General features: G+C 38.0%; 1 protein-coding gene across 5 annotated transcripts; it reads right to left on the reverse strand.

Annotated features, from left to right (window-relative positions):
* Positions 1 to 17,190: 17,190 nt before the first annotated feature.
* Positions 17,191 to 42,102, reverse strand: LOC113503868 (biogenesis of lysosome-related organelles complex 1 subunit 2). Of its 5 annotated transcripts, none has more exons than XM_026886000.1 (4): positions 41,273 to 42,102; positions 19,549 to 19,679; positions 18,869 to 18,980; positions 17,191 to 18,459 (listed from the first exon to the last, which is right to left on the reverse strand). In XM_026886000.1, exons 1-4 carry the CDS (start codon positions 41,286 to 41,288, stop codon positions 18,320 to 18,322), a joined length of 399 nt encoding a protein of 132 aa, XP_026741801.1. In that variant the 5' UTR covers positions 41,289 to 42,102; the 3' UTR covers positions 17,191 to 18,319. The 5 variants fall into 5 exon arrangements, with proteins under 5 accessions (XP_026741801.1, XP_026741800.1, XP_026741797.1 ...); XM_026885999.1 differs by lacking the exon at positions 41,273 to 42,102 and adding an exon at positions 32,096 to 32,126; XM_026885996.1 differs by lacking the exon at positions 41,273 to 42,102 and adding an exon at positions 24,232 to 24,262.
* Between the last annotated feature and the right edge of the window lie 15,689 nt (positions 42,103 to 57,791).

Genomic DNA, 57,791 nt, shown 5'->3' on the forward strand with positions numbered 1-57,791 from the left:
GCATCCAGGAGAGCTCGGGGCAAGGTAAGTATTATTGTTATTCTTATTAGTTAGTCTTACTAAAGCAGTATAGAGAAGAACTTGTTTACTCATAACGGCAGAGTAAGAAACCACCGCACTACTGACTGACGGCACACTAGAGGCAGTGCTGTTCTCAGACTGTGTAACTAACAGATTATTTGACTGTAAATTTCCAAAAAACTTACCAAGAAAAGAACTTATTGTCCAAGTGTATTGTTGTGCAATAAAATAAAAACAAATAAAACGTAAATTGAAAACATATTGTAGTAAAAGTTAGATTATTTTTCCCAGCTTACAGCTGGTTCTGGACCACATTTACGGGCTTATCACTAAGTAAATGCAGCGTGTAATGTTTAACCCTTAAATGGACAATGTTGTTTTTAAACAACATACTAAACATCACAGATAAAATTATCTTTATTTTATTTTTTTGTTAATTTTGACAACTAGTTCTTATTTCTGAACGAATTTTGTACTTTTTTTAATGTTGGCACTATCCAATATTTTTATGCATTAAAAATAAATGAATGTCAAATGTCACTTTGAAGAAAACTTTTCTAGTGGCGCGAAACTAAGTTTTGAAGCTGTGTTCGGACTTTGATAAAATATAATGTAAGTATATAACATATTTTTATTTGCTTGATTATATCTTCAATTACATGTTCATGTTGTAAAACATTGAAAATTACTTGATGCTACTGTCGAATTACGCGAAATCTGGTATGTTGTAGGAAAACTACAATGCGCATTGCCTGCTAAATAAATGCATGTTTGGTGAAGGGTTTTTATTTTGCTTTTCAGCATGCCGCGATTACTAGAAAGCGAAATTACAAAGTATTTAGAAACTCTTGAAGATTCAGAAGATGGCTTAGACGGCTCGGACTCCGAAGTAGAGGATGAAGGTCACTATTATCAAACAGCTCGAGATGTTCTTCAGGACCTTGAAAATAGTGATGAAGGTGAGAATGCCCAGTCTGATGAAGTGGATGCTGATCCTCCTCTCGTAATTGACAACGATCAAAATATGCCAGACCCTCCTATTTTGGAAGCCGGAGAAGCAGTACCCCAGAGTAGATCACAAGGGATTTCTAAGCGACCTCTGGTTTGGCGAAAACGGAATCTTGTTACTGCTGAAGACAGCCTTATTTTTAGGGGAGAAACTCAGATAACGGAAGCATTGATGTCTTGTAACACGCCGTATGATTTTTTTTCATTTTATTTTACATCAGATCTAAAAAAGCAAATTGTAGAACAAAGTAACTTATACGCGGCCCAGAAACAAATATCCAATCCTGAAATTATAAATGAAAATATCCTAAATAAATTCCTAGGCATTCTGATTTACACCTCAGTCATAAAATTTCCAAACACCAGGGCTTACTGGAGTGATAAATTTGGTTATGATCACATAAAAAATACGATGCCGTTAAAAAAATTTGAAAAAATAAGATCCACTCTCCATTTTGCCGACAATACGCTATGCTTACCCAAAGATCATCCAGACTATGACAGGCTATTCAAAATAAGACCTCTTGAGGAAATGCTCAACTGCCAGTTTGGAAAGGTTCCCTTAGACCAAAGGCTTTCCATAGACGAGCAGATGTGTGCAACCAAAATGAGCCATTACATAAAACAATACATGCCCAATAAACCCCACAAGTGGGGGTTCAAATTATATCTCATCTGCAGTCTACAAGGATATGCTCATAGATTTGAGGTTTACAGTGGAGGGGGCTCCAAAAATAACATCTTACCTGGTGAGCCAGATTTGGGAGAGTCTGGAAATACAGTCGTCAGGTTAGCTAGAATGGTACCACGCAATGTGAATCACATTATATACTTCGACAACTTCTATACTTCTGTGCCTCTCGTCACCTATTTAGCTAAGGAAGGAATTTTCTCACTGGGAACAGTAAGAGTAAACCGATTGAGAAACTGCAAATTGCCTGACAAAAACACTATAATGAAAAAGAACGTACCCAGAGGATTCTATGAGGAAAACGTGGCGACTGTGGATGATATTGACGTAAGTGCTGTTGTGTGGAAAGATAACAAGCCCGTTAACCTTCTTTCCACTTACGTAGGAGCAGAACCAGCAACCACAGTCACGCGCTTTGATAAATCGAAGAAAGAGAGAGTTGCTATTCCATGCCCCAAAGTCATCAAGGAGTACAATGCTCACATGGGGGGCGTGGACTTATTAGATTCATTTATGTTTAAGAAGGTAAATAATATAAAAGGAAATGATCAACTTCTCAATTTGGGTACATTTAGACTAGAACTTGCCGAAACCCTCTGCAAATTGGGTCTACCTGCAAATGGCGCTAAACGTGGTCGACCTAGTGGGAGCACAATACAAAGAGAACTTGTAATGAAGAAGTTCCGAGGACCAGCTCAAGCAATTCCTTTGAAAGACGTCAGATTGGATCAGACATGTAATTGGGCAGTTTGGCTGGATAAGCAGCAGAGGTGCAAATTCCCGAAATGTTCAGGATTTACGTTCAAAATGTGCCAAAAATGTCGTGTATCTTTATGTGATACGAAAAAAAGCAATTGTTTTTATAAATATCATAATTTAGAATAAATAAACACATTTCAAAAACAATATCCACTCTTATTTTAGCCATACTTGCAAAATGTCATTGAATGCGCAATGTAGTTTATAAACAACACTCACATTATTGCAAAAAAAAAAAAAGTAATTTCATGTCTAGATTTTTTAACTCATTTTTCCTAGACAGTAATACATGTCTATTACACAAATATATTTTTTTAAAACGTAAAAAAAAAATCGTCCATTTAAGGGTTAACTTATCTAACATTCATCTGCACACTTAAATTTTCTCACAATTCTACAAGTGTTTGTGGCCGCCTTCTTTGCATAATATTATTACATAGGGTTTTTTTCATGTAATCGATTTTCAAGCTAGTTACGCATAGCGAACCTTTACCTCGTACCCTGTTGGAACACGGATGAATATCACGCCACTGTTATCAAGCCATTACCATTGGCATTACACCAATGGATGCAATTAGTATAAAATTAAGTAACACCGAAACAATTAGACTGATCACTTGCCCACCGTAGGTCCATACATGGATACACCAGTAAAAGTTTTATCAATGTAAAATTAACTAGCTGTTACCCGCGACTTCGTCCGCGTGGTTAGAAGGTTAGGTAATTTATGATTTATACTTGCCCTGTTTTTTCTACATTTTTCAATGTATCCTCGTTCCTTTTAGTCGCAGCGTGATGGTATATAGCCTAAAGCCTTCCTCAATGAATGGTCTATTCACTACAAAAATATTTTTTCAATTTGGACCAGTAGTCCCTGAGATTAGCGCGTTCAAACAAACAAACAAACAAACAAACTCTTCAGCTTTATTTATTAGCATAGATGTAACTTGTTGAAATGAATGAGGACTCTCATTTCAATTGAAATCATTGTACTCTTTTAAATAAAAGTAAAAAAAAAAAATTGGACTATTTTAAATAATATATGTAATATTCCACAACTTTCACACAACGTAACATTATGAGTACTAGACAACTGATAAATTTGTAAATACAAACATAGAATAGATGAATTACATCCAGACATTTCAAATGATCGTTGCTCATCACAGAAACCTTGTCCTGGGTGGGAACGGAACCCACGACGTCCGGCATAGCAGTCAGGGTCACTAACGACTAGACCAACAGGCCAGTCAATACTTTATCTTGCTTCCAGATTCGTGCAACACCTTCTTGCAGAGCTGCGTATTTCCTTTTTTCGGCTACGGTTGCAACGGCGACGTCCATCGGGTAAGTGGTTTTACTTATTTTATCTACCAAGGTTAGGTCTGGTCTTTTGTTATGCGGGCAGTGCATTACAAAAGACCAGACCTAACCTTGGTATTATTGATATATTGATATTAATTATAGTTAGGATCGTTCATAGTTGGGCTTACGTGTAGCATTTTCTAGAACAGTTTAGGGTGTGTATTTATAATAAGGTGTGTAAATATTCTGTGATTACCTAAAACACACAGCGTTGATATTAAGAAAGCTGCCGTGAACCTGCCTATTAACTAATTATCCGTGGTTAAAACTTACCGATTTGTCCGTACCGTTTGAATTTAAAACAGCATTATTGAGAAAATGTGTAATGCGTGTGGCACCTATTATTTATAACCATATACCAAATAATATTAAAGAGCAACCTGTAAGAAAATTTAAGAAATATCGCAAAAATCTATAACTGCTCCAAAAATTTTACTATTCCATTTCGGATTTTCTGGATGATGAGTTAAATCTATACTAATATACACCATGATTTTTTAGTCGTCTTACAAAAGCAGCCCAGTTCATGTATCCAATGACTAGAACACGTTCATGATAAAAAAATAGGTATTTATGAGATTTGAATTAATTTAAAATCAATTTTTATTCAATATTATGATGCAATTCGTAGTTTTAGAAACACAGCTCTGTTGCGAGCGCGGTCCGAGCCTTGTAAAAATGGTCAGGCGTTTTTATCATTTTTAAGAGTGTGTTTCAGATGTCTCTTGTTTCATTTTTCTTCGTACCTATTATCTTAGTTGATGATAAAAAATAAATAATCGCGCCTAGGGGTATTTTACGTCTGATACATGAACTGGGCTGCTTTTGTAAGTCGACTAAAAAATCACCGTGTATAAAGCTGAAGAGTTTGTTTGTTTGTACGCGCTAATCTCAGGAACTACTGGTCCAAACTGAAAAATACTTTTTGTGTTGAATAAACCATTCATCGGGGAAGGCTTTAGGCTACAAATCCTGACGCTGCGACTAATAGGAGCGAAGATACAATGGAAAATGTGAAAAAAAAACTGGTCAGGTATAAATTATAACTTATATCTTCTACCCACGGCGACGAAGTCGCGGGCAACAGCTAGTAATGTATTATATATTTTTTGTTTGTTAACCTGCAATTTAGATTATAAAAATTGTATCTGTATTACAACAAAACTAGTTTATAAGAAAATGAATTTGCGGTCCGTCAGGCAGAATATAATAATAAGGCTTCTTATCATTTGTAACACCTCATTGTATTACCTGCATTCTAAGCAAATAAATAAATATTTTCTATCTATCTATCATGGTTTTATACTTATCTCTTTCTGACAACAGCTTCTCACAACTGTCAATTCGTAACTGGCAGTTTATAGCGTTTGTGAACCGCATAAACACCGCAAAATTTTTCTTTTGCTTTCTTTTTCTCTTTAGAAAATATTTAGTAAAGCGTGTTGAATTATTACACAGCGTTCCATTTCCTGGCATAGTGGATTTTTTGTTATAAAGTGAAAGTGTTTTTCAAAATGACTACGGAAGATATCAAAGAATGAGTGATGACGGTAAGCAAGGTTCAGAAGTTTATGCTTCGGATGGATCAACTCGCCAACCATTGTTAGATGATTCATTGTCTTCTTCATCCTCGGAGGATGAAGGCATGGCTTCACCGCCACCTAACAAAAGACGCAAGGTATCACGTAAGTACAAACAAGTTCAGACAGTTTCCGATCCGCGAGTAGACACTTTGATTCAGCAAGTAGGTTATCTCAATATTTATCACACTTGCTTTTATTAACAACTAGTTGTTGCCCGCGACTTCGTCTGCGTGGACTTCACAGCGTTAACTTGTTTACAGCGTTCGGTGGTCCCCGTTTCCAAGGAAACATCCCCTTAGACCTTAGTGATCCTATAGCTTAGACAAACCTTTTCATTTTTCCCTCGGGAAGTATTTCAAAAATCTGGATAAAAGGTAGCCTATGTGAATTGCTTTATGCATGCCAAATTTCATCCAAATCCATTCAGCCGTTTTTGCGTGATTAAGTAACAAACATCCAAACTTTCACATTTATTACATTAGTAAGGATTAATAATCAACCTAACTTGAACCAGCAGGATTGTGATTCTATTTCTTCTTCATCCCAGTTTTTAACTCAGCCATCAAAAACTTCCTATAAACTCTCCTTAGGTAAATTAGGTGCTGAGTTTTATGAAAAAATGTTGCATCAAAGAATGTAGAATAGTAGTAACGTGAAATAATATGTTTCAATAATAATAATCATCTTTTAATATATAAAATTCCCGTGTCACGATGTTAGTTACCGTACTCCTCTGAAACGGCTTAACCGATTTTTACCAAATTTTATATGCGTATTCAGTAGGTCTGAGAATCGGCTATCTATTTCTCATAGTCTATTTCCCTAGCCACAGCCACTCTATTTCCCTAAGTGACAAGGGTTGTCCACCCTTAATATTTTGTCTCCAATGTGATTATCGACTGTAAGGCGGTACGTAGTGCGCCGGGACAACTAGTAATATATTATTTTTGTTCGTTAGTCTCGCTAAATCTCAAAAACTGCTGAACCGATTTGGCTAATTTAAGTTTTGAAATATTTCTTAGCGGCCGGTGTAGCGGTAAAGACAAAGAAATCTGTAAAAATCCACGAGATCGAGTACTAAGCGGTTGATACCGCAGTAACAACTAGTGTGACTTATATAGATATTATTATTGTAAATGTGTATCAAACAGTGTGTAAGTATTCTATGTTTAAATTGTATTGCTGCGCCCTAACAGGGTATCATGTATCAATGTATGTACTTTTTACGTTTATAGCATCTGTATCTACTCATGATCGCAATAAAAAAAAATCGAAGTTACTAAGAAACTTAAAATCATCAAAATTTGTTCACTCAGTTTATGTTTTATAATTTCGGTGTCCCATGCCCTAGGCTCCTTTGAGGCGCCAAGAGCCAGGGACTTAGCTCCTTTCGGGCTCTTTTTCATGTTTCGACCCAATGCGACCTAACAGCGAACATAAATAGTTGAAAAGTTAATATAAAGTATTGACAAGTAGTATTCGTCTCTACTGATTGATCAATTTTCGTTTTATTGTAAAACAAGAAATTCCCATGCTAAGGATATTACTATAAAATTAATACATTAGCACTACTTTACTTGTATGATATAAATGAATTTGTAATTGGCGCTTATCTATATTCTATATTAATATATAAAGCTGAAGAGTTTGTTTGTTTGAAAGCGCTAATCTCAGGAACTACTGGTTCAAATTGAGGTCATGATTATAAGTAGTGAAAAAACAACTCTTGTGAGTTTTCATCCAATATCCTGAATCGTACACTGTAAAATGCGTGAAAAGTATAAGAGCGACTTTCATTTAAGGGTGGGCTCAGAAAAGCTATTTTATCACAGTTAGCATTTTGGCTCCATTCGGGTGCCACACCATTCATTAAAGATACCCATGGTTCCTCTGCGACGTCTTCCTGTAAATAAAAGGTTCTGGGATAGGAGATGGAATTGAAACAACAGCATTTACACCAATAGTATATATTGAGAATAGGTCAGATTTTGTTTTTGCCAAGAATATTATTAGGTTCGCCCTTTTTGAAGAACGCCCCCTTCTACTAAACAACCACAGTCAAAAGACCCTGCAAGACCCAAAAAGGGCCGGGGCTTAACCTAACGTACAAAAGCTTTTCCGAAAATGGGTCGACATTTCAAAGTGAGTGTTAGACATTCGAATTTCAGTGCAAGTTCTTTGTTTTCCAAACATTACTTTATATTATATTTTGACAATTCCAGTAAGAGTTTTATTCCACAGGATCTTCTTAATTTATTACATAAAGCAAGCATTTTCCACCAAAAAGACACAGTTATTTTTTTAACGTGTTTGTTTTACACAGTTTTCGTGAACATTCCACAGAAATTTATAATTTCAAACATTAATTTAGTACCGTTATCGTTCTTATAAGTACAGAGTGTCATATCAATTGTTAAACAAGCTTTTCTTACGCCTTCTTACTTTCAAATGTTGAGTTCTGCGTGATATTAACACAAAGATTTTTTTTTTCAACTCCTTTAATAATTTCAAATGACAGCATGTTTACAAATCCTTTTGAAGTTTTGTCAACGCAACAATCAGAAACATATTCAATCAACATTTTTCAAGTACTGCTAGATGGACCATAGTATTCATTTGCGAAGTAATCAATTAAATTGATTTCTTTTTATTTGATACAATCGCAGTATTTGTTATAACCGATTACTCAAACGCTACCTTCACATTGAGATATTATAATCCTTGTAACGATGTCACTTATGTTGATATGTAGCGACCGACTTCAATGAAGGTATCGTTTAAGTAAAAGGCAGATAAAGGCAAGCCGGTTTGTAGATGAAAATTTTTACCCTTATTTCTTTTCTCATTTGTGCACAAAGTAAAAAAGTAACCACAAGTTTCATTTTCTCGTATATTCGAAAAGTAGTCGACGTCTGAGTTTCAAGACAAGGTGCATTTAGGACATTGAAGCTGTATCGTACCTATTCGATTGTATCAGTTAGTATATTTGGCACTATATATTTTGTTTTCAGTCCAAGTTTGTTATTTTTTACATGTAATCACAATGCCTTAAGTAACTATTTTATTTGTGCATCAGAACAAGTTTCTTCATAAAATGTTTTTAGTTTGTATGTAGTTTACTTCAGAATAATTGTCCTCATTTTCATAAGTTAAATTTACAGGGCGAAATTTACTGGATATTACTTGATAGCATCATATATTTTCTGCTACAAATGTATTCATGACAGACTGTTCAATAGTCCAATTACAAATACTCCGAAACAATTTCAATACATTTTCCATTTGTGGTTGTTTACATCCGAACATGAACCTAATAAGTTTCTTTTCATGTTTCCAGAAAGAAGTTGACATATGTTATCTGAGAAAGACAATATTTCGAAGGAGGTTGTTTATTTATCCAACATGATCCTACCCTCTACAAGACGTAATATATTAAAACATTTATTCCATTAAATTGAGGCCGCTCATATACTGAGCTGTCGCCTCTACATATATTAAATACTTCTTACAGCTAGGTCACGGAGAGTCGCGCAGCCGTCCGACTTCGCGCTTTACTTCCATCAATAGCAAACCTCGTAAGGTTCGGAGCTGTTGACTGCTGTTGCTGGCGAGTGTTACCAGCTCTAGTTGTAGAACTCTTTATTCCTTGCTACGAAAGTCGGATGATTGCGCTCCCCATGCGTGTTACATCAATTACAACTAAGAGTAGAAATCTCGTCTTAAAAAAAGTAATTTCTGTTAAACTATAAAACATGTAATACCCAACTCTTGATAACCAAACACCATACTTAAATTAACTTAAATAACTAAAAAAATAACAGACTTTAAAACATTATTAAATCATTTACCTTTCATCAAAGGAATCACATAGAAAATAACTAATTTTTTGTAAATAAATGGCTAAGCAAGAGAGGAGACGAGATCTTATACAATAGGTTAATAACTACGAATATTTCATTTCAATGACTACATCAATATCTTATAGCGAAACGAACATGTATAATGTTCTGCAAAAACATTAAAATTTATAAAATAGTACAAAATATATTATAGTTTGATCAATAAATAAGTGATGTTTCCAACTAAACCGCGATGGTGGCTGAAGAGAGCGCCCCATCGCGAAACAAGGGAAGGGCGCAGACGATGAGTCGGACAAACAATAAACAAACAGAGACTGCGAATGTTCGCGGGAGTTGTACAGAATGCACCGACAAGCAGGTGCCGAACCAGAATATAAAAAGCTGAAACTGCGATGCGTCGCGGGTATTGAAACGCTATGTAAATACACCGATTAGTTAATATTATAGACGATATACATGTAAGATCATAATCTTGCTTGGCTTAAACGATTACACGATATATTTGAACGATTAACTTGTTATCCTATGTATCCTACTGGTCTCGAGCTGATGTGTGTCTGTGTGGTAAGGCAAGAGTCCTGGCGCCGCGCTCTGGATGTTCGCTTGTCGGAATGGTCTTTAATAAAATAACTGGATTGTATCTGGGAAAGCAATCCTTCCCCGTTAGCCTTCACATTTTGTTTTCTACAACAGACTTTTGCCTTCCAACACACTACATGAACTCAAGGGCAGCATGTAATTCTATAAGTATTAATCCTATTGTGAGTAACATAGACACTGAAATACACTACCTTACCTAGTAGCCGACCAAGAGTTGTCATCATGGTGCTGCCCACCGTCCATTTCGAAGTTATTCTCTTTTATTTTGACGTTGTCTTTTTAACGCGAATATTTTAAGACATAATTATAAATTTTAGTTGCAAGTTATTTTTTAATTTCATTGTTTTATTATGGCAGTATTAAATGGGCAGTTACAACGTGATCGTTACGTTTTCGCGGCTACTTTCGTATTTACAAACTACGTGTGTCTTGACGACTTCCACCATATACTATGCCGATTTGCCTAGATATACTATCCACATCATATTGGATGATGGATGAGCTCTGCTTAAAGACTATTCTACGATATACAGACACACATTTCAACGCTAACCATTTCTGGTCGCGGAATTCACTTGCTCTAAATATACTATCCGCTCCCTCGAGCGAATGAGCTACTATATGCTATTCTATTAGACAAAAATATATATTATATAGACACCTAAGATAACTCGATAATTTATAATATTCCTTCTCATGCCCATTATACACAGGATAACCCACTCTTTAACCAAAATAAAGTGTATAAATCGACGCATTAACAAAGTTTTTTGGAAAACTGCGACTTTCAGACAAAATTGTTGGTAATTGTGGAGAGACTAATGTGACTACTAGAGTAATGTGAGTCGTCATTTTAATGTTATTTTGTTGATACGGCAGATGTTTCTGCAATGTGCGCTGCCTGCGAAAATTTCTCTCCACTGCCGCGGATTTTATTCTACGTGCGCCGGACTATAACATTCAATAAACTTAACGAACAATCAACATTCATTGGTGCTCAAACTTTTATCACATTTAAATACTATTCAAATAATTTCTCAAAAAACCTAAGTTCGTGAGTAATACGAGTTTATCAAAATTATTTCGTTGTCCTTCCATTGTGAACCAAATTATTAGATTTGGAGAATTTTAAACCGTATCTTGAGAGTTTTAGAGAAGTTAAATTGAAAGTAACATGACTCTCCAGTAAATTGTAATCCCGCGTCTTTAACATGCTGCTTTATATCTAATATCTGGAATTTCAAAACGATTATCACTTAGTCTAAGTATTGTACCGGCTACTAATTAAACTATAATACTTGCCAGATTTTATAACCGTAATCGCCGAATATTGCTAAGTGATTTGAACAAAAGTTAACAACCGATACTTAAACAAATATATGAATGGAAATTGTTTTCTTTTATCAATTTTACAAGACATAAAAAAATAAAATGTGAAAATATTGATAAAATTTATATAATTTCAAAACGAAACAGATTAGATACTATTTTTGTGATTTTATTTTTTATATTTTTTTTAGTCTTTTTAATTGTTTTTTTATCAAAATCTACGTACACATAATACAGCTAGAGCATTGCCCAGCTACGCGCCCTGGACAACACTCAAATATTTACAAACGTCTTACCGGTAGGCTTTTCGATACCACTTAACACGTGGGGGTATACTCTACTGCCTACCTACTATTGCCAAACATGCGACCTTTAGCGACCAGCATCTTTCCACCCCCGAGGGGGTGAATGAGCGTGGTTTACCTAATACTACTATTAAACTATCTTATTAAAAATTGGCTCGTTACGTCAATTACCTAACTTACTCCTAAATTACATCTAAGCGCAATATCGGTACCGGCCTTAGCTCCTTCCGCGTCGGGGTCAAGGAGATTCTATGGATAAATATTACTATCAGCTACCAACAACACACACAATTTTTTGCAGTTTTTTTAGAAAAATATCTCTTTTTGTAGCATTTATTTACCTAGTATATAAAAAGCAGTGATTCTAGCCGTACGATACTAAACTATTGCTCTTTTGGTGTAATTTGTTTATGGTGGTAAATTATATTATTATTGCTTCACAAACTCACGTAGCAAATAACTTGCCCATATGTAGACTAACAACGGCAAATTTGAACGCTAAATTTCTGGCTAAATGAATAGCGCAGTGCAATTTTAAAAATAAACATTTGTTCCGTTTTATAAAAATATAACTTTTATTCTTACTTTAACAAAATATTTATTTATCTAATCGATTATAAAAATATCTCTGCTCTTTTTGTAACTTCCATCGCCGCCAATGACCCGAAGACTACGAACTATTTTTCAGCTATAAGACTTATCCTAAAGGGCTGTTCATAATAACGCTTGGCTCATTTGCAAACCTTCCGCTAACCACATGAGAATTAAATGAAAAGCAATTTGACAAACCTATACCGGAAATTAATATAATAAATAATCATAAATGAACACTTCACTTTCGGATGGAATCCCTCGTGTGACCACACCTTAAGAATGTTTTATATTGTTGGAGATAGCTCCACCCTTATAAAACATCCCTAGCCCCCACCCCCCCACCCCTATTGACACTTAAAATTACAAGCAAAACTAATGCTCCCGTTATTATTCCCCTGCAACTGAAATACCACTCGAAACTGACCCCAACCCTAAACTCATTTTTTTTCCTCTTAAAATAGCCGCAATTGTAAGACAACTGCGAGACAAGATGTTAAACCCATCGAGGAATACTTCTACATTAACCCCACACACAACTTTCATTATGAACTGCATACCCTCCCCGAAATCTAAAAACCTGTTCCTCAACTTTAGCTCCCCCAAAAAATAACCCCAACCCGTCTAAAATACCTCAACCTGAACCCTTAGAAAGCAACCCCCCATAACCCCGGCTATTAAACTTCCCCAGACCACATCCGTCCCGGGTCCTCAGTCTGTACAGACATCAAATTAGCGAATTACTAACAGCCCTTAACCTACGAAAACACGAATTACAGCTAAGTTTATTAGAGTTAAGATAAAAAAATGTAAATATTATAAATAGGTTCATGAACCACTGAAGTGCACTTTCTGAATAATTTGTAAGTCCCCGCAAATCTCAACAGCTGCTGAATGGGGCAATATTTATTATTATGGAATTGATTTTATGTTCCTTTAACCAGTAGACAATGTTATCCAATTTAGCTGCTTAGATTTGGCTGACTGACTTACTGAGGTATTGCTTCGGTAACACTTCATGATAGCTTATCACTATACTAGTTATTATCGACGCTTCGGTGGCATGCGCTCGATTAGCTCAACTGATGTCTTAGCACTTCTTGCTATTCGAATTAGTTTAGTAATAAGTTCAGCATGTCGGTTACAGTAAGTTTGGGTAATTTTTTTTGTATTTAAATTTTTTAATTTTTTATATATTTTTTTCATTTTTAATTTTTTTTTTGTATTTTTGATTATTATTATTTTTTTTTGTATTTTTAATTATTTTATTTTTTTGTATTTTTAATTATTTTATTTTTTTTGTGTTTTCTTTTTGTATTTTTTTTGTATTTTATTATTTTATCTGCTTATTTTTATTGCTGTTTTTTGAGATTACTTAACTAGAACTACAGATATTCGCCGTAACTTGGTTAAGAAAATAATTTTATCGGATAGTTCTTATAACTATGTTTATTGCTGTGAACAAACCACTGGCGGGCCGCTCGCCTCCTGCTGGCTATCCCTTCTGCCTCCCCAACACTGCCCCTACTCCACTGCCCAATGGTTTCCGTAAATATAATATTCTCGTTCATTAAGATAATTATTGCAATGTTCATTTGTGAGACGGTTAATACATTTTTAGGGACAATTTTTATTGCGAGAATTATAACATACTTTTGTAGACATAATAAATAAGAAATGCAAAAAAAAACGATATTATAAAATTAATAAAAAAAAACGCCCGATTTGTAATTAAACAATAAAGTATAAAATATTATTAATTGATTAATTTTGAAGAGAAATTCCGTATGAAAAAATAATAATGTGAACGAAACTCGAATATAAGCGACAGCGTTTGCGACTATACTACATCAAAGCTACCCTAATATACTACGCGATTACATTTATAACCTAAGAGATTATATATTGCTAACACGCAAGTTATATTAAAGTGGATATATGGACATGAAACATCAAAAGCCGTCAAATTGCCGAAGTTTATTGGGAAAGGCGTTCACCGTCAGAACGACGGTTGGAACGAGGACGGCCTGTGACACTCATCCTAAAATAATCTACAACATTTATTATTTATATTAATTAGTTAGTATTGAGCCTCCATATCACAATCTAAATCAGCGGTATAAACACACGCGATCCTCCATTTCTGAATGGTTTTCAAGTTGCACAGTAATGCTAGATAATGTAGGAAGAACGGCAGATAGTTATATATTCTTAGTTAGTCTTAGTTACAACACTTAGAAATGCACTGAGTACGCAGTGCGGCCGACGACGGCGGACAAACTACGAAGAACTACTCCTAAGAAGAAAAGGGTTACATAGACGATTGATTATTAATACATATATTACTATACGAACGAAGTTGATTATACACGCTACACGAAACTACGTACGTTCGTTATTATTGCCTACATAGATTGCGCATCTATTATTCCACACGATAACTATTCTATTAAAATCTACAAGTTATTTCTACATCTAATATAGTCTACTACGATTATAGTGCTTTACCGTGCCTTATATCTAGAAAGACTAATTTTGAATAATTTTGAGAAAATTACAGATGAGGCACCGACTCCAAAAATTTTGTTGATTCCGAAATGTTAGAACTTACACGGTACAAAATCCAAGCCTGCTATAATAAGTGACGACAGATTGTAAGATTGTTTCAGGAAATACTGAACAATGTTACGTTTGAGTTGAAAAGCGTGCTTACATGTCGTGTAAGCCGCCGAAGAGAGAACGATCGTTTCGAGTTAAATAACCATTTTATTTTGAATGTCATGCTTGTCAGAATAAGCCGCGGTAAGATGGTAACATAATGTTGAAACATCGTGTGCAGTGACGACGATGTATATTTTTTACGTGTTTGAAACACGAATTCCGGAGAGCTAAACATTTAATATGTTAGGCTCCGGCGTCTCGAAAGCTGATCCGTGCAATAATTAGGTAATTTGCTAACAAATCGCTTAGTAACCGCTGTAATTGCTTGAGAGTCTGACGGGTTTCAACCTATTACACAGGAGATTAGACGATTTGATAACAAATTCATTGCTCAGCCTTCAAAGGGGTTTCTACGAGAGGGCTATATGCTCTCACTCGTTAGATAGAGGCCGCTATTCTGCGGGGCCTCGGAGGCAAATGTCAAATAACATTGCTCTACCCTTTTAGGGTTGTGACAAGATTTCCTAATGCCCTCAAAGCACGAAACTCATGCTGGTTATCTTTAGGAGAGCCCGGGTAATGCCGATTATTCCGCATTATCTAATATCCGTTGAAATCTTGTAAAAACGTAATTGATTACGTCGCTGGAAGATAATTTATGCACGATTACTTCCGCGTATATGACTAAACTACCTAACCTACATATATAAGACAAGTATTATACTTATTTTCACTACCGGCTTATTAATTACTATACTTTAAAAAACGGAAAATCTGCCAAAGATATTATTAACATGACTTTGCAATAATGTTAGTCTTAAACACTACTTAATAATACAAGAAATTTGTATTTCGCATCTTTTGAATATATACGTCGCTTATAAATAGACACAGACTTATGATTACGCGTCAATTCGCTGACGAAGTATAAAAATAGAGGATTATCCGATTTGCTACGAAGCAGCTAATGTATTTACAGCCGGCAGTTATGGCTACATACGTCTTACAGTAACTTACATACGCGGTGAGATAACTTATATTTATATATCCCCCGCTTTATAACTAGCTTCATTATTTATCTCACAGATCGTTTGTGGTACGTTATCCTGTTTATTTATATATAAAAATAAACTTATTAATTTGGATTAACATGAATTTACGACTATATATTTTTATGCTGAAGCGGAATATAATAGTTATAGTTAATAGAAAAAATATTTATGTACATCTACGTAATTGATTAATATCCATCGTCTCATTTTATTACATAGAAATATATATTTATAATAAATATTTAAAGGAATTTTAAATAACCGCCATAAATATCAAAGTGAATTAATTATTAAATAAAACAAAGCAACGACAGATTCAAATAAATTAAGATATATAATATATATATAGGTATAATATAGACATATAATATAACTTTTAACTTCCTATTATACTCAATTAAACTAATAACCGCCGATATAATATATAGATATACGAAAACGCGAATAAAATATATTTATATAGTCAACAAGGATATATCTTTGATTTAATTTAACTATCTAAAAGTCTTTTACATATGTATGTACATACTACGGGTTGTGGTGATCATACGGTGAACTTAGACTAACATTTTAAACTACCATCGCTTGTCTTGCATTGTATCCAAAAACTTAGCCTATGAGGTTGTTACAGTTTTACTATCCGAATATGAATTTTGATGATGGGCAAAAAGGAATTTAGCCAACAAGCATTTTTTTAACACCGACGAATTTATTTTAGGCTGCCAAACAACGAGAAGTAAAACCCCACGGACAAATGACATTTCTCCAAACGTTCACAATGACAAAATCCCTCAAATGTATGTAAGTCAGGTCTAAGTCTGGTGACTCTCGATATAACTTCCATACATTTGATGGATCTCTATTGTTATATGCTTCAAGAAATGCCAACTGTTAGAAGAGGAAAGTTTTTTTTTTATTGATCGAGTAAATTTTGAATGAAACCTCTTTTGACCGATTACTGTGTTGAAGACAAGAAATTATTGCTTTTGTGAATGACGTCCTTACGATCTACATTATTGCTATTCTGTTTTGATTTTCATCCCATTTTAAAACTATCATCTGTGTCTTGCACAGGAACTCTTAAAACTACCTACTTCAACGGTGTTGTGTTGTCGTTTTTTCTTTTCCTATACCTACTTATAACTCTATATAGCTACTTTTACGACTTCTATCGAAGACAAGGATTACTTATAAATTATTTTGGTGTTGACTACGCGTATATAAGACATCGAGGCACAGACACGAATGTTTTTGTATTTTTTTTACGTTTTTATCTTTTTTTTATATTTTGTTCTTTTTAATTTTTTTTTTATTATATTTTGTATTTTATATTTTTTTTTGCTGTATTTTTTGATATTATTTTTGTTTTTTTTTTTACTTTTTTTGTATATTTATTTATAGATTACGATACATGTCTACCAAGTTAATAGTTAAAATACTAGAATGTAATTGATAAGTTCGCAAGATTATGATCTTAAATATAATTACTTGAACCGCTACCACATTTATAATAATTTGAGAACACTTAGAACATTACTGAATATTTAATTGATAAAACCTTTTATAGGTTTACACGAACATTTAAATCTGACTGGATCAAACTACTCGTAATAATGTGAAAAGTACCGCGCTGTACGGATAATATATGCGATACTGTATCGGTTATTAAGCACATCGAAATACTTATGGGTCGAGCTGCAAAAGTAACGCCCGCTAACTACTTGATTACATAATATGTGATACGACAAGATTATCGATAAATACAAGCAACGTGAGACATAAGGCCCCAAGAATGCAATTTCATCTGTTTATGACTGACAAAGGAACACGCAAACCCCGAACAAACTAAGTGAAGTATAAAAGAAGCACGCAACATTCCAAGATAATTGTGCTTTAAGAACTAAAATGATAGCAATATTCAAAAGAAAATTACCCTCAAAGTCTTTATATCGCGCCTAGTAGTGCTACTGCGTAGCTTTCTGGATGGTGATGCACTGATTCATATCTAAATAGTCTTAATCTTTTTTTAAAGTTTCTCCAAATATCATTTAGGTACAAAAGTACTAAGAATATCAAAAGGTACAAAAGAGAACAGGGAACGCAAGTGTTTGAAACTGTCCTATGTCTAAACCGGGTCTCACCCATCCTCACTAATTTCTTAAACTTCCTAGTCTTTGAGCCTTGCCTCCGCTTGCGTATCTTATAGCTAAACTAACATATCGAGTGGATTCACATATTATATATACGATATCCATAGAAGATAAATGCGAGAGCGATGCCTCTCGAAAGGTTCAAGCAATCTATTTAAGTGGAGCCTTCCATCTGCATATCCGCCGAAGTTAATACTAATAACAAAGTTTTGGAAGGAAGTCGAGAGAGAGAAATTTTCTTTTGAGTTACAACATTTTAAGAGGAAGACTGCTACTTAAATGTATTGATTGAACCGACACACATAGATTAGGTTACATGATTAAAACATTGTTGGGAACCTCATTCATTTAGTAAGGAACTCACGGATTCGTGTCTTGAGTTGCTTCGTGTATCCATCTAGACGATGGGCGTTTTCCTCGAGCTTGGCTACCATCACATCGATGTCGTCCACCTGCGACAGCAGAGGACGGATGGTTGTTGCATCTGCAACAAGCCATAACATTACTATCTGATGCGCGTTTACCGGTAAGAGTAACAATTTGAGGAATGATTCCTAACAAAAATCATAACAGACAATATTAATAAAAAAAATGTCCGTCAATTAAGAGGTTGTAGTGGTAGTGTAAAATGATTAAGTAATTATGATTATTTATAAGAAAAAAAAAAGTATTTATAAGTTTAATCATGGTGTTAACTCTCATCAAAATAAATACAATACTCTTTACAAGCATTCAATTCTGAACAATGTCGCCATTTACATCATTTCATTTCAGTGAATTTCTTAGGAGATATCACAGTTTTAACATAATTATTCAACACGAAAATAATTTATGTATGTATGAGTTCGATAGACGCAGTTAGGACATATATAATACATTTAAAATAAACTTACAAGCATGGTCGTATTCCATCAGCGTCCTGTTCAAATTGACCGCTAGGTTGCGGAGATCAGCGTATTTGGTGATGGCGACACGATTTATATCTTCCAGCAGCATGTAGTGGTCCTGCAACAAAATCATTCATTACACAATAATTCGTTGCGACCGCGAACGAGAACTGGATCCCAAATATGTATGGGAATCTGGAATAACTAACCCGCATTGAGTAAAAGTTGTTTCGAATTAAATAACTTTCTGTTTCAGAGTACCAAGCAATGGGACACTACGATTTTTAAGTTTAACATTATTTTAAATATAATACTAGATCATTTAAGTCGTAATTAAATATGACTTATCTTAATTGAATTATAATTTAGTAGTAGACATAGGAATATATTATTTTAATAGATTGATTTAACTTAAATTAATTCTAAAAGCTTTCCATAGCACAATGTACCATGTACCACCACCAACCATATGTATCGAAAGTTTTTCAAAATCGTTATGAATCATGATTCAATTTGCATTAAGCTTTGTAATTGTCACGTATGCAAAAAGTTATTGGTAGGATAATGAAATGGTCTGAACTTAAACAAGCCGTAATTGACGTTGTATATCGGACATAGACAGGCCCTAGGCGATCATAAGTTAAACTATGATCTCATTGTGAATACATATAGAGAGAGATACGTACCCCACCACTAGCGATCTCGCCTTGGAGATAATCATTAGTTTTTTTGAATAGATGCGTGGCGAGGCGGCTGAGCGTCGGGTCGTGCGGGTCGAGCACCTCGAAGCTCGAGTGGGAGGGCGAAGCATACAAATCTAGACAAACAGATAAAATACACATTATTATCATAATCGTTATAATGACATCAGGGAGTAGTTCGCAAAAGCAGTTGTAAAATTCAGAACTTAAATGCTAAGAGGTACATGTTGTGTCCTAAAATATCAAACGATTTACAAATTAATACATATCATCAAATTTTAAATTATTGTTCGACATCAACCTATGACGTCCTTTGTTATGACAAATATTTCCGGGAATTAAGTGATAACAATGCGCGAGCACAAGAACAAGTAATGACGTGCCGTAAAGCGATAGGTGCATCAACATTGCACAAGATATTCAGGTGTATTCAAACCCACTTCAGTTTTCTATTATCCACCGTAATAGACGCACTACAAATATAGAACTATAAAGTTTCAAAGTAAGGGATCCGGTAAATACATATATTTGGAAAATGGTAACCGCCTCAAAGGAAAATGTATGGTTCCTTTCGGACTATACAAAATACTGAAGAAAATCTCAAATTCAATCTACGAGGATACTGGACACAAGAAAACTGAATCAAACCTATTTCATATAACAAAAATAGTTTCGGTGGCTAACGATACGACTTGACGAACAATCACAACATGTTATATGTTTGTTCTCCTTCGAGAGATGTAAAGAAAATAACGACTCCCTTTTATATGAGACGTAATCTTTAAGTTTGAATTTCCCGCGTTTCGCACAGAGTTATACGACTCGGGTTCTCGATGGTAAAACATGAATACTTGATGGTCGGGATTCTAACCTAAAAATATGGAACATAGAAGATTTCAATTATTGTTTTAAAAGTTATTAATTTAAATAAGTAAATCACCTGGAGTAAAAACCTTATAATGTTGTTTTCTAGTTTTATTACAGGTAAGATTATTTCTGTATTTTGTAATTTTATCTTGTAAATGGAGATCGAATAAATGAAACTGTTTTAATTGCAGAAACCCAACTGAGTTATATACATATTCAAGATTACAACTCCTCAAAGTAAGAAAGACTCAACACCATGGCGCTCTCCACAGAAACAGAATCGCGGCGATATTACTGTCGTGCCGCGTATTTCTATACTCTCTCTATGAAGCCGTCTCCAAACGCGAAATTCCTATAATATATATCTACATCCCTATTTCGTCGCCACTAGCAGCGGGTCCGCCGCGAGCTCGTTGCGCTCTCACGACGAGCGCGCAGCGGGCGCGCTGCGATAACGCGTCGTCAAGGAAACGCTGCGATACCGTTACGACATGCGACGATACGCGGCGGAATTAAAGAGAATCAAAACGGTATATATAATATTTCCAGCAGTACTATCGAGAGACACATTGTAAGGCACTTAATAGAGCAGAGGGGAAAAGCGCCGCCCAACATAATGACAAAACCGATCAGTCACGCACGCATGTGAAATGTACTCGAATTGAGTGCGCATGTGCATTACCCGGCCGCTGCAGCTATTTCACACCGCAACATAACAAAGAAGTACTACTAAGAAGACATAGGCATGATGGTATAATAAGTTACAAGTTAGGCGAGAGTTAGCATTTGTCAGATTACATTGTTTATCTATCTTGAAAAAAATTGATTCGTTCAATGTTTATTTTATTTTCTTATGTATAAGGAAAATATTTTTTTCTATATAATGTTATTTTTATTCTTTGTCATAACATTTTATTCTTGTTTTGTCATTCACGACCACTATTGTATTCGGCCATACCTGTAGTGAAGCTGGTTAAGATAAATAATAAAAGATAAGACAGAATTAAAGCTGATATTAAAAATCCAGTCTAACACAAGTCATCGTCTGTTTAAAGATCCTTCACAATTTACCGTATCGTCTAGCTATTAAATTCTCGCAACGAGGGGTGGAGCGCCGCCCAACGAAGTCGGGAAATCGATAACCAAAGCGGGCGAACAAAGTGCGTTGAGTGCGCATGTGCCATGCCCGGGCTTAGCCAGCCATTTCAGATACAATCGAGAACATTCGCTTCTTTAGGCAGTACTAATAACACAACTTTCAATTGAAAACCTTTTGAAAACGTGACCGCACAAATGAAAAACTAAATCCTTAATACATGACAGCTCTAGGACTCACCTGAGTGGTCGTCCATGTTTAGTATTTTTCACAACACACACTGATATCTGTACTGGGTCACTCATGAGAATTTATTAAATGAGCCTCGCGACTGCGACCAGTTTCGACAAGAGACCGACGCCTACTGAGCCTGGCGCTGCGAGGGACGCGCCGTGTTCTAGAACGCCTATCGATCGATATCACGCATGCGCTTTACAGCTGCATCCGCGTCGTTCCCCCTGTTGGATTGGAGGGTGGAATATTTCGAGATTCTAATTACAGGATTTATTGACAGTGTATTGTGAACTGATAATTAAGTTTTATCATTTTTGATTGAAATCACTCTAAATAAATGCAAAAAGAATACAACCCGAAAGGACACCATATAACATGTTTTTATTACAGATAAAAGGGATATTGGCAGGGGAGTGATGATGATGAAGAATCCAGATAAAACAATAGTTATACCAATAAGACAAAGTATGATCAACATCTGGTAAGCCAATCTCGTAAAAATATGAGGGCTCGTATACGGAGCGTCGATTAACATAATACAGATACACTACTGCAAACTATAGTTGCATTGATTGAGCATGTGCATTGCCAACTCCCTGAAAGCTACGGGCGGCGCACGGGGTACTTACATGAGGGACGCAAACATATTTCGCTAATGGATCTTGGATTATAATACTAGGGTACAGATGGTGTCTAGTACGGGTCTGTTGAGCAATTACCCAATTTATATCTGGATAGACATTCAAGCACAGAATTCTATTTGAGGGGGAATAATGCGAAAGGGGAATTTCATTTTTTAAGTTCCGTAGAATATAAAAAAAAACTACTAATAAAACTAATCACGCCATCAGTCACCGAATTCTCGTAAGTAGATGTGTATTCTCCATTATAAAAGATACATCATATCAACGGGGGACGGCTAAGAGGAGTATGGTCAATAGAGATTATAGACATTTAAAATAACAAAGGCTTTTTGGTAAAAATTAAGTGTTAAAAGTCCATCGGTAGTAAACTTATTATCCGCTCTAGTTATGTAAAATAATCAAATATATAATGAACAGAAAGCAATAAACGGCCGAACATAAACACAGGATCGATAACACGAACGCGTCTGCAGCAGGATTGAGTGCGCATGTGCTGAATGGGCGTGGCCAACTATAAAAAAAAACTTGAACTTAAATTTTGCTTCCCTAGGCTGTATCCGGCAGCGAATGTCTAGTAACGAGGTACGTATTTGGGAGGTTTTTTTTTATCAAATTTTCCATGATTTTGACTCACCTAAGTCGTCCATGTTTAGGGCTTTCTGAACACACTACCACCTCACCAAAATCTATGCCAAATCACTGCATCACTATAAATAAAATATGCAAAATGAGCCTCGAGACTACGACCAGTTTCGACAAGCGACCGACGCGTACTGAGCCGGGCGTTGCGGGCGGCGCGCCGTGTTCTAGAACACGTATTGATCGATACCACGCATGCGAACTGCACTTGCAACCGCGTCGTATCTCCTTGGGAAATCACGACCGTTATACTAACGAAAATTTATCTAGATTTTTTAAAGACCCGCGCAAAATCAAAATGTAATAACTTATTAATTATTGACAAAAATTGTTCAATAAATTCAATTCAAATTAGGAACATCAAGTTACCGGCGCAAAATGACGTCGGGAGGGTGGCTGTGCGATACCGCCTTACAAAAACGGTATTAATGTGCAGTTGTATTGAGTAGGTATATGTGTCATCCGACGCAAAGACCTACTCCAGAATACTTCGTACTAATCATCTTTAAACTGGACAGACTTTGGCATACAGATATTGAAATAAAATTAAGATAATCGAAAACATTTTGAGCACTCCTATCTCATTTAACCCCATACACACGAATTCTACTCAGCACTCGTGAACGACTCTTGAAAATTTAGGGATGATTGATTATAATTTAGCCAGGATCTTTCTCTCTTAGTATTTGAGGTAAAGAGGTAAGGAAAGTTACAATATTGCGCAATTTCTTGATCCCACAGTAATCAGGCATAAGGGAAGGAATTAAATAAACGTGTTTGCTTTTTTGGGGACTAATTGAATATTCATGTCTGTATTTATCTCAGCCGTTAGTGCTATAAAACAAGCAGACTCGATTCAAATATCTTATTATTAAACATACACATATCGGAAACAACATCGCTAAGGCGTGAGTGACTAAGTACCACATAATCATTATATTCATACTCAGTAATTGAGATATTAAAGAACCTCAAAGCGTTTTAACGACCAGGTAATGCACAACACTGCTAACACAAAGGCGGAATCGATAACACCAACATGCGAGCTGCAGTTGTATTGAGTGCGCATGTGCATTACCCGGGAGAATTCAGCTATTTGGCTAATACAGAGAGATCGCTAATAAAGGCAGTATAGGAAATATATTTGTAATTCAAAATATTTGACACTCTGAAAACTCAAGGACTCACCTAAGTGGTCGTCCATGTTTAGTGTTCCTCACAACACACACTGATATCTGTACTGGGTCACTCATGAGAATTTATTAAATGAGCCTCGCGATTGCGACCAGTTTCGACAAGCGACCGACGCCTACTGAGCCGGGCGCTGCGAGGGACGCGCCATGTTCTAGAACAGTCCGAGATCGATACCACGCATGCGAACTACACTAGCAGCCGCGGCGTACCTTCGTGGGAGGTGAGGGGCGGGATGACTGGATTTTTCGATTACAGATTTTGAAAGCATTTATTAAATTTAATTTCTCATTTCAAAATAAATAATTACCAGACCACTTAGGAGAGAACAACAAGTATAATCAAATTTACGAAGTTAAATGCTAAAAACTATACGTTTGTTCTGTGGCACGAAAAGGGGTGGTGATAGCGACATCTCGCTATCAACGCCTTCAACTCGCTGCCGCCTCAGAGCAAAGTCAGTATTTCGATATGACGGGGTGTCGCTCTATCTACAGGGCGTCGTGGCCGTCTATCTCACAAGACGTGATATTACGTTCGCGTCGCAGACATGCCTGCAGGGGTAAGAAACGGGCCGCGGTGATCCCCAGGGCCTGTCTTAGGACCTCTGCTGTGGAACATCGGGTACGGTTGAGCCCTCAGAGGAGCATTTCTCTCTGATATGCTCGGTTGTGCCGCGGAGGCAAGGCGCCGGAAGACCAGTGGGCGCCACTGTAGCCGACCACGAACTGGCAGCCGAACGGCAGGCACAGGATTCATGTATCAAAGTAGAGCGTGCACATACCGTTCCCTTACAAAAAAATCTTAGTGTCACGTATTCGTCATTGGTACATAGCAATAGCAAAACGACATTAACCTTAGTTTAGTTGCAAGGGAAATATGGACGGATGACTCCACGTTTAATAGGAAGGGTATGTGGAATAAGCGCAATTCCCAATTCTGGGCAGATTTCAATCCGTATGCTGCAAAGAAGGCACTGAACTCGGTGCACGTGTAGGCAGGGCTGTTTAAAAAGCGAGTTTTCGAGCTTATTTTCGTACCGGAGCGACTTAGGCGCCGCGACACCTCCAGTTCCTAATAACCACTTTGGAAGACATCGTGGATAACATGCCGTTGGCTCACTACCGGGATGCGTGGATCCAAAGACGATGGTGCCCTCACATGTAACACTTCAAGTGCGACAATACCTATCAGCAATATTTTACAATCAGTGGTTCGGAAGATTTGGTCTTAGTTCGCCAGATTTGTCGCCGCTCGACGTTAAGGATAAGGTGTTCGTAACCAAATCCAAGATCGCATTCAATACAGCAGCAGATTTTGCGCCGTGCTAAAATCTGTGCGCAGGTAGGTGGCGGACATGTCAAACGTTCTCTGGATTGAAGCGACCTTTTTTAATTTAGATGATAGAATCGTCAGTTTGAAAGAATAGTGTAAAATGTAAGATATGTACATACATAAAGATATCGGGCGGAAACATTAAGTAACCGGTTGGAATAAGCGAGGGGTGGAGAGTCAAAATAAACATGAAATCGATAAGTCACACGTGCGAGCCGCAGTTGCATTGAATGCGCATGTCCATTACCCGGAATTCAGCTTTTTAAACAAACAAAGAGAAATTCGCTTCTATTGGCAACATTATTCGGTCGATTCTTAATCCAGAATATTTTGGACTGAGGTGACCACATTAAATATGAATATTCAAAATACCAAGAACGTTTGACAACTCTACGACTCAGAATCAATAAGTATTTATCAAATGAGCCTTGCGACTGCGTTTACAACACGATGAAAAAGTATTTTCCTAAAAGCACAAAACAACAGTTGTTCCTGAACAACTGTTTTAGGCCTACCAGAAATAAAAACATTGTTTTTACTTTTACCATTCTAACCTCTTCAGTAAACACATGAAAGTGACTTGAATCAGTTATCAAATACCACGAATTTTTACTGATTAGGCCCTATACTACCCGGATATTAAGTTACTGTAGAGAATTAGCGACGGCAAGAAAGCGTTACACTACCAAACATAAATGGAACTCGCAAATAAATTTCGCATGTGAACTGCATGTATTTTAGTGCGCATGTGCATTACCCAAACGTCGCCAGCTATTTGATAAGAAACTTAATTTCTTTAAAAATCATACCAGGTACTTAGTTTATAATGCAAAGAATAAACACCGGTCACTAATGTCGTGTTAGCCTGGTATTGAGTCGAGGTGCACTACTAGATACCACTGACAAGCAATGAAGGCTACCTGGGATCCGAAATCGCCAATCCGCGGTGAGCGTGATCAGCAGAATCGCATTCAGACGGTTAATTTATATCGATGAGGGACGATATCGGCTGAAAACATGTAGTTACCGTGTGAACTGGGAGAGGGGTGGAGAGCCGCCCACTCATAACCAGTAACACCCACATGCGAACTGCAGTCGCATCGAGTGCGCATGTGCATTGCCCGGGTGAATTCAGCTCTTTTAGCTAACTTACAGAAATATCGCTTTTTAAGGCAGTATAGGAAATATTATATTTCCAATTAATCCAACATTCTGACAGCTCTAGGACTCACCTGAGTGGTCGTCCATGTTTAGTATTTTTCACAACACACACTGATATCTGTACTGGGTCACTCATGAGAATTTATTAAATGAGCCTCGCGACAGCGACCAGTTTCGACAAGCGACCGACGCCTACTGATCCGGGCGCTGCGGGCGACGCGCCGTGTTCTAGGACAATCTGAGATCGATGCCACGCATGCGAACTACACTAGCATCAGCGTCGTACCTTCGTGGGAGGTGAGGGGAGGGATGTATAAAGATTCATCGGACAGAACTTTTGTATTATATATTTTGAAAGATGTTAATTGAATTTTTCATTGCAAAGAATAAATAATCAAACCATTCACAACGCAACAACACTATAATCTGATGAAAAAGTATTTAACTTAAATAAAATCAAATTGAAGAACTTTGCTGTCACCTAAGTCTAAAAGGGTTTCACTCGTTTTGTATTTAAACCTTTTTATAATCACCCGTTTAAGGCCTACTAGACATAAAAACAATTTGATTCTTCATTAATTGCAACCTCTCCAGTAGACACATCGAAGACATCCTATTTACATGCAGTTTGAATAACTGCCACCTGACGCCTAATTTGTACTAATATAATCCTACATCAGCTGAATATATTAAATTGCTGTGGCGGACTGGCGCAAGTGTAACGATATCCAAATAAATGAAACTCGCAATCAAAGTACGCTTGAGAACTGCAGGTGATTTAGTGCGCATGTGCATTACCCGGGCGCAGCAAGCTACTTGAGAAGCCCCCTCTCCCCCCCTCCCGGTCCCTGATGTCGTGTTCGCCTTGCGGTCCTACGCATGGATTTGTAAGCATGAGGCGAAGGTTCGATTCAAATGCAGGCAAAGTACTCATGTTATATTTTCAGTTCCGTGCACTTGCTTAAGAAATCAAAGTTTTTATATCAAGTAGGCCGTTTTCCAGGCACTTCTAAAACCTCAAGATAAACCGCAGACAAACAGTGAAAAGCATCGAACAGACATCTGGAATAATGATATTAGAATCTGAAATCGCCAACTCGGAGTGAGCGGTAATCAGCACAATCACATTCAGCGAGCTGGTTTATACCAAAGAGGAATGATATCCGTCGGAATCATTAAGTTACCATGTGCAATAAGGGACGGTTGGAAAACAGCTCAACATAAACACGAAACCGATAAGTCACGCATGCGAACTGCAGTTGCATTGAGTGCGCATGTACATTACCCGGGAAAACTCAGCTATTTTAGGAAACAACGAGAAAATTCGCTTCTTCATTAGTAAATCATTTTTTGATTTAAATTTATTTAAAACCGCAATAACTCTAGGACTCACCTGAGTGGTCGTCCATGTTTAGTATTTTTCACAACACACACTGATATCTGTACTGGGTCACTCATGAGAATTTATTAAATGATTCTCGCGACTGCGACCAGTTTCGACAAACGACCGACGCCTACTGAGCCGGGCGCTGCGAGGGACGCGCCGTGTTCTAGAACAGTCCGAGATCGATACCACGCATGCGAACTACATTTCCCTCCGCGTCGTATCTCTTTGGGAGGTAAGGGGTGAAAAATATTGAGATTCACTACAGACTCTTTGAAACGAGTATTCTGACATATAAAGATTAACGAAGCTACAAACTGATGAAATACCATTAACATCAAAAACAAAAGGTTTCTTGTCTTGTTGGATCAACAACAAAATCTACATTCATAACTTTTAAGTATCCAAAAACTGAAGATTTAAGATATAAAATTCGCCTGAATCAGATGCAGTTATCAAACTTATGTTGATGAGGCCCTATATTTGCCGGATATATTAAATAACTGTGGTGGTCTGACAACGGATAAATCTCGCGAGCTTAGAGGTGCACGGCATGCTAGCCTTTGACTATGGTTGACGAAAGGGTCTGCAACACAGCTACATACACCAAATCGACTAGCAGGTGTTATACAAGAAGAGCTATAGCGAGATTTTATTGAACAAATAAGAATTAAGTATATGTGCAGTTCTTTAATTGGGCCTTTCCGTTTTGCATGCAAGAATCCGGATGTTTGAAATAGCTGCTGAAAAAATATAGCGAGAGACAAACCGAAGGAGAACAAAAAGATTTAGGCAGGGGAAATGTCTCTTAGTTGATATCCCAAATACTAATTTCGGAAACACCAACAGGTTCTTCGAGAACTCTAAAAGGCTACAGAAATTACTGGGATAAGTTATGACTTGATTTTTAAATTAAAAGTGAAATTAGAAGCCACATCAAGCGGCATCAAGATTGACATGACACAATGTGGATAAATATGCCACGGAAACTGATAAACTATACGCTGAGGTACATGGCTGTGATCTAACGACGCATACGGTCCTTCATTCATGAAACTTCAACAGCACAAAATTAGGATAGGGCAATGAGCAAGACGACAGTTAGACGGAATCATTAAAATATTGTGTGTTAACTGATAAAATATTGTGTATGTATTGTGGAAAAAATCTCCATTTTAAAATTCAAGACGAGATTATTGTTTATTTTAGAAAATAAAATTGCAAAATACTGCCATCCGCCATGCTTTTTAAAACGCCAATCGAAGTGTGTTACGTCAGCCCTCAGTAAAAACTGTCACTGTCACTTTCACTGCTGAGTTATGGCGCTAATAAATGAACGTTTCATATTTTTTTTTTATAATTATATTTTATATTACAGAAATATTATATTTTTTTTAGTTATAGTAGATACTTAAGAATATTTTAAAACACGTTTTCAAAAATTGTCGTCATGCCCATTTTCTGAAAAAGCTGCTGAGGCTCGCAATAAACAATTGAAGTCTAATCACCCAAACTTCGCTGAAGAGTTTCGAAGGTAAGAATTGGACTTAGATATTTATCATAATTTACTGTTAACATCCGACACAAAATGTAGCTAAGTTATTTTGGCTGAGATAGTGCAGCTATTAATTCCTGCTGAGCTAAACCGACCAATGGAAATTTATGTAAGCTGTGAAAAGTTAAATGTAAATCAATTAATCTCTAATTTAAGATTCATTATTGTAAGTGATAACGTATGGAACTTTAATAAAGTATAACGTTTGTAGACAAAATTTGAATAATGAATATTTATCTACTTAGTGGTTCCAAATAAACTTTAGTTCTACTTAATAATTCCCTAAAGAACGAGTATTACTAAAAAAAAAAGCTGTGCCTCCTTAGGAAAACCCGTAGGTTATGCGTATGGTCATTATAATATATAAAAAAAAAACTTAGAAATCAACAACGATCTCGACTAATATATTTGATTATAAATCACTAGTAGGTTAGACGCACCATACCGTGCACCGACAAATAATTTAGGTATATTGTTTCAAATACTGAATTCCTTTTGTGTCACCGTTTAGTTATTCAACAGTAATGTAACATAGTTGGAAGGGTTATTATCTGTTCTTCACTTTGTTATATATCATACGGCGATGGGATTCCCGAGATTTCCCAAAAACAAGATAAAGCAAAATAATTACGCCGTTGAGAACTATAATGCAATTCTTCATTAACTTAAGCTACATAAGTGATCAGCGACCGTGTCGAACTAAAAAAGCTGTATGCATGGCCGCCAATATACCTACAGCAACCTAAAGATATACGTAAATGAGTGCCTATATACATATAGCTATAAATACGCTTTCACAGACACAAGTGCCGCCTAGTATCCAGATATCGGTTATGTGTCTGAGCCAAGGGTACGAATCCAGTCACGTCATAGCATAGCGACGAGAAGCGTTTAAATATTTTTATTGCACGTGTTAACGGGACGTCGCACAATCGGTACAAGTGCACATGTGATATCGATTTTATGGTATTTATGTTGGGCTCGGTATCAAGATGGTTTTACTCCGCCTGCGGCTGATCTCAGTCATGTCATACTAGATGACAGTCTTCTATAAATGTAAATAGTAGCAACTAAATAGGTTTTGTATAAAAATATTTGTTATTTTTTTTTGTAAATCTCCCAAACTTTTCGGCATAAAAGCTATCCGTAATTATATCTGCTACTTATTAACTACTATCAAACGTAGATGGCGTTTGTGTTGAGTAGGTAGGTAGGTAGTAATTTCGGCCGCTTTAATCCGGAAAAACCTCTGGGACGCCTACTGAGCCGGGCGCTGCGGGCGGCGCGCCGTGTTCTAGAACACTTATCGATCTCTATCACGCATGCGAACTACACTAGCATCCGCGTCGTACCTTCGTGGGAGGAGAGGTGTGGTGTATTAAGATTCACAGGACTGAGCTGTGGATAGCCAATTTTAAAAATATCGATTGGAATTTTAATTTCAAAATAAATTAATTTAACTATTTACAACGCAAGGACACTACATTCTTATGAAAAGTATAACCTAAAGAATTACCTAAAGAAAATCAAATTGACGACGCTTGGAGTTAACCCAGTCTAGAAACTGTATTCAAACGTTCTTAAAGACGTGTTTCAAGCATACTAAAAATCAAAACTCTATCTTTTCTATTCTATATCTATTGCAACCTCTCAAGTTGACACGTATAAGTCATCCGAATCAATGTTATTTAGACCACCTCATTTATAGCAATAAGATCCTAAATCCGCCAAATATTGCTGTGAAGTGTTGGCGGGGCAAAAAAGTGTAACGCTACCCAATGTAAATGAAGCTCGCAATGAACTGCAGATGATTTAGTGCGCATGTGCTTTACCCGGGCGCAGCCAGCTATTCGAGAAGACCCTTCCCCCCGGTCAAGTCGTGTTAGCCTTGCGGTTCTATGAATGGACTTGTATGGACAAGGTGTAGGTTCGATTAAAGGGCAGGCACAGTACCAGTGTGATATTTTCAGTCACAGGTACTTTCTTAATTATTATAAGTAATTAAAATCAAAAAGTTTTATGTCAAGTAAGTCGTTTTTCAGGCACTTTTAAAAGTTACAGCATTAACTCTAGGGGCACCGCTAGATACTACAGACAAACAGAGAAGAAAAACATCGTCAAGAAACCTGGAATCATGATATTAGAATCTAAAATCGCTAACCCGCAGTGAGCAGTAATCATTTATATCAGTTGGAAACATTTACGTAACCGTTTGGAAAGGACGAGGTGTGGAAAACCGCAAAACAAACACGAAATCGATAAGTTGCATGTGAGCAGCAGTTGCATGGAGTGCGCATGTGCATTACCTGGGAGAGTTCGGCAATTTATGCAAACAAAGAGAAAATTCGCTTCTAAAGGCAACATAAGTCAGTTTTTGATGAAAAATATTTCAGCTTGAGATGACATTTGACAACTCTACGACTCACCTGAGTGGTCGTCCATGTTTAGTGTTCCTCACAACACACACTGATATCTGTACTGGGTCACTCATGAGAAATTATTAAATGAGCCTCGCAACTGCGACCAGTTTCGACAAACGACCGACGCCTACTGAACCGGGCGCTGCGAGGGACGCGCCGTGTTCTAGAACTGTCCGAGATCGATACCACGCATGCGAACTACACTAGCAGCCGCGTCGTACCTTCGTGGGAGGTGAGGGGCGGGATGTATAGAGATTTACCTCACAGGATTTTTCATTTACTGATTTTGAAAGAACTTAATTGAATTTCTATTTTCAATATTTTTTTTATATTTTTCATGCATTTACATTACAATCTGATGAAACAGTATTTACCTAAAGACAACAAAATTGGGTGGATAATTTTGTAGCTTAAACAATACAGGAGGCTAAAGCCCATTAGACAAGGAGGGCATAATGATAAAAATGAAAGGAAAAATAAATTACGGTCAAACGGTACAAACATACATCCAAATCTATACTCCTTATAATATTAATATTAGTGTGTTAAAAGTTATTTTTTGCATTTTTAACCGTTTGTCATACTAATTGCGTACTTTTTTATTTTTTCTTAATTTTTATTATTTTTTTGCAGAGCTTGTTGCTTGTGTGTTTTATTTATCGAAAGTTTCGAAGCTTTTGCTTGTTCTCTCGTGTAAAATGGCGAAATCTAACTCACGACTGCATTCTAGGTCTGAGAGCCAAAATTTACGCGGACGTCGAGGTTCGGGTGGAGCCAACCGTAAGTATGCATTATTAATATTATTAAAAACGAAGTGGTAGAAGATAAAACATTATAACTACAATTTAGCAGTTATCAGGTGCAGGTTATCAGGAAGAGGGAGGTGGACGAGGACGAGGGAGAAGGCGTGTTTGAGGGGCGAGAAAGCTTACAAGCGTAGGTGTCTTTTGGTCATACCTAAGAAATAGAAACATAGTTTAATTTTAAAAGATTTTGATGTTATATATTTTTTTACAGTGCCGGTTCGCGAAACCTTGTTCCCGAAAAACCCTCTGCAGATGAACCCTCAACTTTGAGTGTATTCGTTCGGCTGGTAAGTTAGCTATTCACATTAACCGTATCTTATACTCTCACGGCCGTTCCCAATAACCTATCCTCAGTAAGCGATATCTTATTATGATTGATAAATAGTAGACTTCTATCTATCCTTATTTTACGTCCCACGAGTGACGATAACGTCTATCGAGACATCGACATAGCTAGCTCAAGCTCAACTATCCAGCCTTCCCATACGTTTTGTTACTACAAAAGCTACAAAAAAAAGAAACGTCAAAACAAATATTATTTCATATAACTTTTTCGTAAAACAATACAAATTGATCGAATTAAAGCATTGGAGATATTTTTAGGCTAAAATAAGATTTTTCATCATAGTTATGTTTCATTGTCATTATTTTATCAAACAAATATTTGGCGCGTGAAAAGGAAGTACGAAACGTAGTCAAGTGTCAATTTAAATATTCAACTTTCAAATTTTCAACGCTACCGCTCTTATTGTTGTGTTATCAAGTTTGTTTAATTACATTATAATCAGCACTGTAATTATTACCAGACATTATTATATACGTTCCTATACAAGTGACAGAGGCGATTTAGATGATTTTTAGTAAATTACCCACGAAATTACCTTGTAAACTAAATAAACCTCGAAACAATATTTTTGTCTTTCTTTACATATAATTAGGATCAACACTATTTAATATTTTGTTTTCAGACAAAAGGTGTACTTTTAGCCAAAGATAAGGTGGTCTTGCTTATTGATCTTGTTGAGGCTAATAAGGTGATAACAAGCAAGGCTACAAACGCTGCAAATAATCAGTTCGTATGGTTTACGCGGGTCTTGTAGTTTAAGGGATTCTTCTTCAAAATTACTGTCCCGATCAGATAATTCCATTAACATGGATAAATCACTTTCACTAGACTCGGACATTACTAGAAATACTGCACTTCTAAGAATGTATTTGAAAGATAGTTTACGATAGACAATGCATATCCCTGCAATGCGACGGATTGACAAATTTGGTTACCTCTAGGATTGAAATCACTGATAGTATAGTAGATAGATAGTAGTAGTTGTCATAACCATCAGTATTATATTGGGACATCAAAACCGATGACAGATCGAATTTTCTATCTTTAGTAGGCCAAAATTGGTGATAGATAAGTTACAGGGAACGGCCGTTAGTTGTGGAGTATATTTTATTCTAGGATGAACTACATCTTACCTTGTTTATTGTTGGAAGGTAAATTATGGTTTTGTTGGAAACATAATAAGACTGTAAATTTGTTTGCTTACAAGCGTGTTTGTTATAGTTGACGGAACTTGGCCACGACCAGCGGAAAGAGATATTGGTACGTCTAATAATGTTCCCAATTCGCCGAACATCCCCCAAGCGGATTATCCACGAGTTATAACTTGCCAAACGTTATTCTGAGGCTAATAAAAATCAAGACTCTTCGTCAGCTCTTCGGAATCAGAGTATTTTTATATACATTTTATAATGTGAACTGCTGTTTCTAGTTTTTCTCCAGACGTTGTTGGTGCGAAAGTTAAAATGAATGCTGAGGTAGATACCTCACCACACATTTCAGGGGTACCTTCAGTAATTGGTAATTATACCTTTGCAGTCCGATAAGTACTAAGCCTCACCGACCGATGGAACCACTACCGTAATATAAATTTATTTTCGTATAGCACCTCCTTGTAGACGGCTACTCTCAAAATATCGGCTATATTGCATTTGTATTTTCTGTATTACCGCGTTTTTTAAACAGGCTTGTCTGCGGATTGTAGAAAAATGGAAAAAGAGCAATATCGGTCGGTGATTCGATTCTTGTATTTGGAAGAGAAATCGCGCAGCAAAATTGAAGAGCGCTTTGATTCTGTTTACGGTAACTGTTCTCCGTCACTGGCGACCGTGAAAAATTGGTTTAACGAGTTTCAACGTGGTCAGACGTTAGTTTTTTTCAAAAACAGCTACCACAAAGGATAACGGGACAAAAGATCATAATCTCGTGTTGGCAGAACGCCGATTGGAGGTGCGTGAGATAGCTGAGACAGTAAACATCTCAAAAGATCGCGAAGGTCACATCCTGCATGAAGTATTGGGCATGAGACAGCTGTGGGCACGATGGGTGCCGCGTTTGCTAACTCCGGACAACAGACGCATTCGTGAGACCACTTCAGAGCAGAGTTTAACAATGTTTAAACGCAATCCGAAAGGAATTTTGGCGTCGTTTCGTGACCGTTGACGAAACATGGTTTCACTGGTACACCCCAGAGACCAAGGAACAGTCGAAACAGTGGACTCTACCCGGCGAATGTGCTCTGAAAAAGGCAAAGACCGTCCCATCGGCTGGGAAGGTGATGGCCACCGTTTTCTGGGATTCACAAGGTGTGATCTTCAACGCCAATCTAGAGGAAGGCAAAACGGTCACAGGGCTCTACTATGCCGAACTATCGGACCGATTCAACCTCAAATTGCAGCAAAAATGGCCCCATTTGGCGTAAAAAAAGTGCTTTTCCACCAACACAACGCACCAGCTCACACCTCCGTCGTAGCCACGGCCAAATTGGTCGCATAAGGTTACGAAAAGCTGCCCCATTCACCGTATTCTCCAGATTTGGCACCGTGTGACTTATTTTTGTATTAAACTTGAAAAAATCCCTCGCCGGCCAGAAATTTCAATCAAATGAGGAAGTTATTGCCGCCACAGAGGCCTACTATGTGGTCCTAAAGAAAACGTATTCTTCAGACTGGTTAAAAAAAGTTGGAGCATCGCTGGATCAAGTGTATCGCGTTAAAACGAGACTATGTTAAGAAATAAATCGCCACTTTTCCAAAATTTTCGTTTTTTTTTTAGTAGGCTAATTACTTATCGGACTGCCCTCGTATATAAAAGTTAGGATTAACAGAAAAATCAATGCACATCTTAAAATATGTGTCATAGTTTTTTATTCCAGTGTAGTGATCCAAGCAACCGGTGGGATAACTACGTTACCACGGCGCGTGAGCGAGACCGCACTAGTACGCCGTCGAGCTCACGCACGCTTGGCGACGACTGTCTCACCGGTTGGTTGTCATGGAGAAAATAACAGATCTGTCAGTTAGATAGCAACCTTTACAATATTAATCAAATATTAAATCCGTCTCTTAATTTTATTTTTACCTCTACACCAGGTTTTGGAAGAAAAAACTTTGAAAGTGTGATGACTGAGTGACTAACTAACGAGATTTGTGACAGCGATGACGACTTAAATATTTATGACAACGATTTTCTCTGGCTGTACACGGGCGGAATGCTGCGACAGAACCCGCATGGGACAGTGACTTGACACCATATCAAGTGGAAGTGTTACAGAGGGTGGATGATTCGAATGACTGTGCAATTCGGGACATTGTGCCCAAAGACTGTTACACTTTTGCTTGGAGTAAGGACGGGACATGACAGTTTTTCATTGCCAACATGAGAAATTCACCGGTACATAGGGACCTACTTTTGACGTGACAGAATTCGAATCATTTATTTATTTATTTTTTTATTTAATAGTTCATGTACACAGATACACACATATTTAACAAGATGTTCGACGTGACTTTCATTGATAAACTTTGTACGGTGACCAACAGGTACGCAGAACAGAAGATTGCTTTGCTGCGAGATCAAGGCTCACCGCATTCTCAATTTAACCGTTGGTCTCCTACAAAAAAGGACGGAATCATAAGGTCTTTAGTAATAATGATTTTGCAAGGCCTTAACCCCTTACCGGAGGACGAGGCTTACTTCAATCTTAACGGCTTTGGGACTGTCATTTTTTCAAAAGAAATGTCTTACAACCGGTTTTTATTGTTAAAACCCTTTCTTCATTTCATTGACAACCAAACTAACACGGATTCGACCAGACAACAAAATACGACCCATGATTGATTACTTCAACCACAAATTTTCCAGCCATTACATGCCTTCACAAGAAGTAGCCATTTTGAAGCGGCATGAGCGATTCAATTTTGCCAAAAAAAATTCAACAAAGGCCACCCAAGTCGGGGTGAAAACCTACGAACTTTGCAAGTCAACTACTGACTATATCTGGAAGATTTTGTATACGCTGGAAAAGACATACCACCGACGTACAAAATACAGACACAAATATGACAGACCAGTCGGGAAGGAAGCCATTGACAGAAATGACGAGGACGCGTCAAACGCCAGACCATGTAATGCCGCACCGACTGACAGATTTAAGAGTGGTGAACCGCCCGCCACAGCAAACATCGTTTACGACTTGATCGAGCCGATTCTTAACCGGGGGCACACAATAATAATGAACAATTTTTATAGTCCATTATTAATGCGTAGCCTGAAAAAACAAGACAGACTGTTTCGGGACACTCAGACTTAATAGGGAATTCGTTCCTGGTACAGTCAAGACCATGACAAAAACAGAACTACGACAAGGTGAAGTAGTGGCTACGTACTGTTCTGATATTCAATTATCTTCAAATCGGGATTCAAGACAAGTACAACTGACTGACATACAAACCAAACATAGTATTCGACTATAACAAGAGCATGGGAGGAGTTGACAGGAAAGTCCAATTTTTGTTATGCCATGGAACGACTGAGGAACAAGTTTGGTACACAAAACTCTTCCGCCAAATTTACAACGTCGCTGTTTTCAACTGTTTCAATCACCAGTTTCGTACTGAATTTGAGGAAGATTTAACCAGAAGGCACAGTCATATTGACTTGACGACTGAATATCGACGTTAAAATATCTAATAACAACAAATGTTTCAGTGGGTATTTAATTCTTAGGATTTAGGCATGGGCGACCACCACCGCCCGTACCGTTTACGGTAAGTACCATAAAATATCATTGCGGTGATATATACTGCTAATGGCCAATGGTAAGATGACCAGTAACTTCCTCCGAGGCACATGTCGATTCTCGAAGGGTAACCCTAGATCTACCCTTGGCTACAGGGGGCACTGGACGACGCCCGAATGCCCTATACTTGTGGGAAGACTGAGTCTTGAAAAAGATCTAACGGCGAGGTCGCCTCGAGCGCATTGCCTCACCGCAGATAGAAGCAATGGAGGTTGCGGCGCAGACGTTCATGTCTTATCGCTCCGCGATAGCTCCTCCGGTCGCTCGGACTGGAAACGTCCCAGACGGCATGTTTTTAATAATAGGGGGGGTCTGATGGGGCGTATGCGTTCAGACTGCGAGAGCGAGGTATCAATAGCCTCGTCGTCGTGGTCCGGCGGTTGCGTCACCCACGGGCGATATCTCCGTGCATAGACAGCGTCAAGACTATCGGAGGCTAGCCGCTGGAGATGCAACACTCCGATACGCTCGCCTTAAAAGAGCATGAAGAAAGAGAGCTGAGGGATGAGGGCGGCGGTCTTAGACATTTATTTATTTAATTATCACACAAATCTACCATTACAGGTTACTTAACCTAATGCGGTATAGCTAGGACTTAACAAGGGTCTAAGTATTTATGTGAACTAGGGTTTCAAAGATAGAATTATTATGCACATTGTAGCAGGTCTAAATTCCAGCAACTGTTTTAATATGTAATTTTCTGATAATTCTGATGCATAGGCAATAAGTTAGCCTGGTACACATGCCCATTGCTCCTCCTGGAATTGCTTGTTGCTTCATCCACTTTTCTCCTAGATATGAAATCTTTACTGTTTACGATACCAATGTTTCAAATTTCTGTCGTTCCGCGATTTTTTGGAGTTCTCTGAATAAATTGGTTTCCAAGACTTTCAAAATCTGTGATTGATTTGTATCTTCTATAACTTTAAGTCCATTGAATTAGATGCATGTTGTACTTTTATTTTGACATGCTTAGTTGCGAACTGAAGCTAATGGGCACTTCCTCGGCCAAAGAAATTATTAACGGCAGCCTAATGGCGACCCTAGAGGTGGCATGAACCTACAAGAATATAAAGGGCTGACTCATAAAAAAAATAAGTATGCGGCGGTGGAAGATATTCAGAGGGGAGTCCGCGCCCAGACAGGCTCCACCGCATAAAAATTGATGGCGGAGGACGCCACACTGAGCAGTGAGGTCGAAGAGCTGAGGAGCCAAATGCAGTCCGTCGAAAGGGAGACAGCCCCAGCGGCCCTTGGCGAAGTCGACCTGGAGAAGGGAGTCGACATGGCAGTCGACCTCATCGGAAAAGGAAGGCGCAGACCGGGGCTCGGGTTGGGCAAAGCGTTAGTCGGGAAGCGGCGGACAACATGGCTGCACAACTGAAGACCATGTACGGCGGTGACGTCAGAGTCACCAGACCAGTCAGGTGGGCGGAGTTCCGGGTGTCAAACCCGGCAAGACAGTCTGTCTCCCGCATATCAAGTACAGTGCGCACTACATCCAGCTCAAGGTGGGGCACGCCCGCCTTACGCCGACGTCATGTGGGGCGCGAGAACTCCCTACGAATTACCTCAGTAAAACAAAAAATCGATTTCGATTTAATCAAGAATCAGTGCTGTATACCGTGTAGGTAATAAGACTGCACGGATACCCGAGTGGTTCAGGTCACCACGCCAAACCCACTGAGCGCGACGTGTCGCGGGTTCGATCACCGCGCAGGACAAGCATTTGTGTGATCCACGAATGCTTGTCCTGAGTCTGGATGTCTTTGTGCATGTGACTTGAATGTTTGTGAAACCCCCGCGACACAAGGCATAAATTCCTTAGTGAGCGAGTCACTTAAAAAAAAAATTGATGAATATTTATAACAGAGGGCTGCCTGTTGCGCCAGACATTGCTGTCTTGCTAACTTTGAGGTATAACGCTACAGCATTTTACAAAACTATTTGCATCACTTGAACTGTTTTGTAAATATGCAAAAAAATTAGTTTATTGTGTGTGTAAAACGATTTATTTATACTGTCAAATCTTTAATCTTGTCTGCGGCAATCTTATTAATTTATGTCAGCCTACGACATCAAACGACATTACAAAAGTATCAATCCAATAATAAGAATTGGTAAATAACAATAAACAAACTGTTTGTTATGAACAATCAACAAGCACGGATTATATGAGGCGACGCGCAATTGCAGGGGTATGTGTTTTGTAAACTTGTAAAATTTAATGTTTACAATAAATTGTCCTTCTTGTATAGCGCGGTCCTAACCGCGGTATCATCTGAGATGTTGCTAATGTAGGTTAACTAATAAGCGCCGACATTAAGATGCTGGTCGCGGCTTGAGAACGTATCAACTGAACGGTCTTGATATCACGATTGAGACCTATTTATTAATATGGGCTTAAGTCTACAAACAAAGACTTGAGAGTTAGTTCTGTATTAAAACGATCAAAAACAACTAATTTAGGCCTACTAGAGATAAAAACATGTAGGTTTTTTTTGTAAATTGTAACCTCTTCAGAAAACACATGAAAGTCTCTTAAATCGTTTATTAAAGACCACTATTTATACTAATGCGGACCTTTTTACCCGGATATATTAATTTACTGTAAAGTATTGGCGTAGGCAAGAAAGCGTAACGATATCCAACATAAATGAAACTCGCATATAGAGCTCCCTTATGAACTGCAGGTGATTTAGTGCGCATGTGCATTACCCGGGCGCAGCCAGCTATTGAGAAGCACCCTCCCCTCACCCCCCGCTCCCGGTCCCTGATGTCGTGTTAGCCTTGCAGTACTATGCTTGGATTTGCATGCACGAGGTACAGGTTCAATTCCAATGCGGCTAAAGAATACTTTCTGAATAGACTCTAAGTAATCAAAGACAAAAGTTTTTAAATCAAGCTAACGAGACTCTTTTAAAACGTTGCAGTATCGACACAAACAGTGAAAGAAAAAATTTGGAGGAACCTGGATTCATTATATTAGAATCTGAATCACATTCAGACAACAAATTTATACCAATGAGGCACGCGGAAAAGTGGATGGGTGGAAAGCCGGACAACATGAACACGAAATCGATAAGTAACTGCAGTTGCGTTAAGTGCGCATGTGCATCACCCGGGCGACTTCAGCTATTCTAGCTATCATACAGAAATATCACATCTAAACACAATATAGGAAATAATTTTTCAATTAAAATATCTGAGACTGTGACAACTCTACGACTCACCTGAGTGGTCGTCCATGTTTAGTGTTCTTCACAACACACACTGATATCTGTACTGGGTCGCTCATGAGAATTTATAAAATGAGCCTCGCGATTGCGACCAGTTTCGACAAGCGACCGACGCCTACTGAGCCGGGCGCTGCGAGGGACGCGCCGTGTTCTAGAACAGTCCGAGATCGATACCACGCATGCGAACTACACTAGCATCAGCGTCGTACCTTCGTGGGAGGTGAGGGGCGGGATCGTCACAGGATTAACGCTTGCCGCGGATTTTGGCAGTATTTACTTGCATTATATTGCATTGCATTATATTATATTTCAAAATAAATACCATTAGCAACGCAATGCCATCACAATCTAATGAAAAAGTTTTGACCCAAAATAAAACCAAATTGACGACGGTCGGAGTTACCCAAGTCTACTAACGAGCATTTAAGTCACTCGTTCTGCGTTCAAATGTTTCTTCAATACCCGTTTTAAGCTTACTTGACATAAAATTTTGATATTTTTTTATCTCATGCAACCTCTCCAGTTTACACATGAAAATCATCCGAATCAGGTGTTATTAAGCTCCCTAATTTATACAAATAAGATCCTACATCAGCCAAATATATTAAATTGCTGTAGTGTATTTGCCAGAGCAAGAGAGCGTCACGATACCCAACATGAACGGAACGGTTAGCTCGCATGTGAACTGCAGGTGCTTTAGTGCGCATGTGCATTAGCCGGGCGCAGCAGCCATTTTGTCGAGAATACGACAAAACTAATTGCATGGAAAATCATACTAGGTATAAATGACAGTAATAAATATACCCAGAGTAGGTTGGGCCCGAAACTAGTCGGAATATTCTGATAAATATTCATAAATAAACCGTCATCAAGTAAAAACTTTGTAAATCCACCGAACGAAAGTTATTTTAATAGGTTGATGAGTTTTAGAGAGAAAGCAGATATTTCAATAAAATAAATATTTAATAATATTAATATTCACACCTAATTAGGGACAAACAAGAAAAATATCGATCGGATATATATAATTGCCGCGCAGGCTGGTTCCGTGCGGCCCAGAATAGAGAGTCGTGGAAGGATTTGGGGGAGGCCTTTGCCCAGCAGTGGGACACAGTGGGCTAGAGAAAAAAAAAATATATATAATTTACGCTTATTGGCGAGGGCGAGAGGCGGGCCTCACCTAACATGAACACAAATAAATTTAAGGTCCGATGAGTTCGACACCTTATTTGCCCAAGTTAAATTAAAACTTGTCATAAAATAATCTCCAGAAACCCATACAGACGGCTAATTATAACCAATGAGGACCGATATCGGTTGATAACATTAAGTTACAGTGTAGACTAGGCGGGAGAGGGGGGGAGCCGCCCATCGTTAACTCATAACCGGTAACACCCACATGCGAACTGCAGTTGCATTGAGTGCGCATGTGCATTACCCGGGAGAATTCGGCTATTTTAGCAAACAAAGATAAAATTCGCTTCTAAAGGCAGCATTAGTAAGTCAATTTTTAATGAAAAATATTTTAGGCTGAGACGACATTTAGCAACTCTAGGCTCACCTGAGTGGTCGTCCATGTTTAGTGTTCCTCACAACACGCACTGATATCTGTACTGGGTCACTCATGACAATTTATTAACTGAGCCTCGCGACTGCGACCAGTTTCGACAAGCGACCGACGCCTACTGAGCCGGGCGCTGCGAGGGACGCGCCGTGTTCTAGAACAGTCCGAGATCGATATCACGCATGCGAACTACCTTTGCCTCCGCGTCGTGCTTACGTGGGAGGTAAGGGGTGGGATGTATAATGATTCACCGGACAGGATTTCGATTACAGATTTCAGAAGTATTTAATTGCATTCCTAATTTCAAAATAAACAACCTTTTTCAACGCAGTGCCATCACAATTTAATGAAAAAGTTTTGACCCAAAATAAAACCAAATTGACGACGGTCGGAGTTACCCAAGTCTACTAACGAGCATTTAAGTCACTCGTTCTGCGTTCAAATGTTTCTTCAATACCCGTTTTAAGCTTACTTGACATAAAATTTTGATATTTTTTTATCTCATGCAACCTCTCCAGTTTACACATGAAAATCATCCGAATCAGGTGTTATTAAGCTCCCTAATTTATACAAATAAGATCCTACATCAGCCAAATATATTAAATTGCTGTAGTGTATTTGCCAGAGCAAGAGAGCGTCACGATACCCAACATGAACGGAACGGTTAGCTCGCATGTGAACTGCAGGTGCTTTAGTGCGCATGTGCATTAGCCGGGCGCAGCAGCCATTTTGTCGAGAATACGACAAAACTAATTGCATGGAAAATCATACTAGGTATAAATGACAGTAATAAATATACCTAGAGTAGATTGGGCCCGAAACTAGTCGGAATATTCTGATAAATATTCATAAATAAACCGTCATTAAGTAAAAACTTTGTAAATTCACCGAACGAAAGTTATTTTAATGAGTTCTTAAAGTGCTATTCGTGTTTGATGGCCGTAATATCAATTTAAAAAAAATTATTAATTTTCACACCTAATTAGGGACAAACAAGAAAAATATCGATCGGATATATCAAATTTAGGCTTACTGGCGAGGGCGGGAGGCGGGCCTCAGCTAACATGAACACAAATAAATTTAAGGTCCGATGAGTTCGACACGTTTGCCGAAGTTAAATTAAAACTTGTCATAAAATAATCTCCAGAATCCCATACAGACGGCTAATTATAACCAATGAGGACCGATATCGGTTGATAACATTAAGTTACAGTGTAGACTAGGCGAGAGGGGGGGAGGGAGGCGCCCACCGTTAACTCATAACCGGTAACAACCACATGCGAACTGCAGTTGAATTCAGTGCGCATGTGCATTGCCCGGGAGAATTCAGATATTTTAGCAAAGAGAAAATGCGCTTCTAAAGGCAGCATTAGTTTTAATGAAAAATATTTTAGGCTGAGATGACATTTAGCAACTCTAGGCTCACCTGAGTGGTCGTCCATGTTTAGTGTTCCTCACAACACACACTGATATCTGTACTGGGTCACTCATGACAATTTATTAAATGAGCCTCGCGACTGCGACCAGTTTCGACAAGCGACCGACGCCTACTGAGCCGGGCGCTGCGAGGGACGCGCCGTGTTCTAGAACAGTCCGAGATCGATACCACGCATGCGAACTACCTTTGCCTCCGCTGTCGTGCCTACGTGGGAGGTAAGGGGTGGGATGTATAATGATTCACCGGATAGGATTTCGATTACAGATTTCGGAAGTATTTAATTGCATTCCTAATTTCAAAATAAACAACCTTTTTCAACGCAATGACATCACAATTTAATGAAAAAGTTTTGACCCAAAATAAAACCAAATTGACGACGGTGGGATTTACCCAAGTCTACTAACGAGCACTTAAGTTACTCGTTCTCCATTCAAATGCTTCTTCAATACCCGTCTTAAGCTTACTAGATATAAAATTTTGATATTTTTTAACTCATGCAACCTCTCCAGTTTACACATGAAAGTCGTCCGAAGCAGATGTTATTAAGCTCCCTAATTTATACTAATAAGATCCTACATCAGCCGAATATATTAAATAGCTGTAGTGTATTGGCCAGGGCAAGAGAGCGTAACGATGCCCAACATGAACGGAACCGTTAGCTCGCATGTGAACTGCAGGTGCTTTAGTGCGCATGTGCATTAGCCGGGCGCAGCAGCCATTTTGTCGAGAATACGCCAGAACTAATTGCATGGAAAATCATACTAGGTATAAATGACAGTAATAAATATACCCAGAGTAGATTGGGCCCGAAACTAGTCGGAATATTCTGATAAATATTCATAAATAAACCGTCATTAAGTAAAAACTTTGTAAATTCACCGAACGAAAGTTATTTTTATGAGTTCTTAAAGTGCTATTCGTGTTTGATGGCAGATATTTCAATTTAAAAAAAAAAAAAAAATCCCACCTAATTAGGGACAAACAAGTAAAATTTCGATCAGATATATCAAATTTACGCTTACTGGCGAGAGCGAGAGGCGGGCCTCACCTAACATGAACAAGAAATAATTTTAAGGTCCGATGAGTTCGACACCTTATTTGCCCAAGTTAAATTAAAACCTATCATAAAATAATCTCCAGAATCCCATACAGACGGCTAAGACCGATATCGGTTGATAACATTAAGTTACAGTGTAGACTAGGCGGGGAGGGGGGGGGGGGGGGGAGCCGCCCACCGTTAACTCATAACCGGTAACACCCACATGCGAACTGCAGTTGCATTGAGTGCGCATGTGCATTACCCGGGAGAATTCAGCTATTTTAGCAAACAAAGAGAAAATTCGCTTCTAAAGGCAGCATTAGTAAGTCAATTTTTAATGAAAAATATTTTAGGCTGAGATGACATTTGGTAACTCTAGGACTCACCTGAGTGGTCGTCCATGTTTAGTATTTTTCACAACACACACTGATATCTGTACTGGGTCACTCATGAGAAATTATTAAATGAGCTTCGCGACTGCGACCTGTTTCAACAAGCGACCGACGCCTACTGAGCCGGGCACTGCGAGGGACGCGCCGTGTTCTAGAACAGTCCGAGATCGATACCGCGCATGCGAACTACACTAGCAGCCGCGTCGTACCTTCGTGGGAGGTGAGGGGCGGGATGACTGGATTTTTGGATTGCAGATTTTGAAAGTATTTAATTGAATTTCTCATTTCAAAATGAATAATTACCAAACTTCTTAGAAGAGAACAAAAATACACTAAATTCTGATGGAAAATTATTTACCTAAAATAAAATCAAATTTACGAACTTAAAAGCTAAAAACTATACATTCGTTCTGTATTCAAACGTTTTTTTTAAACCCGTTTTAGGCGTACTAGTAATAAAAACATTACTCAAGCGCAACATCGCCACCCGTATCGTCAAATCAAATCACAAAGTTTTTATTTCAAATAGGCCGTTTCTCAGGAGCTTTTAAAACATTACTTAACTGACTAGTTCAGTCATTGCACGGTTCCAAAGTGTCATTCTTATAGAGAAGAACCGGCAAGAAACTCCATAAGTTACTCTTTTCAAAATAAAACATTATAGTGACATTTTACATTATAATTAATGTCTGCAAAAACAGCGTAAATTAGCAAAACAAGTAAGAAATAGCAAAATGTTAAAATTTTCTATAAAAACTGACATCCAGAGAAGAGAAAACGTTACAATGAAGTAAGTTTTGCTGAGGTTTGCACTGTTAATACATATACAAAGCATATTTCACATACTGGTAGCCGACCCCAACATAGTTGGGAAAAGGCTAGGCCAATGATGCTAATGATGACAATTTTACATAAACTAAATATGTAGTCCTAATCAAATCCTTGCCAGGAATGTTAAGGCATGTCATAGCTTCTATGAATAAAAGCTGAGGCCAAACAAATAGAAGAAAACAAAAAGGAAAAACTAATATAAATAAAGATCTACCAGACCGCCAGGGAGACCACATGTACAAAGATAATACTAAGTCCACGCGCGCTTATCATTGATATAATCACTAATTTTACAGTAAGCTTTCTTTACTTGTTGAATGGTAAACTGGTAAAAGTATCAGGCAATTTATTATAAAATCGAATAGAATTCCCTAGGAAAGATTTGGTGTTTGTTTCGGATAACCTAAATCTTGGAACTACTTGTTTATTTTTATTTCTCGTATTTAAGTTATGGAAATCACTATTTACACTGAATGTATACAAGTTTTGCCGAACGAACATGGGATTCTCAATAATATAAACCGACAGCAGCGTTAAAATATTAATTTCTTTAAAAGTTTCTCTTAATAACTCGCGCGGACCCATGCAGTAGACTGCTCTAATCGCACGTTTTTGTAATATGAAAACGGATTCAACATCGGCAGCTGCCCCACAGTAAAATTCTGTATGACATAATACTGTGGAAATACGCGTGATAAACTAACTTAGCAGTGGGAACATCAGTAAGCTGTTTTATTCTTCGGACCGCAAAAGCAGCCGACCTTAGTCTACGAGACAGTGCTGAGATGTGAGCATCCCACTGTAACTTATCGTCCAATGTCATTCCAAGAAAGACCGTTTCTTTAATAAAATCGAGTTTGTTGCCATCTAGCATTACATTTAAATCTGACTGAAACTGAGCCTTTTGGAGTGTGAACTTAAGGCATTTTGTTTTTGCCGCGTTCAGAAGTAGGTTATTCGTTGCAAACCAATCCGATAATACGTTAAGACTATTATTCAAATTACTAACGTTTAGGGATTTTCTGTCAATTTAAAAAATGACAGAGGTATCATCCGCGAACAGAATTATGTCAGTCGAATTGGCCATCATGAAGGGAGGTAATTTATGTACGCTAAGAAAAGAAAAGGGCCTAAGAAAAGAACCTTGGGGCACGCCCACTCTAACTAAGGACCTGGAAGATGTTGCGCCGTTTACGCCTACTTTTTGCCGTCTAGATGATAAATATGACAACACCAGTTGTAAGGATTGTCCTCGTAATCCATAGTGCTCTAATTTAAGGATTAGAGTATTATGATCAACAAAGTCAAAAGCCGTGGAGAGGTCACAGAAAATTCCTATGGCGTCCTGTGACCCCTCCGAAGCTCCTAAAATATTAGACACTAACTTGGCCCCGGCGTCGGTCGTCGACCTTCCCTTGATGAAACCAAATTGACGCTCATTGAAGATTTTATGCCTATCAAAATGTGACATCATTTGGTCGAGATCCATTCCCTCAAATATTTTACTAACAGCTGGAAGCACCGAAATTGGTCTATAGTGAGATGGGTCATTCTTGCAACCAGATTTAAAAATAGGAATAACTTTACTGTGTTTCATTAAATCAGGAAAAGTCCAGCATTTGACCGGGACGGGTCCTAACCCAATCAGTCGGGAGTCTCAATATGGGGTTCGGGCGGGGCTGACCGCGATGGACGCCTTAGATATCATAAATAAAACAGTTCGTCAAGGAGGCGGAGGCACGAAAAGGGGTGGTGATAGCGACATCACGCTATCAACGCCTTCAACTCGCTGCCTCCTCAGTGCAAAGTCTGTATTCCGATATGACGGGGTGTCCCTCTATCTACAGCGCGTCGTGGCCGACTATCTCACAACACGTGATATTTCGTTAACGTCGCAAACATGCCTGCAGGGGTAAGAAACAGGCCGCGGCGTTCCGCAGGGGTCTGTCTTAGGACCTCTGTTGTGGAGCATCGGGTACGGTTGAGCCCTCAGAGGGGGGGGGGCTTCTCTCTGATATGCCTGGTTGTGCCGCGGAGGCAAAGCGTCGGAAGACCAGTGGGAGCCACTATAGCCGACCACGTACTGACAACGAGCTGCAGGTACTGTACACTGTAAGTACAGGGTGCGCAACCGGTACAGGATTCGTGTATCAAAGTAGAGCGTGCACTTACCTTTGCCTTACAAAAAATTCTTAATGTCGCGCATTCGTCTTTGGTTGCAATAGCAAATCGACATTAACCTTGGTTTAGTTGCAAGGGAAATATGGACGTTTAATAGGAAGGGAATGTGGAATAAGCGCAATTCCCAATTCTGGGCAGATTTCAATCCGTACGCTGCAAAGAAGGCACTAAACTCGGTGCACGTGTAGGCAGGGCTGTTTAAAAAGCGAGTTTTTGAGCTTATTTTCGTACCGGAGCGACTAAGGCGCCGCGACACCTCCAGTTCCTAATAACCACTTTGGAAGACTTCGTGGATAAGATGCCGTTGGCTCACTACCGGGATGCGTGGTTGCAAAGACGATGGTGCCCTCACATGTAACACTTAAAGTGCGACAATACCTATCAGCAATATTTTACGATCAGTGGTTGAGAAGATTTGGTCCTAGTTCGCCAGATTTGTTTCTCGACGTTAATCATAAAGTGTTCGTAAACAAATTCAAGCAGCAGCAGATTTTGCGCCGTGCTCAAATTTGTGCGCAAGTAGGTGGCGGACATGTCGAACGTTCTCTGGATTGAGGCGAGATTAGGGTGAATAAGAGAAGGTTCCATTTATTATTACGACTTTTTTTTAATTAAGTTTATAGAATCGTCAGTTTCAAAACACAGTGTAAATTGTAAGATACATAAATAAAAATATCGGTCGGAAACATTAATTAACTGGTTGGAATAGGAGAGGGGTCAAAATAAACATGAAATCGATAAGTCACGCATGCGAACCGCAGTTGCATTGAAACAAAGAGAAATTCGCTTCAAATGAACCTTGCGACTTTTTCATCGTGTAGTAAAACACGATGAAAAAGTATTTTCCTAAAAGCAACCGACGTTGTTCAGAGAAGACTAAAACAAGCACTTGCGAGTCAGTTCCCTATTCAAACGTTCCTGAACAACTGTTTTAGGCCTACCAGAAATAAAAACATTGTTTTAAATGAAAGTGACTTGAATCAGTTATCAAAACTACGGTTTTTTACTGATTAGGCCCTATACTACCCGGATATTCAGTTACTGTAGAAAATTAGCGACGGCAAGAAAGCTTTACGCTACCCAACAAAAATGTAACTCGCAAATAAAGTTCGCATATGAACAGCACGTATTTTTTAGTGCGCATGTGCATTACTCAAACGCCGCCAGCTATTTGATAAGAAATCAAGAAACTTAATTTCTTTAAAAACCATACTAGGTACTTAGTTCATAAAGCAAAGAATATACACCGGTTACTAATCTCGTGTTAGCCTTGCGATTCTATACATGGATTTGTGTATAAACGAGGTGCAGTTTCGATTCTAATAACGGTATTGAGTCGACGTGCACTACTAGATACCACTGACAAGCAGTGAAGGCTACCTGGAATCCGAAATCGCCAATCCGCAGTGAGCGTGATCAGCAGAATCGCATTCAGACGGTAAATTTATACCAATGTGGGAAGATATCGGTTGAAAACATGTAGTTGCCGTGTGAACTGGGCGAGGGGTGGAGAGCCGCCCACTCATAACTGGAAACACCCACATGCGAACTGCAATCGCATTCAGTGCGCATGTGCATTGCCCGGGTGAATTCAGCTCTTTTATCTAACATACAGAAATATCGCTTCTAAAAGCAGTATAGAAATATTATATTTCCAATTAAAATATCTAACACTCTGACAGCTCCAGGACTCACCTGAGTGGTCGTCCATGTTTAGTATTTTTCACAACACACACTGATATCTGTACTGGGTCACTCATGAGAATTTATTAAATGAGCCTCGCGACAGCGACCAGTTTCGACAAGCGACCGACGCCTACTGAGCCGGGCGCTGCGGGCGACGCGCCTTGTTCCAGAACAATCTGAGATCGATGCCACGCATGCGAACTACACTAGCATCAGCGTCGTACCTTCGTGGGAGGTGAGGGGAGGGATGTATAAAGATTCATCGGACAGAAGTTTTGTATTATATATTTTGAAAGATGTTAATTGAATTTTTCATTGCAAAGAATAAATAATCAAACCATGCACAACGCAACAACACTATAATCTGAAACTCTAATGAAAAGGTATTGAACTAAAGTAAAATCAATTGAAGAAGTTTGCTGTCACCTAAGTCTAAAAGAGTTTCACTCGTTTTGTATTTAAACGTTTTTTAAGCATCCGTTTTAGGCCTACTAGAAATACAAACAATTTGATTCTTCATTAATTGCAACCTCTCCAGTTGACACATGGAAGACATCCTATTAACATGCAGTTTGAATAACTGCCACCTGACGCCTAATTTGTACTAATTTAATCCTACATCAGCTGGATATATTAAATTGCTGTGGCGGACTGGCGCTAGTGTGACGATACCCAAAATAAATGAAACTCGCAGATAAAGCTCGCTTGAGGACTGCAGGTGATTTAGTGCGCATGTGCATTACCCGGGCGCAGCAAGCTACTTGTGAAGCCCCCTCTCTCCCCTACCCCCGGTCCCTAATGTCGTGTTAGCCTTGCGGTCCTACGCAAGGATTTCTAAGCACGAGGCGAAGGTTCGATTCACATGCAGGCAAAGTAGGTACTCATGTAACATTTTCATTTCTGTGCACTTGCTTAATAAATTCTAAGAAATCAAAGTTTTTATATCAAGTAGGCAGTTTTTCAGGCAGCTCTAAGACTTTAGAGTATTGACTCTAGATAAACCGCAGAAAAACAGTGAAAAGCATCGAACAGACATCTGGAATAATGATATTAGAATCTGAAATCGCCAACTCGGAGTGAGCGGTAATCAGCGCTATCACATTCAGCGAGCTGGTTTATACCAAAGAGGAATGATATCCGTCGGAATCATTAAGTTACCGTGTGCAATAAGGGACGGTTGGAAAACAGCTCAACATAAACACGAAACCGATAAGTCACGCATGCGAACTGCAGTTGTATTGAGTGCGCATGTACATAATCCGGGAGAATTCAGCCATTTTAGGAAACAACGAGAAAATTCGCTTCTAAGGGCAGCATTAGTAAGTCAATTTTTGATTCAAATTTATTTAAGACCGCAATAACTCTACGACTCACCTGAGTGGTCGTCCATGTTTAGTATTTTTTACAACACACACTGATATCTGTACTGGGTCACTCATCGGTATTTATTAAATGAGCCTCGCGACTGCGACCAGTTTCGACAAGCGACCGACGCCTACTGAGCCCCGCGCTGTGAGGGACGCCCCGTGTTCTAGAACAGTCCGAGATCGATACCACGCATGCGAACTACCTTTGAATCCGCGTCCTATGTTCTTTGTAGATTAGGGGTGAAATGTATTACAAATCAATATGACCTTTTTTAACCGACACTCTGACCCTTTTTTATCTCTTAGAAACAAGGTACTTTGTAATAATGACACGAAAAAGACCTTCCAACGTAAAGCGCCGAATGTACTCTATTTTACTCCAGCTCAAGTTGCACATGCTGCAAGTTGCTACTTAGAAGCCAAGGGCGAACTTAGCGAGAAATCGCTGAAACTCTAGGAGTACTGCGTACAACCTTGCGGTTTGGACTGAAAAAATACCAATAACCAGACTGCTCTGTACAGTACTGATGACCGATTTATTGATATTTACAAATGCTAAGAAATCGGTTACTCCCTGAGGTTGAGATGCAAGAGGGATTAACGTGCTGAACGAACCGTAAGAAGGAGGATGGAGGAACGTAACTTACGAGATAAAAGACCAGTACGAGAGCCAAAATTGCTCAGACACCATCAAGAATGCCAATTGCGGTTTGCACGGGAACACATGAATTGATATCTCGACCAGTGGAGCAAAGTTTTGCGGACTGATGAATGCAGAGTAAGTTTAAGAGCTCCAGATGGCCAAGAACGTGTAGAAAGCGTGGAGAGCGATTTCTGCCAATCACTACCCGACAAACGGTGAGTATTCATGGCGGGTTTGTTATGGTGTTGTTGGGGTGGAGTAAGTTCAGAAGGTCATATGGAGTTGGTCGTCATTGAAAACCGATTATCAGCATCGAAGGTTCACCCTTGTTTAGAATTATTCATTTGACCGAATAATTCATTAGTAAATTTTTATTTAGCGTAATTATTTATTTGAACTAATTTCCTTTCAACGTAGTTTCAAATGCACTTTTTATTTAAACTAATTTCCTTTCAACGTAGTTTCAAATGCACTTTTTATTTAAACTAATGTTTCACTACTCTAATAATGACTGAGTCGAAACATCGTATCGTATATTTAGTTCATTAATAATTCTTTTCTTTCATCGTCTATAAACTAACATTGTTCTTCACCTATCGAATTAATGCCACGCCGAATTATTCATACTTCGAATTATCGAAGTATGATGGACTTCGAAATTACTGCAATTCAATATCCACGACAAATTTTGGAAAATATTATGGTTAAATGCTGTCCGTTCCATTTTGGACAAATTATTTATAGGAAGATTCAATCAAGTGGACTTGCAAAACAGTACGGAACGTTTTACAGCTTCGGCTTGGAAATTAAGTGTCTCATGGCTTTATCTTTCCTACCACATTCAACAACACAACAGAACTTCAAAGTTGGGGAAGAAAATTGTTCAGAAAAAAGTGCATTAATCGCCAAATGGTTTGCAGAAAATTATGTCGTACGAAAGAATGGAAAACCCCCCAGTTTCCACCTAGCTTATGGAGTTGTCATGAGTTGAACCATTTAAAATTGCCAAGCACACAAAATAATGTGGAAGCGTGGCAACACAGGTTACATAATTTAGTCGATAAAAGAAACCCCGGATTTTATGAACTGTCTACTATACTGCTTACCGAAATGAATATAGTTGAAGGAAAAATACAGTGTATTTTAAATGGAGAACAGTGTATTTTAACTAGTGCAAAGCAGAAAAGATTTGCACTAAAAAAATGACAATATATGAGACCATATTGCGCAATTTCGAAACGTATACTTAATTGGATTTCCTAAAAGCAAGTAAGTAATTTAAGATTAGTTTAACTGGTTTCTTGTTCAAAATAAAAATTTTTTTCAAATATTTACTATGTTTTTTTTCTGCATTACCAACTGAATATTCGATAAAATACATGGTTTTATCATCTAAACATTACATCAAATGAACATTATACCTTATGATCATTAGCGCAAATGTTGTTATAGCAAATAAATATTCGATGAATAGAAAATTCTGTCAAACGATATTATACTAAGTGATGATTTTCTTAAAAGTTGTTCGATTTAGTAATTTTATATCAAACGTTGTTCTAAACAAGGGTGAACCTACATCGAAGACATCCTTCAAGATCATGTTTTACCGTACATGGGGTTCATTGGCCATGCAGATTTTCTTTTAATGCAGGAAAACTCTCGACTAGCGTTGAGTAGAACTTACAAGAGGCGGTACATTTGTCCCGTACATGACATCAAAATGTAAGAGCGGTGCGAGTTTTCAAAATACTACTTTCACATTTTATGTCAGTTTCGTGCGTACGAATTTTGAGCGTACTGAAGTGAGAGGGAATGCATGCTTCACCGCGCCGTCATGTCCTGCCGCCGCGTCTCTCGTGTTGTCTCGCTTTGTCGCGCGGCGCGTTACCTCTTTGTCATTCGGTCGCATTTACTTCCTTTTTCAGTAGTTCATTTAAGTAATGCGAGTTGCGAGTCATAGAGTATTGCGAAAGTTATCCAGAGACAAGTGACAGTTTGCGCGTCTTTTTCGAACTTAATTTGAGGAACAGTAAGGAAAATATAAACAACTAGCTGACCCAACAATTGTTGTTTTGCCTAATAAATTATTTCTAGTTGTATGTACATATTTTTAATGCCACATTATAAAAAAATAAAAACAAAAAAAATTGTCCAAAAAATTAAATATTTCTTTTTAGTGTGAGCAACCTTAACACTTAGGGTTATGAAAAATAGATGTTAGTCGATTCTCAGACCTACCCAATATGTAAACAAAATTTTGTATACAATGTATACAAAATCTTCTCTATCGTACAGCATCGCATATCGGACACAGCGTTGTTTTAAGGTGGCCGTGTGTTTATATACTTTTGACGCTTATGTTGTTCAGCTACTTTTGGGACAGTGCTTGCTTGACCTTATATGTATGTTATAATGTATGTGAATACGTTAGTTTCTATTTCAATACAATACAATAAGCAGTATTTACTCAAAATTTTAAAACCGTAGTCCATTTAAGAAAAAAGTTTCATACCGACCCTGGCCCGAATGACAGAGGCATTATTGAAGGATATAACCACTCGCTTTGCCGGTATTGAGGACAATCATATATTTGCAGAGAGTACGCTGCTGTACCCGCGCTTTAAAAAATACGGATTTGCCAATGAATTTGCCTATGGGTAGGACATAGGCAAATTTAAAAACTAGCCGGGCGGATCCGAATTAAGTCCTAACACTATGCTGTACCGGAGAATACAAATTCATCTCCACCATCTAAACCAGTGATTCCCAAAGTGATCCAGGTGGACCCCCAGGGGTCCACGGGAGTCTTGCTGGGAGTCTACGTAGGCGTAAATAAAAAGTGGGGGTGCATAAGATGTTAGTGGGGGTCCACGAAAATTTATCTGCTGTTGACAGTAAAGAGCAAAACTGTGCGACTAAGTGTGACAAAATGTATATTAGTATTTGCTAGTGCCGGAGACAAGTAAAACCTATTTTCTTGTAGTTCTTAAGTATTTTGTTTACGTGTACAAGTCGGTAGATCACAACTGCTTGTATAGATAGGTAGTTCAGTAGCTTACAGATATATTGATTGTCCTCTTTCACTTGAAGACAAACACAGTACGTTTTATTCAATTGCTTTTTCGCAAGAGAAGCACTGTTTCTCTAAAAAGGCTGAATAAGTAATATTGCAGAGCAATTAATTCTGTACTTTTTCTTGCAAATAACTACTAATTTTCTAAAATAGTAATCATTTTAAATTGATTTTGTTTTATCAAAACTATTCCTTTTTGGAAAGAGCGAGCGGTCCGCGGGCGACGGGAAAAGGCCGAAGCTTGGGCTTCGATACCAGTTTGGCACGTTTTAAAAATGAAGCCGCAGACAAAAAATACTATACACGGAGCGCGTGAACTCATTGATTTGATGAAATGTTAGTTATTGTTTTTATGGACAATTTTGGGATTTCACACCGTCGTACACCACACACTTCGTAGACAATTTTTATTTCTAAAATTAGTGGTACATTAGGTACTTTAAAATTGATACCGGTTTGTGAAAACGTCTATATTTGTCTTAGCGGATTATTAGTTGTTTTTTTACCTTTTATAAGCCGTTATTCTATTTCCGTAATAGTAAAATAATATCCTATGCTAACGATAGATAAACAACCATGGATCATAAATCTATATAAATTTAAAAAAGGCTACCAAACATTTTGGCTGCAATCAGAAATATCCAAAAAATATCCTGGACTGTGGGAAATAGCAAGGAAATTTTTAATAGCTTTTTCTTCGACATACCTTGTCGAAAGGAGTATTAGTGCCGTTACAGACCTCTTAAGAAAAAAATGAGCAAATTAAGCATCACAGAGCGGGGGTATTTGCGGTTATTGCTCACAAAAATAAAGCCGAATATTGATTGTTAGCTGACACTCCATCAAATTCCCTCCCTGCTCCTCCAAGTGCTTCCCATTAAATTAAATTATGACCTGAACCTATATTACCTTATTTAACTTTTCTTGTAATTCTATTCTTTTAATAAAAAAGTACCATTTTTCCTTTTGATTTTACCTATCGGAATGTAGGGACAGAACTCAGAAGCGACATAATTTTTATTTTTTGGTAACTTCAAGCATGTGGTAGAAATGTAGAAGCAGGGGGCCCACCGAAACCAGCAAAATTTGAAAGTGGTCCACGAGAAAAAAGAGTTAAGGAACTACTGATCTAAACGAAAATGTAGTAGTAGTTGGTATGAATTTGATCGACAGGTGGGACATTTTGCATTAAATGTAAAAAAAATATTGGAGATTTTTAAGTATTTATCATTTACGTGTAATGAAAGATTTTTTTATTTAATCTGTAACTATGGCTCCTCGGAGTTGCAAAAACAATCCAAATGTATTTTGTTATATTTGCGGACAATATACAATAGTTAAGCATCAGGACATAAAAGATATGGAAAGAAGATATCAAGGACGCTGGTAATATGATGGCGGACTATTGCTGGATGATACACAGCGAGAAAACCAACAAAACACAGCTTTTTTAAAAAAAAGACGTTACTATTACTTTTTTCTTTATGAAATTTTATATTAGCTATAGACTAGATCGTCAGTCAGAAATAAGAGATAATAGAGATGAAAGTGTCGAGCAAACGGTTTCACAACAGCAATTTAATGAAATTTTTTTTCTTATTCATTCCATGATTCCGTTACAAGCCATAGAAGATCCTTATTTAAAAAACATATTTGACTGTCCTAATATTACCACAAAAGGACTGACTGTTGTCAACAGGAGAAGTTTGGGGCGCTTGATCGATGACTATTATAAAAGAAGTTACGAACATAAAAAGTGAATTGCACAGTTTAAAAGAAGTCTGCACAACTTCCGATATTTATTCAGCAAAATGACGAAGTTTTCTGGGCGTCACGGCACATTGGCTTGACTCAAAATTAGAAAGGCAATCTAAATCGCTCGCATGCCGAAGATTTTCAGGTACGCACAGCTATGACCGAATAGCTTTTTTACTTGAAGCAATACATTCAGAATTGAGTCTGGACTAGTTCAAGTTCTAGCCACAGTCACTGATAGTGGCAGTAAATTCGTAAAAGTGTTTAAAGAATTTGGCGTAGACTAGGATAATTTTGAAAATCTTACTGATGGTATAAATGGTAACTCAGCAGAACCCGAAGAGGGTCCTATTGTCGGTGAAGATTTTAACTCCGAGGGCGGTTCTATGTCACACTTCTACACTCTTAATGATGTTGATCCTTTAGCTTTTGTTGAAATTTCACAGTCAACTATACTAGATTTGCCCGTACAGTTAAGATGTTCTGCTCACAAGCTCAATCTACGTGCTACTACATACAGCCATAAAGTTTTAAGAAATAATGA

Source organism: Trichoplusia ni, chromosome 20 (genome assembly GCF_003590095.1).
Source record: "Trichoplusia ni isolate ovarian cell line Hi5 chromosome 20, tn1, whole genome shotgun sequence".
NCBI lineage: Eukaryota > Metazoa > Arthropoda > Insecta > Lepidoptera > Noctuidae > Trichoplusia > Trichoplusia ni.

Coding starts and splice junctions, on each gene's coding strand:
- LOC113503868 (XM_026886000.1), bottom strand. Junction 18,981..19,548: donor GCGAGATCGCTAGTGGTGGG/GTACGTATCTCT, acceptor ATTTTGTTGCAG/GACCACTACATGCTGCTGGA. Junction 18,460..18,868: donor GATGGAATACGACCATGCTT/GTAAGTTTATTT, acceptor GGCTTGTTGCAG/ATGCAACAACCATCCGTCCT.